The sequence below is a fragment of the Cuculus canorus genome, chromosome 1 (genome assembly GCF_017976375.1).
Source record: "Cuculus canorus isolate bCucCan1 chromosome 1, bCucCan1.pri, whole genome shotgun sequence".
Taxonomy (NCBI): Eukaryota; Metazoa; Chordata; class Aves; order Cuculiformes; family Cuculidae; genus Cuculus; species Cuculus canorus.
The window spans coordinates 110,610,991-110,671,448 of NC_071401.1; the positions used below are offsets into that span (position 1 = coordinate 110,610,991).

The following is a 60,458-nucleotide window of genomic DNA, read 5'->3' on the forward strand; positions in this document are numbered from 1 at the left end:
GAATGGGCCTGAGCTCACTGGGGCTTGACCAGCATTGCCCTCGGAAACAGATGGCCCTGGACTGCTTCCCTTTTCACTGGGAGCAAACTGAAGAGCCAAGGGATGATGTCTTGCTGGAACATGGAGACCAGAGCTGGGAGCCGCATGCACTTCTTTTGCAGCTGGCCGCTGGTAACACCTAGCAGATATGGATCTGAATATGTAAATGCTGTTTAGATTACATCTGCAAACAATGTGAGAGTCCACATCCATTATTTATAACATAGAGACAGGATCTGAATGAGGTTACTTGTTTATGAGAGACAAAAAATATCAGTCCAGAGTACTTCAGACATGAGCACAAAGGGGTCATACTGCCAAAAGGAAAGAATGTGCCTGTGGGAAAGATAGTTTCCCAGTAAAATCCGGGGGGGCGAGGGGGGGGGGGGGGGGGGAGGGGGGGAGGCGAAATTCTTAGGTCTGCGAAGCCAGGGGGGAGTTTCTCCATTTCTGTGAAGCAGTGTGGCTCCATGGGGTACTTGTAGGTATTTCTTGTATGAAGGGAAGCTGGGCAGAATGTGTCTGTATGTGTTATCTTGTGGGTTAGGGATGAAATTTATGAATGGGTCTGCGGCTCCACTGGAAAATTTTCAGTTTGTCATCCATTAATCAAAAAAAAAGGGGCTGAAAATTGCTCGTGTAAACTGCTGATTTCTTAGCAAAAAGTGGGCAAATTGTTTGCCTGCAGGATAATAAAAAGGCAGATTGGCAGTAGCTTTTCCTGCTTTTATTCTCCATGGTGACAACTCAAAAGCAACAACTTTGAAACTGCAGGCATGGCAAATGCATAATGCTTGGTAACTGCAGATGAGGATGTATCCCAAAAAGCTATTAAAGTGTCGTATTTTCATTATACAGAGTATTATTACATCCTTCTACTCCCCTTTTGAAAACAGGTTCACTACAGGAGAGGACAATCTAAGTAAAGTAATGAGTACAGCGAAGAAAGCCGCTCTCTGCATTGTGAGAGGCAAATGGCTGTTGTAGGTGAGCAACAGCTGCAAAAAAAAGAAAACAACCCAGCTCACTGATAGACAGCAAGAGGTCTATAGCCCTGGGCTGGGGCTTTCAGCAGGGTCTAGGAAAAGCCAGGAGGAGCGGGCACCTAGATCCCAGCCCAGAGTCTCTGCGCTGTATACCTTGTACAAACAGAACTAAAGGTGAGTCTATCGGGATGCAGGATGGAGACAGCATTGCTGCTCTGTGGACAGTCTGCCTGGGACAGGGTGCAAAAGAGGCTCCTTTCACCTCTGAGTTCATTTTGGCACATGGGGCACGGAGGGCACGTTGTTCTCAGAGCACTAGGAGAGGCTTTGCAGAAAAAAAACAAAAATATTTTTCTATATAAAGTGAGCAAGTGTGGTGGAAAGCCAACACCAGGCATTACAGATTAAAACCTTGCCATTTAATTGAATCTTGCTTTTAAAATGAGCCTGTGAACTTCTAATCTATACTTTTAATCCTAAATATAACTAATAGCATCTTGGAATCCCATTTGCTTTCCGTGACTCATGAAATGCTGCTTTTCTCTGCTACTGCTCTCACCAAGGACAATGAAAACTGAATGCGTTTACTCCTGTTGTTTTGCACTTCAGAGCTCTGACTGCAGCTGCCCTGGGGTTGAAAACAACACTTCCTCGTTTTGAAATTATGTTCAGATTTAATTTTTAAAATGCTCCCAGTAACACCCCTGCTTGGGCTTGAGAGAATTTCTGGAGGGCTTGGGGTTTTTCTTTGTGTATTCTGTAATTTTTGCTTTTATAAGAGTAAAAATGTCTTTTTACAAAATGCCACTCACTCTACATCTAAATTGACGGGAACGCCTAGGCGCAACGCTGTAGGTTAACTGGAAATAGCCAAGGAAAGCAAAGAGGGTCAGAAAGGGATTAGAAACATGACAAAAACGACAGGCAGAAAGGGAGAGGAGGTGAAGGTTTCTCCTGGCAAAGTGCTCCCTCCCAGTGCAGGCAGGGATGAATGTCAAAAAGCAATTATGAAGGTCAAAAGAGCGTTCATATGGGAATCATGGCGGATTCATTCCTTTAGTGTTAGTTAATTTTATTCTCGAGATTTTTCGGTTTCTAATGCTGGTAAAACCACCTGGCATTTTGAAGATCACATCAAATGATAGCTTCCCTGTCACATTACGTAATGAATCTCTTTTCTGATCTCCCAGGCAATAAGAAAGGGCCTTTAGGAGCACCAGGCAACAAGAGTGGTTTCAATGCCACAGCTGTTGTAGAAAGCACATATGGCCAATATATAGCCCAATGGAGATGCCGTACTGCAGAGATTTATGGAGTCACAAAGTCAGAGCTGCACTACCTGGCTTATGCCAAAGGTCTCTTTTCTCCTGGACCCTGTCAAGAAATGAGATAAAGCTCCTTTAGCTTCTCTTTTCACATGTCGCAAACCCTGTACTTACTGACACAGAACACCTTCTCACCCACATCTTTGCGTGACAGGTCCCTGGAGAAAAAGGAAGATAGCTCAAGCAGCTTCTCAGCAAAATTCTCCATGACATTAGAAGTATTTTCAGAATAACCCAGGCATGACAAACACTGTGGTGTTGTCTTTATGTACCTGTAAAATTCTGTGGTAAAAGTTTGATTTCATAGAATCATGGAATGGTTTGGGTGGAAAGGGAACTTAAAGATCATTTCTATGTGTATAAACTGAAGAGGGGCAGATTTAGACTAGACATAAGGAAGAATTTCTTCACCATGAGGGTGGTGAGGCACTGGCACAGGTTGCCCAGGGAGGCTGTGGCTGCCCCATCCCTGGAGGTGTTCAAGGCCAGGTTGGATGGGGCCTTGGGCAGCCTGGTCTGGTGGGAGGTGTCCCTGCTCATGGCAGGGGGGTTGGAACTGGGTGATCTTTAAGGTCCCTTCCAACCCAAACTATTCTATAATTCCATGATCATCCAGCTCCAACCCCCTTCTAAACTGTTTGTGATTGTTATCTCTCAGGGACCTATACTTGTAGAGCCCTGGAGCTGTCCTGCTCCAGAGAAGCCACTTTGGGAAAGACCTAAGGTCAAAAAGACAGTCCTTTTCGAGTATACGGAGTGTCAGCAGTTACTTTTCTCAAGACAACCTGGAACTACAGGAGCAGGCCAGCAACTTGACCAAGCAACGGGTTTTTTGTGCAATGTCAAAACACTGTTACTGGAAGAAGTACAGCTCAGTGATGGCATCCATGTGTGGGTAACTCCCCTGAAAAAAATGCTCTGAGAATGCCCCTTGTCTCCTCCCTGCAAAAGGCCAGTTCCATCTTACAATGCCGAATACTTTCTTTGTTACTCCCTTCCACAAATTTCTCCAGCCAGTTTTAGGTAACTCTGGAGAGGACTGGCATGTAAAAGTCTCTTTGGTGATTGCAAAACCATTTGTCTAGTGTTACAGGTGAACTAGTACTGCCTGCCCACAGAGGACTTGCTGGAAAAGCAATGTAACTGCTGATCCACAGGCAGTAGATACCCTGAGTGACAAAAGTGCCAAAAGGAAAACCACAATTCAGTGAGCTATGTAGGGACCTAACATTGCAGCTGGAGCTGGGACCTCTTGGGAAAACTCAGCGCGCACAGCTACCGATGCTGGCTGCAGGGAAGGTGAGTTGGGCCTGGGGCACGCTGCTGATGGCCATCTCTGACTTAGTGAGAGTAACAAAGGCTGGGATGCTTACAATTGCAGTCCCCTCTATTATACACCAGCACAAACACCCCCCCTGCAGAGGGATCTGGACAATTTGGAGAGCTGAGCAATCACTAACCACAAGGTGGTTCAGGCTACAAAGGTGGTGAGGGGTTTAGAGGATAAGCCCTATGAGGAGCAGCTAAAGTCACTTGGTCTGTTCAGACTGGAGAAGAGAGGACTGAGGGGAGACCTCATCATACTTTACTGCTTCCTCACAAGGGAAAGAGGAGGAGCAGGTGCTGATCTCTTCTCTGTGGCAACCAATGGTAGAACCAGAGGGAAGGGCAGGAAGATGTGCAGGTGAGGTTTAGGTTGGATAGTAGGAAAAGGTTCTTCACTCTGAGGGTGGTTGAGCACTGGAACAGCTCCCCAGGGAAGCAGTCACAGCAGCAAGCCTGACAACATTCAAGAAGCTTTTGGATGACGCCCTCAGACACAGGGTGTGAATGTTGGGGTTGTCCTGTGCAAGGACAGGAGTTGGACTCAATGATTCTTGTGGGTCCCTTCCAACTCTACACATTCTATGATTCTGTAATTCTGTCTCAGGTGACATATGTTGGAGTTTCTCAAAGTTTTTAAGTATTCAAAGTGCTAGTTTTCTTACATTTCCATTTCAGTGGAAATGAAGCAGTCTGAGGATATTCGTACTGAAGCTAGTCCCTGGAATTTTTACAATGTACTCTAAAGGAATAGTGGGATTGTCAAGAAGTCATGACTATTGGTATTTGTATTCACGTTCCATTATGTCAAGACTTTTTTTCAGTAGCCCAGATCACATTTTTGACCGCACAGCCAAATTTACCACTGGTGCTTGGTCCTCCTGTTCCTCCAAAGGCTTTTTTTTTTACAGGATTCACTCATCATCTCAGTTACCATCTTAGCAAGTAACTGTTGTGATGCTTCATTGTAAGGCCACAAAACCATCCATGTCCTTGACATGACCCAGACATCTATATCCTGTATAAAAAGGATTTTAATTTTATGCCAACAATAAAAATAGATCACTGGAGAATTTATAATTTGAGACCCAATAATAATGAGGCTCATTATTTTTCCAGTGCAGGTGTTCTGAGAGATGGCACAGACACAAACCACTGCTTCTTCTCTGAAATAAGTGGTTCCTTCTCAGCTCCTCCTTTAGCATCTGGCCCCCTACTCCCCTCTGTTACGAGAGTCATGGGTCATTAGGGTTGTGCAGCTGTAGAGAAAGGAAGCCCTCCTCTACGTTGCTCCTCACTTTTTGATTTCGTCCATTTGGTGCTACTGCGGACGCATTTCTAATGGGAAAAATAAAGATGGCCTGAAGACAGACACTATCAGCAACTGAAAATTCATTCAGGTTTGTATAGGGAGATATGAAATCTAAAATCTTAGAGCAAAGGCAGAGCCAACTGATGGGTGCTGCCCAGGAATTAAGACCTGCTCTTTTTTTTGAGGCTGACATTTTTATCATCTGGTAAAACTCGCTGAATCTCTGCTCATAAAATCTTCAATACTTTTCCAGGTATTTGGATCAAAAGAAATGTTGGGTAGCTCTTACAAACAGTTGTTTCTACAATTGAAATAGTTCTCTTAAGAGAATTAGCTTACAACTACTTATTTATAAGCTAGATATATAAAATGGCAAGTTCCCACGCACAGTGTACAAGTGCCTTAAAGTCAAGCAAATAAAAATGATTCAAATAAACGCCAAGGCTTGTATTTTTAACACACATGACTCATTCCTGAGGGCTTGATCAAATTAACTACAGTGACTGAGATAAGGGACAGGCATAACTGAAATGAGGAGGAGATTGTGGCAGTCTGGCTTTCAATATCATTTAAAAGATACAGGTATTCAGAGACTTTTAAATCACTGTTTGGCCCCTTTCTGACGTAGTCATTGTTACACAGGCACTTTCAAATTTCTATGTAAAATGTTTCCTAGAGCCGCTGGCTGTCTGATGGAAGAGAGAGCAAGCTCAACTCCCTTGATATCCATGGCATAGGGGTTCCCAAGGTTTTCAGACTAACAAAATAGCAACATTTCTTGCTGCTACTATCATTCATCAGGGATGAAATGTTAAATTCAAAATAACATGTAGTGTAGCTCTGTACATTCTCTCAAGGCCATGGAGACTTCAGATGGCAACCACCTGCCTACTTCTCGTTAACTGTGCTCATTTTCCTAGGAATATATATTTAAGATCAGAAAAGATGAGACTATTTAGAATTTAGTTTTCCCACTCACAATACAAGTAGATGTGGTTGGCATGTAGCTGGCAAATATAGTTGCTAAGCCACTCTCCCTATCTGAAAAGTCATGGCAGTCAGGCAAAGTCCCCAGTGACTGGAAAAAAAAAGGAAATACACACCCATTTTTAAAAAGGGTAAAAGGAGAACACGGGGAACTACCGACCCGTCAGCCTTACCTCTGTTCCCACTAAGATCATGGAACAGATCCTCCTGGAAGCTGTGTCAAGGCATATGGATGTCAGGGTAGTGATTAGAGACAGGCAGCATGGCTTCACAAAGGGTAAATTGTGCCTGACTATCTGGAGGCCTTCTACAATAGAGTGACTGCATTGGTGGATAAGGGGAAGAGCAAGTTCTGCCATCTACCTTGACTTCTGCAAGGCCTTTGACACAGTCTTACACAGCACCCTGTCACTAAATTGGAGAGATATGGGTCTGATGGGCTACTCAATGGATAAGGAATTGTCTGGACTCCAGAGAGCTGCAGTCAATGGCTCAGTGTTCAAATAGACATCAGTAACAAGTGGTGTTCATCGAGGGTCTGTATTAAGACCAGTACTGCTAAATATCTTCATGAATGGCATAGCCAGTGGGACTGAGTGCACGCAGAGCAAGTTCTTTGGCAACACCAAGCTGAGTAGTGTATTTGATTCGTTAGAGGGAAGGGATGCCATCCAGAGAGACCTGACAGGCTTGAGGAGTGGACCCATGTGAATCTTACGAGGTTCAACAAGGCCAAGCACATGGCCCTACACCTGGAATGGGACAATCCCCAATATGAGTACAGGCTGAGGGATGAATGGATTGAGAGCAGCCCTGCAAAGAAGGACTTTGGGACACTGGTGGATCAGAAGCTGGACATGAGCCAGCCATGTGCACTTGCAGACCAGAAATCCAACCGTATCCTGAGCTGTATCAGAAAAATTGTAGCCAGCAGGTTCAGGGAGATGATTCTGCCCCACTACCGTGCTCTGGTGGGACCCACCTGTAGCTCTGCATCCAGCTTTGGGAGTCCCCAGCACAAGAAAGGCATGGACCTGTTGAAGTAGGTCCAGAGGAAAGCCATGAAAACAGTCAGTGGGCTGGACCCTATGAGAAAAGACTGAGACAGCTGAAGTTCAGCCTGGAGAAGGCTCCGAGGAGACTCTCGTAGTAGTATTGTGGCCCTTCACTTAGAGGGGCTTACAAGACAGACAGAGACCCTTTTTACCAGGGGAAATGGTTTTAAGATGAAAGCGGGGAGATTTAGATTTAGATATAAGGAAGAACTTCTTTACTATGAGGGTGGTGAGGCACTGGAACAGGTTGCCCAGAGAGGTTGTGGATGCTCCATCCCTGGAAGTATTCAAGGCCAGGTTGGATGGTGCTTTGAGCAACCCGACCTGGTGGTGGTGTCCCTGCAAATGGCATGGGGGTTGGAACTGGATGATTTTTAAAGATTCTTTCTTGCACAAACCATTCTGTGATTCCACGATGGTATGCCCCTGCAGGCCAATCCTTCTCTGGCCAATATGACTCAGGACTGGGATTTCCAAGATTAGCCACCGCTAGAAAAGTGTGGGAAAAGAATGCCATCATTTCATCAATTCACCTTCCAGCACGAAAACTGCAATGTTATTGAATCTGTGGAGATTATTCTTTCTCTCCTGATCATTCCTGGTGAACTGATCTGGCAAAGGAGTAATATCAAAATTAATCTATCATTTTTTATGGAGAACTGCAATGATATTAGTAAATCCTGTGTTTGAAAAAGTATGGTGAGTAAGCACCTGAGGCCAGACAGCTCCTCAAATTTCCATAGTTAACAGAGACAGCATTTCAGTGGCTGACAAGGTCCATAACACAATATGACACTAAGTTGTTTCTTGGCGTAATAGGGATTGAGATACCGAACCTTTAAATGTTCCCATCATCTTCCTTCACACAGTGATTTAAGCAGCTAAAAATTAAAGAAACGGCTGCATTGTACCCTATGAAAACCAGCCAGATGGTGTGAAGGACTCACTTCTAAATTCAGCTGTTCCTGAGACAACTGCCACTAAAACCATGTCACAACTGAAGAGAATGAAATGGTTGTAAGTGAAAAAGGTGACTTTCAAAGCTTGTGTTCATCCAGTTTTCCATTGCTGTTACTGCTCTCTTCAATATCTGGAAACAATGCCCAGAAAGGAGCAATACCAGTAGCACAGAATAAGATCTGCGTCTGCCCTCTCACTGAGACTTTCCTCTTTTTGCTTCTTTAAAACAAAAAGGCCACTCAGTATGTAGAATGTCAGGTGGTGCTGGAAGCAGAGCGCCAGCTGGGCTGCAGCACTGCTTATCATACGGTAGAGTAGATGTTCTAGCTTGAAGCTCCATGGGGTCATATCTCAGCTCCAAGAAAATGCAACTGTATCAAAGCAAATCACAGTTGGGGATCCAGGAAAAAACACATCATGCTCTCATCACAATAAAAGATACTTTGATCCACTTTCAAAACAATACATCAATCTCACCTGCAACTCTCATCACACAATGAACAAAACTAAATATATTGAACAAATCAGCCCATAATTGTCTCTCTGTGTTCAGCCCTTGCCAAACTAACACCTCATCAGTCCTCTTCTACAGTGTCTGAGAGGATCCAGATTTTCTTTCAAGACGTAGGGCCCGATCAGCTGGAGGCAGTCCACAGCTGTAAGAACAAGGCCTCCTCTCAGCATGAGGATGACACAGAAAAGGCCCTAAGCGTACATATGGAGACATTTTTGATCCAAACAGAGAACTGAGTAGACCAAGAGAGCAAGAGGTACGCACACACGCCTCTCTCTGCACACAGGACAGGGTAAGAGGCACAAAGGCAGCACAAAGTTCAGGGCTGCACGGAAAGCAGGGACATGGCTGCCTTCCAGCACAGAACGAAGGGCACTGGAAAGCAGTGTGCCAGAGAAAGCCTTGGCCTCATTTTCCTGGCAGATTCCCAGAGCCTCTGAGATCCAGTGCTGTTCATGGGAGCTTGTCTCTTACAAAAGCCTCCACTCCTCTGATGAAACAAACAATTGAAACAAAGAGTCCATGGCTAGTGGTTGGGAAGGTTCACAGAGGCCTGTCTCCCTTGTTGCTCTGTATCTTTTCCACTGCAGTCATCTCAGGGTATCCAGTGCATCAGCATGACATGTCCAGAACAACTTCAAACCACAAGGGACATCCTCGTTGGGAAATCGTTCTGAGAAGAGAGAGAAGAAATGTCAACAGGAAAGCACCTATGGAATGGGCAAAGAGACATAACTTTGACAGAGACAAAACCAAACAGCAAGAGCTTTGCCCTCTCACACCCCTCTCCTCTCTCACACATCCCACTTAGGCTCCAGTGACAACCTCTCCGTCCTGGAGCAGACTTCAGCCACCTCCCCTTCCCCAACAACCATGAACTCATCAGTCCTCACTAGCCGGAACCACGGCAGGATGGTTTTGCACCTGCTGATATCCTGTGCGATGAATGCTTTTGATGTGTACACATGCCCATAGGCATGCGCCCACAGGAGTCAGTCAACTCACTCCTTTCAGAAAGACCTGAGGTCTCTTACACTGTGACCTGCTACTAACCCTGTCCCAGTCCAGAACAACAGAGCCTCAACCCTCCGTTAACAAGAATCAAGGCCAAACAATGCCCTGTAGTTCATTTAAGCCCTGGATAAGTTCCCTTCCCCACCATGAGCCTCCTAAACCTTTGCTAAGCTCCCACTTCCTTGGATCACCATGCAACAGATGCCAAATAGATCCCTTACATCCCAGTCCCAGGCACATATCCTCCATCACACAGACCCATTTAGGAGCCGTTTATCCTTCCTAAACCCTCACTGACTCCCCTTATCTGGGGTTCCCCACACTCAGACTCCAGGCTCCGCTCTCCCAGGGAGGCCCCTTGCCCCTAAATTCTGGTTAGTAACCCCTGAGTGGTGGCTCCTCGCTCAGCCTGTTTGGATCAGGACCAACAGACATGGCCTCACTGTTTTCTTGGGGTCCTTTTTCCTCTTCTTATCAGAGGCATTGAGGTAAGCCTGCTCCCTGGCCCTGTACGAAGGGCCTCGGCTCAGCTCCCTCTCGCTGTATGGGGGCAGGGTGTCCTCCTCTTCCTCCTGCTCAGACGACGTTGGTGGCTGCTGTGGTTGCTGCTGTGACTTCTCAGCTTTGTAGGTAGAGGGTGGTGACCAGGCATAGTAAGTTCCCCCTCCTCTCTGGCTGGGCTGTGAGCTAAGCTTTGTGGGGGTTTCACTATGGTCACCGTTCTCATCGTAGCTCCGGGATTTCCTCTCCAAGACACTGCTGAGGTAGGAGTGATCGTATTTCTGGCTCCCTCCAGGCGTCCGGCTCACCAGCCTAGGCAAGTGCTTCTCCTCATGGGCCCGTCTCCGAGGTGGGCTGTATGACCAGCCCCGATCCGAGTCCGTCAGCGGCTCTCGGTTCCCTCTGCTATGCTTGGTGTAATACTCATCCATGGAGCTATCCTGGTGGGGCAGCCCTCCGATGCGGCCGCCATGTGACTCTGATCGCTCAAAACGCCGAGTTTCCTGGCTGTCTGCCCGCCGGGTCCGCTGGCTGTAGGACTCCGCAAAGGCTGCCAGTTCGTCCATAGACACGGCCGGCACTCCCACAGAGAAACTCTTACGGGACAACATCTCAGACTTGGATCTCTGCTGGCTGGAGGAGGGAAGAGGTAGTGTTAGAGACCAGGATTCATCTGCACTAATTCCCTCGGCTGCCTTCGCAGACAATGGAGGGAAACAGGCACTCCTGGGCCATGAATCATCTGACCTGTTTTCATCATCTTCTGCAGGAAGAGAGGTATCACATCCTAGATTTCCCTGCTTCTCTCTGCTGACTGTAAAGGCAGCTCAGTGCAGATATCTTGGACTCTACACGTCTACTGTTACCTGAAATTAACCCAAGATTGCACCTTCCTGGCACTCCAGTAGGCAGGGCTGGACTTACTTCTCCTTGGCCCCAAAGCCTGTAGGTGTACGTCCTGCTGGGAAAACCCAAGAACCCAGCTACAGAAGCTCACAACAGGGCAATTTTGAAGAAGGTTTAAATGGAGTGAGCTGTCACGATAGTCCAGTATTGAGGGAAGGAAATCCCTTATATCGCTTTTGGGATACTGGGCTGCTACCATGTAAGGGAAGGATGCAATATTTGTCTTCTAGGCACCAGCGTGAGTGCTAGTCTTTGAGGCCTGGAGTACAGCTCTTGCTGCACAAAAGCAGCAGGTTGTGATTCCTAATAAAGTGCACCAGCACTGGCAAGTGCTGGAGGAATCAGGTGCAAATCTCAAAAGGGCACTTTGCAAAGGCTGGCTTGTTTTCCTACTGATCTCACTTTTCCAACCCCACCTGGAATGGCACTGGTAGTTAGCTTTGCCCAGCTGGGTAGGCTTCAGTAGGCTTGGAGGAATCAGGTTAATTCTGACCTCATCTAATGATAGCTCCAGATTTCATGTTTTTAAGCCCTCTGTCCTGCTGAGTGGAACCAGAACAGCAGGAAATAGAGAAGAGCTACAGACCATCTGTCCCTTCTCCGTTCTTTACTGCTTTGCCAGTTATAGCTGCCTACCAACACAGCACTCCTTACCTGTGCCGGAAACTGTCCCGTTCATCTCTATAATCGGAAGCAGCCTGTGATCTTGACGTGCTGCCCCCACTCATCACTCCTGCCCAGTACTCAGCATCGCCATCCAGGTCCCCCGCAGGAGGTAGAGGTTTCCTTCGCATCTGGCGGTATGGCTGACGGAAGTTCAAGTCATCCTCATGCAAAGAGCTGAGTTCGGAGATGGTGTTGTTATCTGCAGGGGAAGTTGCAGAAAAGAAATGAGAGAGGCATCACCTGACAGCACGTGTGAGAGAGGAGGAGACGACAGGGTGGCTGTGGTGGGCCCAGCTGCAGCTTTTTCAGAACCAAGCTGAGCTGCCCTCTATTAGAAAAAAATCAAAATGGAATCCAAGGCCCCTCTCCAAACCCTTGGTCAATCCTGCCCAAGAGTCCTGAGGCTCAGTTTAGACACAGAACTGCTGTTAGACCTACAGATCTTCTGAACTGGTAGCTGGTAGCCAGGAAGGATATTCAAAGGGTACCACAAACCAGATGCCTGTGTTCCAGACAACTGAGTTCAGCCTTCATGCAGAAATCCCCCTCCCAGCCCTGCTTCAGTAACACATGTGAGATCTCTGTCCTTGTGAGGTGGGCACTGCACTTGGTGAAACATCATCGCAGCAGTTGTGCCACCTCCCCCTTTCCTGGTGTGAGACAGACTGGCTCTGGATTTGGCCTGACTTGCCCAGCTAAAACAAAAACAACCCCCTCAAAAAGCATTAAGAAAAACTAAGAGACTGAATCACTGTCAGTCTCTACCTTGTGAAGTACACTGACATCTGGAGGCCTGACATACCAATCTGGAGAGGTCTTTTTATAGTAAATCTTGTGGGTGGAGAAGACAGTGTGCTCAGCAATGACTGTTTTAGAAGTACATATAATTTGTTGGTTATGCCTAATCTGTACAGAGCTTTGATACAGTGTCATTCCCTAAAGGCCTTACCTTCACTCATTTGCAGGATCTCACACGTCTGTTTTAAATGAGCCTCTACCAGTGTCCTATGTGGGTTAGCTCTGTGCGAGTCAGATGCTGTCTGGAGGAACAGAGCCCCCAGTGTGCTGCCGTCCTCCACACAGAACAGACAGAGGACAGTGTGCAGCACTGGAAGCCCTCCTCATGCACACGCTCTGTCCTGCCACTGCACCTTTGCCTCCTAATGTGGAAAGGATCCTTGCTTGGGTTTGTATTCTGACACCTGTTAAGTGCAGCCTCAGCCTTTATTTAGGGAAATAAAGCTTGCAAGAGGCCATCAGAAGACAGTGAGGAGCACCACACAGAAGCTCAATTCTGAGTTTGCATCATGTCCCTATTCACCACCATCTTCCTCTTCATCTGCAGTTGTCTGATTGCCAAGCTGCCCATAATGATGTGCACACCACCCCTGATCTTACATTGACTAGTGTCAAAACACACGACAAGCCTCTGGTTTCTCGAAACTTTCTTGTAGTCGCTGCTCTTTCTGCAGGGCAACAGCCACCCTAAACTACTTTTCTGCATCCTTCAAACCACACTGTGGTCACTGCAGCCCACAAAACGTGCTTTCAATATAAACATCCCTCTCCTACTTTGCCATGCTGGGAATTCACAGGCATTATGCTGTAAGACATACAGAAATTGTGAGGACAACATCCCAGCTATTACACCAACACAAACTGTATAAACCATGAGTACAGACTTGGCTTTTCCGATGCTGATGATCCAAAAGTTTAATTATCTCAGCGGACGATTTTCATGAGCATTTGAGTCTCCCACACTTCGTTTGTTCTAATGAAGGATGATTAGGTAAGCGGCAGATCTTCAAAATCAGAACACACCTGTAGATGCCTAAAACCTAGACTTAACCTGCCTCAAGTACCATATCCTGAACATCGTATCCCAGAGGCTGGCTCTAAGGTGAAACGAGCGGATCTTTCAATATTAATTTACAGGGACTTTTTCAGGACAGAGGAAAAAAAAAAATCAAACCATGGTTGTTGCTCACATCGTTCTCGCATCCTCCTAGCTGGATCAAACTGAGCCAGTTCTTTCTCAACATAGTACAGCACCTTCATGGAGTCCCTTTCCTTGTCAGTCTGGATCCTGTACCCTTTGCGCACTGCTAGGGAGAAAAGAAAAGCATTAGAGGAAAACACATTTAAGTCCAAGGAGATTTTCTGACAACATTTCTTAGGCAGGTAGGCTGTGTCTTCCAAAACAGAGTGAGTCAGTCCCTGCTTCAGAAGAAATTTTTCTGTAATGTGGGATGTGAAGTTGTGAGCAGCTGCATCATTTACAAAGTAACAGCAGCAATGGCAAAAAATGGTTTGGAAATGCCCCATCTGTACAACCAAATGCATCAAGTGGTGTCACTGCCACAGAGTGATTCCACCTCCCACAGAGGATGGCAGAGAGAAAAGTATCACTCATTTCCCCTTCCTCAGCACTACAGAAAGGATTTGTCATGGTATGGAAGAAGCAGCCCCAGGAGATTTGGCTTCCTCTATGCAGCAGAGCTGTAAGCTCCCAGGTTGCAGGGGAAGCAGGTGGCTGAGCATTTGAGAGCTGTCACTCTGCAGGACCACTCCACCCTCCCACCGCTATGAATTCTGCGCACACAGGTTGGAGAACATGTGGTATTCCAGAGAATACAGAAGGAAACACAGAAAGTCCCACAAAGCACATCACACTGCTTTGAGATCTATACTGAATTCAATGATGGGGCCAATCAGGTCACTGGGTAACTGTGAAACTGCCTGCTCTGGCATTCTTTTACATGCTTTATTTTACAGAACAGGTACACCTCACACATAGAGTAAATGCTTGACTCTTTGGATTATTCTGTGTGCAGGGGAACACAAGACAACAATTTTCACTTTTTCACATTCCTATGAGTAAAAAAGAAGCCCCTACATACTTGGAGCCACATCAGCTCTAATTCTGGTAGACTGTCTCCATGCAGAATTTACCTCCTAACTCTATGAGCAGCCTGGCTACCACAAGGCAGGTCTATAGTCAGCAAACAGAGATCTCCAAATTCAAAACCCGCCTGGATGTGCTCCTGTGCAACCTGCTGTAGGTTAACCTGCTTTAGCAGGGGGGTTGGACCAGGTGATCTCCAGAGGTTCCTTCCAATTCCTACCATTCTGTGATTCTGTGAACTCCACCTATCAGGGCTTTGAAGAAAATAAGGCTTTTATAGCAGATAATTTAAGAAAAGTCTCAGCCTGGGGCTATTTCAATATGAATAGAAACACAGGTCTAACTACAAAAGAGGATTATAATCCTCCAGTTGAGTCTCATTAGAGAACTGTCATGAGGACAATTCACTTAGCACTACAAAATGGAACCTGCCTGCCTTGCACAGGGTTAATATGTTCCTTTGTGCCTTGCACGGGGTTAATATGTTCCTTTGTGCGGATACTGCAGTGTTGCATGAGTGCTGCACTCGTGGCATGATTTAAACACCCGGATGGGGGTTTTGAGCCAACCTGTTCTTTCTGTTTTATCCCACACCCCAATACATCAAGCTACTAACATATGGGTTTGGTAGTATGTTGCATAGTATGCTGCATAGTATGCACTGTGTGGGCTGAACAAGGACTTGGCAGAGGTATTCTTAGGCACCTTCTGTCCTAAAGTGCTGCGTTTGTGTCTGAGCGCTATTAAATAGCCACGCTCTGCTTCAAAAATGGCTGTGCCACAGGAATGGGTAGAATGATTCCTGTAATAATCCTGTAAATTGCTTCAAGAGGAAAGTGATTTACTGTGGCTTTTGAGCACGCATGTGTAAGGCAAATAACTACATCTTGAAATATTACCTTGTGTACCCGCACCTGCGAAAGGTATTGGATGTTAAAACAGAGTATGGGTCTATCAGGCTTTCAATGTCTCCCCAGACAGGTGACAGCAGTCTGGAGTTTTGCTGTGTTTTATTATCCCCACAGACAGCTGCACAATGATTGCAAATGCACACAGTGATTTACAGAATGCAAGGAACGCTGCCTCTGCCTTCCAAAGTGGAAGACCATCACGTCTCTCAAAGTGAGGTTGCTGCTGTGACGAGGGGCTGGACTGACTGGCCTCAGAAGTGATGACTCCTGCTGCACTAACTACACAAGCAACAGCAAGACCAGTTCTCAACTCCTCCTCAGCATCATGGCTAACCCCTGTCTGGTACCTTGTCAGGGAAAAGGCCTCTCACTATTCTTTCTTCAAATGCTTCTACCAGGAGCTCAGCTAAGCTGCCACCACACTTACACACAGGAAAGCAATCAAACATCAGCTGGAAATGACTCTGACCTACACACAATTTTTGAGGAACTTTAACAGGCAGCTTCCAGACTCTGTCTCCCTAGAGCCACTACTCACCCTAAGGCTGTGCCAAATATCTACTTGGGAAACATCTATAGCTCCTGGAAATGATGGGGAATTAGCTAGGCTTCATGCTAGCTTCATGCTTGACTGGCTATTGCAGCTGTGTGTCAAAAGGCGAATGAATTTCTTGATTAATCCTCTAAGAATCTAGAAATTAACTTTGGATTTAAATCTGCAAATACGCCCATGAACAGCTCATAAAAAGTTATTTTCCATTGCAGATAAAGCATATTTTGTCTCTACGTTTATTTGTTAAATACTTCTCACAATGCTACTGAATGTTCAACTTATTAAATCTCTTTATTATGCCTCTGTGTGAGAACCAAAGCTATTATTGCTTCTTCCTCACACTCTTCTTCGTCCATAAATTGCCATAACCCATTAATAAGGTCTGAATATTTTTAGGTCCACCTTAATTATAAGGGAATAAAGATGCAGAGATGTTAATCACTTGTCCAGGACCATTCACTGAAGCTAAAGGGAACGGAACATTCCTCCCTGTTAGACCATATTTTCTTCTCCTGAACAGTTAATAAATTTCTAATATTTAATTTGCATTTAACTACACACTTTTTTTATTATTCTGTGGGTGGAACCAAGTCAGCCAAAACTGTAAGCTGTTTCCCTCCCCAGAAAGGACAGCGCTACTATTTTTTTTCAGACAAGCCGGGTTGGGAAGTAAATGATGTCTCATCCTTATACACCTTCCATATTAAAGGTCTGGAGTCTGGCTCTCAGATCAAAAGGTTCCCTGTGTGCATGGTTTAAGGAATATATGCAAGAGCTCTCAGGGAATTACTGCATTTCATAGAATCATAGAATCATGGAAGCATATAATCACCAGGCTGGAAAAGACCTCTTGGCTCATGGAGTCCAACCATTCCCATCTGCCACTAAACCATGTCCCTGAGCATCCCATCTACCCATCTTTTAAATACCTCCAGGGATGGTGACTCAACCCCCTCCCTGGGCAGCCTCTGCCAGTGCCCAACGACCCTTTCTGTGAAAATTTTTTTTCTGAAATCCAGCCTGAACCTCCCCTGGTGCAGCTTGAGGCCATCAATTGAAAATAGACAGAGCATACATCCTAACTTAAGTGTTGCAACACTCCTTTAAGCAAGAAGAGTGTCAAAATGTTCGGGTTTTTTCCCCACTGCTCAGCCCTAAGTTTAGGATGGAGTCCCCAGGCTTCACTAGAGCTTTGTCACATGGCTTTTATGTAACCCTAGACAAACTTTCTAAATATCCTCATGCCTGAATTTGCTCACTAGATCACCTCACAAGGGTCAGATGTAAGCACAGAAATTATCTAATTCAAAGGCTCTCTTTTTCAGCCCGGCATCCAGGATTACAGTATCCTCCAGTCTCTGTCCTGCAGCACTTCTGATCTCAGAACTTGACAGAAACGTTGAAGCCACAAAGTTTCAGATCAGACCTATGCTGGCTGCACAGAGGACACAAACCATAAATAATCCTCCTTCTGAGAAAAAGAGCTATATATACTATATATACACAGTATGTATACCATAAATTCAACCGTTACTTGTTTTGTTTACCTTGCTGTCTGGCCAACAAGCAAATACCTGGCTTGGAACAGTGATGTTTTCTCTTCTACAGCCTGTAATTAGGGGATATTCTGGCATTGTGGAGGACCTTAAGAGAAAAGGAACAAGGTGCAGGGTATCACCCTTCCTTAGCTCCACAGTTCAAGAACAACTTGAACAGCAGGTGCATGATCCAGGTTAAGGGTTTGTCCGTATTATTGAAAAAATATTAATTAAAAATATAAAAGAAACTTAAGAGCCTCTGTTGCCTTGCCACAGCAGTTAAAACTCCGTAATAATGCTTTTATTACAGAGTTTTACACATATTTAATTACACCTATTTAATACATAATATTTCCTGTCAAGGCCCGAGTCGAGGGATTAAGTCCAGCCAGTACAATAAAAGCATCTTTCTGTGTAATGAACCTGGAATGCTAAGGGCTCCTCCATTTGGTTACCAAACAAATCCACAGCTTTTCATTCTGCATCTGCGCTCAGCGAGTAACGTACAGCAGAGACGAGACTGGGGCTGTGATCTGACTCTTAAAAAGTCCCTGGAGTTTCCACAGCCAAGACCACAGTCTACATGCAGTGACATTCTTCACAGGAGAAAAAAACTAAGCACTGGGCTGTCATTCATCATTCTCTGACAAAGGTTTCTGAATTGGATACGTTCTGCTTTGGGTCAGTGATTGATTTATTTCCTATTTCAAAATGCTCCATTCCAGAGCCCTGTTTGGATTTCGGGGGGAAAGAGGGGAAAGTATGAATGTTGCAGGAAAATACCTTTTGTAATTCCAGAGAAGTTAATATACTGACTAGAGTAGTGGAAGGATGTGCAGTGTTGTTAGAAAAGCTTAATTATTTGAATATACTACTTGATCCTGTCTTTTCAGAAGCATCTGAGTGATAGGACTAGGGGCAATGGGTATAAACTGGAAAGGGGCAGACTTAGACTAGGCATAAGGAAGAATTTTTTCACTATGAGAGCGGCGAGACACTGGCACAGGTTGCCCAGGGAAGTTGTGGTTGCCCCATCCCTGGAGGTGTTCAAGGCCAGGTTGGATGGGGCCTTGGGCAGCCTGATCTAGTGGGACGTGTCCTTGCCCATCGCAAGGGGGTTGGAACTAGATGAGCTTTAAGGTCCCTTTCAACCCAAACTGTTCTATGATTCTATGATCTTATGAACACATTTCATGAGCAAATTTAACAATTGATAATTAGTGTGGTGTTCTGGAGGTAGACACATGGCTGCATCAGTGGCAAGCACACTGTGTTGGTATGGTGAGTCTACATTGGTGAGAGCCATTTCTGCTGCAACATGTTTGAATTTAGACAGCCACTCTGATCCTAAAATGATAGCATGTTGCTAAATAGCTACGCTCCTTTGCCTTGATGGCAGCTTCCTTTGCAGCAGGAGAAGTGACCCTCACCAAGACAGAGTCATCATACTGATAATCTATGTCTGACATTGATCCACAACTCCTTTCTAGTTACAAGCCTTTTACCACTCACATTTCACAAATGCAAAGGCTGAACAAAAAAACTGAGCTACTGACTTCTGTAAGGCAGGGGAGGGAGTCCTGCCCCAAATGCTCTTGGGCAAAAACAGTGAAGGAGCATGTCCCTGTGCCCAAAATGCCATGGGGACAGTAAAATACGTTGCAGCAAAAACTGCTGCCAGAGGGCAAGCAGTGCCCTGCAGGTCGGAGGAAGAATAGTTTACCGAGACAGACCAGCTTGTAAGGTACCAGTTCTAATGGGAAAGCGGCCACTGCCTCTGCTTCCCTGAAATCATCTTCATCCTTTTGTACTCCACAAGTAAACATTTGCAGCAGTAATGAGAGGGGTCCAGGGCATGAACTTGGCCTCTTGTTCCCTGCTGACCTAATTAGGCACCCACAAACTGACACTGTTCTGATGGCACTAGAAATGTTGGACTATGTGGCCCTAAGAGATGCAAATGCTCTCATCAGAGCCAGGATTAAATGCATTTTCTCTGCATTTCTTCTGTTCATATTGCTCTACCAGTGATAATCATTCCTCCTTTTCCCAGCCCTGCTCCCAGTAAGAGGACTGAATGTTGTGCCTGGCACAGCAAAGTACCATTTTGGCTTCCTCCGCTGGCATCACTTGGGGCTAAGGGAGGGGGGTGCGACTTATCCATCAGCACGGCAGGAGATGGGACACCAGTTACAGGAACACTGGGGATGTAGTATGGACCTGGCATGGAAGAGACTGCAGGAGGGTACCCAGCTTTTGCTGCCTTGCCTGCTACATACACTGAAAAAGAAGAAGAACAGCAGTCAGCATCACATCAGCCTCCCACAGACCCATACAGCATGTGGCCAAAATCTGCACATAACCAACACCGGTGACAACCAAGCAGGAGACAACTGGACAAATGAAATGGCAAGGACCAATTTGAATTTTTCTAAGCCGCACTGAAGGGACTTAAAAAAATGCATACAGCAGGTCAGATGAGCAATGCAAGATGCCAGCAATTGAAAGACATTCAGAGTGTTATACCCGGCATTGATGCCATGATTTAGTGGCAGCTCAGCTTTAAAAACAACCGATGACTCAAGCAGCGGGCATGAGGCTCATGAAACTTGACAGATCTGCCTGAGTCTGATCGGAAATCTTGCTGGGTTGCAAGGATTATGCACTGTTGTAGACGGCAGCTTCTTTGCATTGCAGGGAAGAAAGCTCGCAGGATGCTCTTAGCTCTGATCCGCAACATTCACTGACATGACAACAACTTTGGAAGGGGAGCATGACACTTTGGAGAAGGAGGCACAGCTGCCAAGGCAAGGAGGGCTCAGGGAATTACATTTGTAATTAACTTTGAGCACTCAACCATTGAGCAATAGGTCAGATGCTTCACTCCCAAAGACCAGCTCCTTAGTCAAACAAAGTGCTCAGGGCAAAGGAAACAATATTAAACAGATTCTTCTGTTCTGCCAGGGAGCAAAAGTAGTGGAGGAGATTTGTGTTAGGTTTGCACAAGGTCACTCACGTGCCCGAGGACAGCAGCAGGACTCAGGACAGCAGGGGCAGCGGACATAACAGCAGCAGCTGTGTGGGCAGCACTGGCACCAGCAGATCCCCACCAGGAGGAAGAACAGGAATGCTCCTAGGATCACCAGGCCCACAAAGACCCACTCTGGAAAACAAAGGGAAAAAGAGAGATACTTACAGGATTGCACCTTGCTGTGGAAGGGAATAACAGCAACATCCTCCCGGGGGACAGCGCAGGGACAAAACAGATAGCTGAATAATAGAAGTGGACTTCTTGCTGGTCTAGGGCTATATCCGCCTCAACGTCAAAGCAGAAATGGCACAAGACAGGGAGAAATGGATCTACAGAAATCTGGTCCCTTCCTGCGATGACTCTGGCTGGCTGAGAGGTGAGCAGCACAGCAGCAGGTGCTCTGGTTCCCCAGCACAGAAACCCTTCACCCCACAGCACTGTACAAATGCCGCAGGACATACTCTATGAGCACTTGGATCTCATCAAAGACTCATTCTTCCCAGCCATGTTCATGCTCTGCTGGTGTGTTTGTTCGTTACCCACATTCTAGTTTCAATGGGACAAACGATGGTGAAAAGCACGCTATAAATAGACCAGCAAATGAGCCAGGCCTGCCCCTTCACAGCTAGGCCCACGCATGCAATTATTCTTTTGAATGTGCCGAACGAACATCCTATTCAGGCGCTGCAGACAGCCAGGAAACCTAACAACCACGGGTTTTTTTCCCCCCTCGCTGAAGCCTCAGATGATGTCTGCCAGGCACTGAAAGGGAACCGCTGACAAACACCTTACAAGTGAAAGCACAGAAAAGTTGGTCCACAAAAACCAGGATGGGGTATGAGTGGGAAGGGGAGCGAGAAAAGGTTTCTCAGACTTCTGCAGCAGCAGCAGTTGTGGTGGGTGCAGGTGCTCAACCTGTGCCAGGGCAGCTCAAGGCTCTGCCTCTGGCCACTTTGCACTTTGCAGGGGATTGTGTGCACAGGACTGTGCTTACTGCCACACGGCAATTCCCCATATTAAGGGAATGGTCAGTGAACATATTCGGATCAAGAAATTTCAAGACTTTTAATGTATAGGAGGCTCAGAGTTGTCTTGGTGTCGGAGAGGGGGATCAGCCTATCTAGAAGGCAGAGTGCTGGTGAGGGAAAATCTGTGGGGAAAGACCTGGGTGGTTATTCAGCCAACCTGGAAAAGAGGTGAGAAAGCAAAGAAAAACGTGGTGCGGCTGCTTTGCAGAGACAAAAAAAGCAGCAGACCACCGTTTGGAGACTGAAGTCCAGGGTTCACTAAGGGGTCTCCGGGTACATTTTTATTTAGGATGAAGTAGTATTGATACAAGGATTGTGTTGTGAGTAGGGAATCACACTGGAAAAATGGTGCACATCTCACTTGTGTTGCTAAGCTGAAAAGTCAAGGAAAAATGTTCAGCTTGGAACAATTGAAACAGAAGTTTTTTCTAGTTCTTAATAAAATGCAAAAATAAGAAGTGTTATTTTTGACTTACGCACATTTTGTCTGAAGAAAAGTAAAATTCCCTACTTTGTTGGACGGAGTTTTCCTTAACTCTTCTACAAACAATACCCTTTTTTCAATGCCATTTTTAATTTAGAACTTACAATTTCCTTTAAAAAAAGTCGGTGAAAGATCTTGGCATTTACAGATCAAAACACTTCGCTTCAGAAGTGTCAAGTGAAATGTTTTATACATTTTGAATATTTTATTTCTTTTTTGGCTTAAACAGATGACTTTCATTTAAATTTGCAGATAATTTTGGTCCTTGTGGAAGAATTTTTTTGTTGAAGTTACTATACACTGAGAAATATTTAGCTGATGAATAAGGAAATGGCTGGAGGGAATCATTCATCAATGGAAAAGTAAGAGCTGAGAAGAAATTACTAATACTCAAGTGCTGGTTCTAGGAACCATCTTATTTAATATCTTCTCGAATGACCTTTACACAGAGAATAAGCAAGTACTAATGTATCTTGAGGGTAAAAGGTAGGGAAGCATTGTCACTAAAGGCGAAGACTGGCATAGGTTAAAAAAAGGGCCAGTTGTCCTTGGGACTACAGTAAGAAACATGAAATGCAGCAATAAATTGAATTTCAAGGTGCACAGTAATACTTTCAAGGTCACACATTCAAGGGTTAAGAACAATTTACACAGCCCAACACAAAAAAAAAATGAGACCAATCCTACAGCTCAGGAACCAAGAACAAGAGAGGGGAGACAAAAAGATGGTTCTAGAACACGTTCTATCCTGTCACAGTGAGACAAGGCTCAACTCTATCACTTCACTCGGTACAAGTAGACACGTGTTCAAATAGAGATGTTTTCTTACCCTCGATTGGAAAATGCCGGTGTGCAAGACTGAACAGCCAGTTATATCAAGACAACGCACCAGCCCACAATGCTTTGTCTTTGAAGCAGTTTCTAGCAAACAACATCACTGTGCTTGAGCACCCACCCTATGCACTCGACCTGGCCCCCCGCGATTGTGACCTTATTACTCTCTACAACTACCTGAAAGGAGGTTGTGGAGAGGAGGGAGCTGGCCTCTTCTCCCAAGTGACTGAGGACAGAACAAGGGGGAATGGCCTGAAGCTCCACCAGGGGAGGTTCAGGCTGGATATCAGAAAAAAATTCTTCACAGAAAGAGTCATCAGGCACTGTCAGAGGCTGCCCAGCATGGGGGTCGAGTCACCTTCCCTGGAGGTGTTCAAGGAACGGGTTGACAAAGTGCTTAGGGACATGGTTTAAGGGAGTGATAGGAACGGTTGGACTCGATGATCCAGTGGGTCCTTTCCAACCTGGTGATTCTATGATTCTACGTCATCCCAAAGATTAAATTGGTGCTCAAAGGAAATAATTTTATTTTTGGCAGAAGATGTGAAAGCAAAAACATTGGAGATCCTCAACAGCCTTTCAGAAAATGACCTGTGGAACTGCTTTGAATGCTGGCTGCATCGTATGCAGCTGCATGTCAACTTAACAGGGAACTGTTTTGAAGGTGATCATAGTTGATTTTCTTCATTTGTTAAATAAAAAGAGTTACAGGCACTCCTGAACAGGACTTCAGTAGTTGAAAAAAACTGAAAAACAAGATAAATGATCCAGCATACTATTCCATTATAGGACAACTGTAATAATTTATGCCGTACAGCCACAAAAACACAAATGTCATCCCATGTCCAGTAGAGGAGAAATTTTCAGTAGCATTAAGGAAATGTTAATGCCATCATACAAGGCCTCCACGTAACTTCATCTGAAGTTACTGGTGTTATACAGCTTTGTACAAGAAAAAATGAATTCAGGTTGGAGCAGACGCAAAGCAGGGATTTGAGGAGAAGAAGGCACTCGGTAGCCTGCCTTGCAGCAGTAGAGCTGAAGCTCACTGCGTTATTATTAAAAACAAGGCACTATTAAAAGCAAGGCTCAGAGCTGAGAGCAGACATAGCTGCTGCCTGTAAATATGCTAGGAGGATGAATGCTAGGAGGAAAAGCAGGTGTTATAGTTAAAAGTCTTACATAAATGGGCATAAACAGCCTATGAGTAATGTAGATGGAAGCTAGAAGGTGGACATCAAAGAAAGCATTCCAGTGGGAGAGAGAATGGCCAAACCCAGACTACTCTTAAGCTTTCTAAACTTGTGGAAAAGATGAAATTACACAGCTCTAGGGATAGCAAGGAAGACAGCAAGCCAGACTATCCTTTCCAGACCTGTACTTTCTAATCTTTGCCAATCCAAGCAGGGCAACAGCTCAGTGGCTTTTTCTTTTGTCATGTTCTCATCTTGTTCTCTAGAACCATCACTGATACACAGGAGGTGTATCACATGCATGACAGAAGTGGCCAGCCACAGCTAGACAATGAAGCTCAGGTGTCAGATCTCCAGAGCTATTAGTGAACAGTTCACAGCCACTCCATAAAGGATAAAAGCCTGGTAGAAGAAATAAACAAACAGCAAGTCCATTGTGAACATATCTGTGGTCTTTCTGAAAACACTGTAGGACTATAAAACGAGGTCATGCGAGTCTGTACATTGCACGTTGCAAGATACTCACTCGGCATCAGGAGTGGATATTTGAAATCAGTGTCCCACTCACAGGGACCTATGAATGACAAAGGATTTCACTCCACAGTAAGTTAGACCGTTTGCTTGATGAGGTTAAGAAAACAGCAAAGGAGCCTGCTGGCTCCTCCTTTATGCACAAAACTCAGATTCAACCACTTTCACCTTAAATTCCCTAATCCTTCCTCTGTTCTCTTCTGTCAGCCCTTCCAGATACAACTGTGTAACTTCAAATGACTACTAAGCTGAAACGCTATGTGTCCTCGCTCTCTGGGAACTACTGTTCTGTGCTTGCAGGAGCATCTGCTTTTGTTTATTCAGGTAACAGGCAATGCTAACAGCTAAACTGCGGTTTGCTACTGCCTTTCTATGTTTTCTTGTTATTTACACCCATGCAGTGAGGGTACCACAAAGCTACCTGCCAACACACAAGCATTTTATATCCAGTCAATAAAACTGTAAATGTTGGGGGGGGGGGGAACTGTTAGGCAACAAAGAATCAACTGCTGTCTGTGCTGAAAAGACCATTCTCTCTCCTGCCATACTGAACTTCCAAGGAGCTTTGGCTTACATTGGAGGCAGGGGAGTGTCTGCCTTCTCTCTGTTTGCATCTCTGGGACAGATTTGAAAATAGCTTCACACATTTATGTAGAGTTGCATTTTTGCACAAACGTGTGAAAGAAACGCTCCTTGGGCACCGTCAGGGGATGATCAGATGAGTCAAGGGCTAAATGTTCTCACAGCTTTTCCCTTTCAAGGACAATCTGTTGCACAGTCTCTGTTTCCTCTGCAAGGATTGCCAGAAGTGGTGGCTCTCATTAGCTTAGCTAGCAAGGGAGTTTATCATGGGCAGAGAGCTTTCAGGTCTGGTCCAGCCACCCGGTGTTACCTAGACAATGCCCTGGCCATGCCACACACGAAGGGCTGTGCCATTGATGGGCTGCTAACCAGGGCTCTATTTCTAGCACCTCCTGTGCTACCATCTGTGATGATGGCTGTAACAGTAGCCACAGGGTAGGGCCAGGGAGCGGAAGTTACTGCTGCACAAGAGCAGCTGACGTACAAAGCCATACGGGCACACAAGCCTGCCGAGATCTCACAGGCTGAAGCAGCATTACCTTTGTGCTAGCAGGGTGAGAGCAGACAGCTTGATATAAAACCTCCCCTGAACAGCACAGGCATTTCTGCTCTCACACTGATCCTGGCATGACATCAACCATCTCTATGTGCGTTCTTAGGACGGCCATTCCTCCCCCAAGTCCCAGCATCCAGAATCAGCTCTCTCAGATCCCAACCCAACATACTTTCCCAGTAAATGATAGGTTTTTCCACTTTTATCCTCAGATAAAATACACATAAGAGTGAAATGTACACCACATAAAGATGCTGTAGAAGGATAAACAGACAAGACAACAGAGGACTGGGTGATTGAAGGGTGAAATGACTGAATACCTGGCATAATCTCCACAGCAAAACTGGGCAAGAGATCAGCAAGCAGCCCTGTCCTGCCTAGAAAAGACAGAAGGAGGAGAACAAGGAGAGAGGTTACTGCAAGAAAAACACACTCCCCAGCCCTTGCCTTAGCCTCCAGTCCCCTTCCTCATCAGCCCACTTGCACTCCGTTAAGTGAATTCCTATCAACCATAGATGCCCAGTGTCAGCCTCTGCACCTCAATCAATTCTATGTCCTTGCATTTTATCTTTATCAGCATTGCTCAGGAGAAAGAATCTGGAACAAAGGTTCTCCAATCTACACACAAAATGACAAGGAGAGGTCCTGTAAGCACGCTTAGACAGTAACATCTTTCTGGACTTATGCTCTACACATGCCAAAAGCTCCTGGCAACGCACAACAGCCCTCAAACAGAAGCATTTAGTTTACTTTAAAAATGTACCAATGTAGTTTGGATGCACATGAAATATCTTTAACCCAAGACCCTTGACGAGTCAGCCACATGCATCCAACACCAATGGATGGTGCTCTCCATGTGGGGCTCTGCAACTGCAGAGACAGTTCCAGGAAAGGAGTCTTGAAGTAAGTATATGTTACTTATTTCAAGATTTCACGAGCAATTTGGTGATATTGTGTGACATAAGGCAAACTCTCAAGTGAAGCAAACCAACCAGGGAAGGATTTGTGTGGAAATTTGTGGAATCACTTTACAAAAGAAAAAAAAAAAAGCAAGCAAAAAAACCTTTCTAATTTATAACTAAACACAAACAAAATCCAAGCCCAAAGGCAGCTTGGTGCCTATTTGTTTTGGCACTGAATGCCTGGGGTATTTCTAGTGCACAGGAAACATCTCGCAGAGAGTTCAGCTATTGCTTACACACACCTGTGCATCGGCAGAACAGCCCTGTGTGCAGCTGTGCTGTGTATTCTTTTATATGGCACCAGGATCATGTTAGGTTTTTTAAAGACATGCAAACTGCACTGCGAAGAGAGACATACGTTGTGGATATAACATAACAGAAGCAGCTGAGGGTAAGCCAGTGCAAAACTGGTAGAAAGCTACTGTCAACCTCCCCACATGCCTTTCAGGTCCTGCACTAAGCAGCACCCAGACCCAGGGATGAACTGGATCCCTAGTTTCTTCATCTCTAGTCTATCCTTGAAGTGTTACGCTCACAAGTTTTTTTCAGTGCTTCACAAGAGATTCTGTAGAGATCAAAAATCCAAACGGATGCTTGCTGGTACCATAACAAACATACCCTGAATGCAGGCCGTGCTTTGCAACCAGTCACAACTCATCAAAGCTGTCTAGTACTCACAATAATGCTATCATGATGAGGTGCTCCTGAAGCCTTAGCGAAAGACACAATGCTGATCCTTCAGATAATTTACTGCTTTGAAGGAGGATTCTTGCCATCGGGCTACTGCAACACTTTTATCTACATATACAAAGAGCCTGATGACATTCTTTGCAGCCCATTTTCTGGAAGGATCAAGTGTCCAAACTGTACACAATAGCTTGATATAGGAAAATGCTCATGTATGCTTTCTGCTCACAAGATATACAATCATAGAATCACAGAATCACAGAATGATTTGAGTTGGAAGAGACCTTAAAGATGACCAGCTCCAACCCCTCCGCCACGGGCAGGGACACCTCCCACTAGATCAGGCTGCCCAAGACCTCATCCAACCTGGCTATGAACACCTCCGGGGATGAGGTAGCCACAACTGTTCCAGTGCCTCATCACCCTCATTATAAAGAATTTCCTCCTAATGTCTAGTCTAAATCTTTCTCTCTCCAATTTAAAGCCATTCCCCCTAGCCCTATCACTCCATGCCTTTGTAAACAGTCTCTCCCCAGCTTTCCTGTAGCCCCTTCAGGTACTGGAAGGTCGCTATAAGGTCTCCCCGGAGCCTTCTCTTCTCCAGGCTGAACAACCCCAGCTCTCTCAGCCTGTCCTCATATGGGAGGTGCTCCAGCCCTCAGATATAGGCATGTGCATATACAACATATGTGTTGCTTGGCTTGGGTGCCACAAGTGGGCTCCAAACCCATGCATCAAATGTATGCCTTGTGTAACATTATGTTAGATTTACATTATGTTCCACGTGCGTATTAAATACATCCCTTATTTTCCCAGCATGCACAAAAAAATACACAATTCTTGCATATGCTTCTGTGTGTGTTTGTGAACAATGTACACGTGAACAATGTGCATGCAGAACATACTGGCAGAGAGAAGCATGCAGCTTGCTCCCCATGTGTTATTATCTCTGCACAAGCTCACATGCAGCCCCTAGTCTGGAAGCAGACCCTAGTGTGCAAATAGCTGGAGGTACATAGCTAATTTAGGGCTGTGAATTATGGTACCAGAGGTAGGGAGCAACAAGTATAAAGACCAGAAGTTCCATCACTCAAGCTGGGTCTTACGCCGCCTCCTGAGCCACAGGAGGATCCACATATTCAAGGGGTAGGAAGCATCACTCAAAAATAACAGTGCTTGAGAACTTGGTAACTTGTTACAACAACAGCCAAAGTAGCTGCTCTGTGCTACCCACAAGCAGTCAAGCAATTCCCTGCTTGCCCAGCCTCAAACAGCTCCAACGAGTGTCTGCCTGGGGAATTTGCCCTCCTTGCCCTGCCAGTGGTGCTCACAGAGCCTCGTGGGCCCCAGAGCCATCAGCGGGGGATGCACAAAGCCTGGAAGGGTCCAAGGAAGCAGCAAAGCACACCACATCTCAGCCTGAACTCTGTTGTCTTGATGAGCCCAGCTGACCACCAGCAAGCACAAAGCCCGTCTCTGGCCTCAGCAACTTTCAGCGCACCCCTGCTCTCCCTCCATCCCATCCTGGGCTGAACTAATTAATGGATAACCCTTCCCCCACCACTACATGAGCTTCCCACGTTGCAGGCAACACCAAGAGGCCAGGTCTGCCCGCTGCCATGGCCCCCGCGGTTCCCAAGGCGACGGGAGGCTCCCCAGCAGTGCCCTCATTGAAGACTTTCCTCCGTTGCCGCTGCCAGCAACAAGTGGAGCAAAAGCACCCAGCCAGCCAGCAGCACGGGGACAGGGTGGCTCTTGGGGCTGCTGCCGACTCGTCTGCCTGCCTCATGCAAGCCTGGCCCGGGTATGAGCATGCCCCATAGCCAGGTGGCAGCTGGCAGAGGGGAGACCACACTGGCATGGTGCCCGAAGCCAGTGTAGAGACCACAGGGGTTCTGTGAACAAGACCTCCCTTTGGAGCCACAGCCAAAACACCAGCCAAGAGGCAGTCACAGTGATCATGGCCACCAGCCTCCTGGCTCTCTGTGTCCAGCCTGCTTCTTCTGTGGGCATAAACCTCACCGCACTTCTCCCTTCATTTCTTTTTTATTAAGGAAACTTGAAGGCAGAGTGCTGGAGCTACAGAGCAGTTGATGGGGAGGTAACAATCCAGTAAACACCCTGCCGAGAGACCACCTGACCACACCACCTCTGCCTGGCTGCTGTGAGGCTCAGGACCGCAGGCACTCTGAGACACTGCCAGGCACAGCCTCCAAGCCACCGCTCCGCATCCCTGCAAGGGCTGCGTGTCCTCTGTGCAAGCTCTCACCACTCAGCCCCAGCAGACACCCCTGGGGGAAAGAGGGAATAGGCAATGGCCCCGTTTACCAGGGTTGTCCCAGGCGATTCTTTGGGAGCTAGGTGCTCGTCCTTGTTCCAGTAAGGATCTGGGACACGCTCCTGTCTCTACTCCCACCGTGCTGCTGCAGGGCTTTACCCACCCACAGCAGCCTCTCACTGGGCACCCTGTGCCTCAGCCAGCTCCAAACTGCAACAGAGCCTCTCAGCCCTGAGTCAGCGGCAGGGGAGGGTGGGGAGGAGGAGCGGGAGAGGGAAAAGCTGAGGAGGTGCAGAGTGGGTCCAGAAGGTGCAGAGATACAGAAGAGGTGAATCGAGGACAGGAGGAGGGCAGGCGATAGAGCAGGAGAGCAAACAGCAGCAGATCAGGGAGGACCTGGAGTCAAGCAGACTATTAGCAGAGTCTGCAGAGATGAGACACAAAAATAATTAGGGTAAGTGGTGCGGCTGAAAAGAAATGATGACATGAATAAAGCAGGTGCAGATGCAGCCGGGAAAGTGGCAATTGGGTAAACATGGGAACATGGTAAATGCTGGCAATTGCATAAACGTGACAAATATTGGGTAAATACGTGAATTTGAACTGGTTTCCCTGTTGAGGCTGCCTCTGCAGCCCTACTGGCAGCAGTGGCACCTCGGCATGCAGCAGCGGCACCTCGGCATGCAGCAGCTACAGAGAGGGAGCTAATTCTTCCTCTGTGGCTGAAAAATTTGCCAACCCATGGCATGGCAAGAGGCCCTGGTACAGGACACTGCCCTGAGAGGAGGCTGAAAAGGACAGAAGAGGAAGTGTGGCCCTTGTAAATCAGATACTCTTCCAAGGAAGCTGCTGCGAGATTTATTTATTAGGAGAGTTTGGCTCTGCAATGAGTTTCGCCGTGCTCCCGTCACTTGGAGTAAACTTTATCCTTTCTTGCCATCCTTCTCTTCAATTGGAGGGAGAAACAGCAGTAGCCTTTCTTGGTGATCAAAGTTTTAGCAGGCAACAAAGACCTCTAAGGAGGCTGTTGCCATGGCTACCTTAGTAAGGGAGGTCTTTTAATCACGCCAGTCTCCTTTGTGAGCAGCGTGTGGCTGTCGCTGGCAAATAAGGAGGAAAAGAGGGGTAAAAAACCTTGGCAACAAGTAGCACTTCTAAATGGCAAGAAATAAATAACTAGTAGCCCGGGCTAGGACAAGGGAGACCAGACCCTTAGATTACAAAGGTGGCAGCACAGTGGTCTGGGGCAGAGCAGCAGCACCTCATGAGAACAGGGTGAGAAGACACCAGCAGCCTTCCTGACATCAACATCTTTCCTGGATTTTCAAGTGGAGGGCTCTCACGCTGATCATTTTCTTCGCCTGCAGTCACTATAAGCCTTCGGCAGGAAAGCACAGCTCAAGGTCCAAGAGCCCTCACTGTGAATTTGCTTACAGACATCTCAGACATCTCTCCGGGCAAGATCTGGACTTCTCATCCCCAACACATGGCCAATAGCACTGACATCGCTGCCAACTGCTGTGACCAAGTACTGGGTCAGATGCTACTGGCAGCTTTTCAGCAAAACAGAGCGAAATCCTTAAACCATCGTCTTGTAAGGGAAAATTCTGCCACAAACTTTTCAGTCCCTGAAACCACATCAACTTTCACATCACAGTCTCTCCTGGCACAAAAGATACTCCAAACCTGGCTATATTTATATCAGCTATTGAGTCACTTTGCTGAGTAAGAACTGTCTTATTAGCATTGCACGCCACACACACACATCCCAGTAGATTTATCCTCTCTGAAAGCCAACGCATGTCTCTATTAGTACGTTAATTACTGTGCAATGTGCTGTGTGTGTGTATGTATCTACGTTCTCTCCTGCCTAGAAGTGTTAGACTTGATAAATTTTGGGTTTAGCCTATATTGATGCTGGTTGGTACATACTACCAAAGATGTCAGTTTACCAGTGTTAAGTGCTTGCTGACTTCAGAAATTAGCAAAAAAACAAGTCCTAATTGTTGTCATCTAAAACATAACAATGGTAGAAGCTGAAGCTTCTAAAAGATTAATTAGAAAATAATATTTCACTAATCTATAATTTATGTAGCATTAGCTGCCAAATTGGATGAAAAAAGAAATGCAGGCAATAGCTGTCTAGCAAAGCACACGGGTTGCTAACCAAAGTATTAAACCTGCACTTTCCGGCCTCTCCCAGGAACTTGACCCATCCTTGGGAATGAAGAATGTCTAAGCTATGTAAAATCTTGTCATGCAAACATTGCCGAGCTTGCACAGACGTACACATTTCAGGGTAGCCAGCTGTGCCCAACTATACCTGCAGCCATTGCTCTATAGCTGTGCAGCTTGGGATGGGAGCAGTGGAGCTGCTTCCACAGGACCCTGCAGTTAATTAGTACATTCTGGCTCTCAGAAAGGCTTACTGAGTTATAGGCAATCACAGAAATGAAGCTAGACTGCTTCCTGATGTGCGCTGAAGCTAGGATGGGGTTCCCCTGACACTCCCCTGCATTTCTGAATCAAAGGTTACTCCAAGCACACTGCATCCACTGCGCTGGTGCACCTGCAGTTCAACAAAGGCTGCAATAAATGACTTTACTGAAGTCCATTGATGTTCTTGTATAAAAAAGCAGTGCACAGGGGCTATGAATAATAATTTTATTAATAGCACTGACTGTGTTTTTAGAAGCAGGATGCTCAGCTGCTAGCTACTAAGTAGGCTTTCTTAAACTTAGGATTCAGCCTTTTTGAGTCAACCATGTTAGTTCTTAAAAAAACTAAAATGTATAAAGTTACAAATGGATTCACCAGCCCAGCTGTAAGGTCAGCAAAAGATTCTACATTTCTAGTGAGCACAGAGAGCATCACTTGACTCCTGTTGTGGAATTGCTAAACTCTGTAGTAGCCTAGTCCTGCTGCAGCAGAAGCAGAGTTCATACAATTTCCAGCCTGCCAGAACCTGTTTAAGATTCCAAATGCTACCAAAGTACAAATACTTAATAAAAGCATAATAGTACTTTTTAGTTTAAATTCTCTTCTTACACTACAGGAGGTTCACCACCAGCCAACCTCCTTCTGTGTTTCTGGGGCACAGTGGTTACCATCCCTCGTCCCTAGCCTGCACTGATTCCATTAGAGGGTTAAAGTCCCTGACTGAGCAAAATCTACTGAATGGTCTTTTCAGCAAAGCACATAAGCACATGCTTAACATCAGGTATGCTTTGTAAATCCTATCAGCTTTGCCGAGCACAAATGGATATAAGTAAGTGCTTATGTGCTTTTCTGAAATAGGCCTGAAATGAAGACAGTGCATGGGATTCTTTGATGCAACCTAAGGCTGTCCAGCTGCTTTGGGTGTCAACATGGCACATCCATCTGACTAAACTCAACACACAATCCAATCATGACCCAGGCAGACTGGTTCCTTAGAATTTACTAGAAGTCTCTGTGATTACTTCCCTAAGGAAAGAAGGAATAGTACTTTGCTCAAGTTTTGGATTTTTCTTGAGGTTGTGGTAAAGCAGCTTTTCACCAACTTTTAATAGTGCATTTCACTGTATAAAAGTAGGATACTCCACTTTCAGCTAAGCAAACGTCCATTAATTTACTGATGCTATTGGATACCTACCATTTTTGCCTCTCAGAACTTTCAGGTTCTCTACATGATATTAGACTGCCCTGTCCAGCGTTATCTTTCTCTAACCTAAACACACCTTTCACATTGGCATGATATGAAAAGACTAGAAAGGATATTTTCCTCTTTCCTTTTCCACTCTGATTTTTCTCTTTCCCCACAGATAACATGAGTGGGTAGAATCTGTGCTCTGTTCAAAGCTGTAATCTACGCTTAAATCATGAAGCAGCCCCCAAATAAGCAATGCTAATTATATTTGAAAGACCACCGCCAGCGGTGAGCAAGCAGCAATGTGCTGCAGGAACCATAGCATCTCTTGCAGACCCAATCCTTCCACTGTTCCAACCACTCTAAGAGGGAACCTGTGTTCCACCCAAAGAGCATCAAACAGCAAAACAAACTCTTTTACTGCATGTCTCCTAGGACTGTGGAATCGCTCCAACCTACATCTGTACTCACGCCTCTCTCTCAGCAGTGGGATGGAATAAAAATTGTCCCAGAAGATGCCAGAATATTAAGAAATGGCATTTTCACCACTGGCTGCTTCCTCCTTTAGCCATCAATGGGGAGAGGAAGGAAGGAAGGAAGGAAGGAAGGAAGGAAGGAAGGAAGGAAGGAAGGAAGGAAGGAAGGAAGGAAGGAAGGAAGGAAGGAAGGAAGGAAGGAAGGAAGGAAGGAAGGAAGGAAGGAAGGAAAAGGAAGGAAGGAAGGAAAAGGAAGGAAAAGGAAGGAAAAGGAAGGAAAAGGAAGGAAAAGGAAGGAAGGAAATCAGAAGGAAGAGAAAATGGGTAGGTAACCTGGAATTGCTCCGAAAGCTGGAATGTTGCCTCCATACACACTACCCAGGAAAAGAAATACACACAAGCTGCACCAAACAGCATGAGGCAGAACAAAGTATGCCCACGACAAGTATGCTTTCATGCTGCTGCCAAACTTAGCAGAGTGCTGTACAAAGTGCAAGGTCAGACCCACAGTCCGTAGTGAACAGAAGAGCAGAAGCAGTCAAGGTAACACAGCCTAAGCTACGTGTTTCGTCCCAATGTCACCACAACAAACTAAGGCCCAGGACATCATTAAGCCAGCTTCAGAGGAAGGTATTCCTTTCGTTTTTCCCTCATATAGTCTCTATACACACTGAAAAACAGATTCCTCCTGTTACCATGGCACTGCTTCCTCACTGGTGCACAGTTGTAGACATACATTAGAAGAAGACACCAAATCCTGGACAGGAAGGTGATGAAAGGACAAAATTTAGCAGCCCATGACCACGCAGCCACAGAGAGCTCCTCTGAAGAGGCTACGTAACAGCTACAACTGCCAGCTGGCAGAGTAACCTCACCTAAACTAGGAGGTCAGTCTTGGGCCTCTAATTAACCAGCATCTGATACACAGCCACTCTGTGGATTTAGACTGGAGTATGACACCGCTTTCTGGAGGGACCCATTCTCCAACTGCCCATTGTTTGGCTGTCTCTGAATGAGTGAGGGGAGGTGATAGCACTGTTACAGTCACTCACCCATTCAATCTGGTTTACTTTGTGACAACAACTACATCTCCAAATATAAATGCCAATTAAATTCTGACCTTAGCCATGGGACCAAGGGCGCTTGACAGACATGTTCCATTATGTCTCTACGTATCACTTAAACACTACAGTTCCAAGACATTTAACATTTCCTTCATAGAAGGATGTACAGAATCTGCACATCCAAAAACCATGCAAGCAGGCTGACCAGACAAACATTGGTGTCAGCATGTGTTAAGGTAAGTTGGGAAAAACTCATCTCACTCTCCTGGGGCAGTCTAGGGGTAAAGTACTACTGCAGGCTCAAGGCAGCATCAATAAAATTCCCTGAAAGGCCCATTTCACTCTGCTTTCCCCCCCCAAGCTGGGATGGGTGCTTTTTTAACCTTTACAGCGAGCTGGATTGTGGAAGCCAGCAATGAAAGCTAACCCTGCAAATCAGAAAGAAACTAATCCTGCTCACCGCACCACTAAAGGGAGTTTAACAGAAACACAGAGTCAAGTATACGTACCGCAGAGAGGACAGGTCCTTTTAATGGCAGCACCAGCTTCGACTTCATTAGGGTGACTGTGAAACTGCACCTCTAACTGGACAAGTATAATTAGGCAGACAGAAAAATCTCCCTAACTGATAGAGTCAAGCAGATAAACACAGTTGCTTCTTGACATCCTCACAGGTCAGAAGAGTGGGACGAAGGGAATGTTAAAAGACTGCAAAGAGCATATGATTTTATGTCTTCTGGGTGTTTATTTTTAAAATACTGTCTCAAGTGTTCATGCCGCTGCATGTTTATTGTTTTATGCCTTAAAAACAAGGGTTCTGACTTTCCACAGCCCTGCACTTTCTGCAGTCATTTATGCCTGTGTAAGTTGTGAGCAGTGTGGGTGTAAACATTACTATTCTGGTTTGGTAGCGTTTGCCACCCACTTTGCCTAGGTGTGAATGACTCCACAAGGTGCAAGGCAATGGCGAAGGTACTGCAGGGACTGTTTTACATAGACCTTACACCCATAGTAATAAGGTGCATAGGCATGTAGACAGAGCGAAGAAGCAGAAGGAAAGATACATCAGCTATCTGCTGAAAAAGCAACCTGGCAAGAGAGCTCACCAAGTACAAGCAGCTCCACTGATTCTTCATTCTTGCCCTCCACATCATCTGGTGTGATAATAAGGCAGTAATAAAGCCCACTGTCTCCCCACATCAGCTTCCCAATCTGAAGATCCGCATCTGAAAGGCAAAAAAGAAAAGTCAGGCTTTACCTCCAATACCTATGGGAAGAGCGAAGCGTTGAAAGCACTGGGTCTGTCTCCATGTCCCAATCCATTTCATTTCCTTACTAAGAAGATGGGTTAACCTTATCCAGAATATCACAGCATTCAGGAAACAAACAACATGCTCAGGACTCTGTCTATATGTGGGAAGACAAGTACTGCCTCAGACGCAGCTCATCCTGGAAGTGCCAACAGCAGAAGGGGTAACTGATGTCACTCTCTGTCCTTCCTATCACCTAAGGCCTGGGGTCCCAACAGTATTCATGCCATGCAAGAAGGGCTCAGACAATGTCTATTCTACAGCACTTCTGTCATGCATGAGAGGTTACATGGAGACAAAGGAAAACACTACCCCTTGCCAAGCCCTAGCACATACTCTCCACACCAAGGAGCCTCTACTTTTGGCTAGGTGGTCTCCCAAGTCAAGCCGAAGCCTTGTACTTTTGAGGGACAGTGTTTCTCACAGCTTTCCAGATCAAATGTTTAAGGATCCTGCCACCCCCCATCTCCACCCAACTTGATTTTACCCCATGGAAATCTCTTCCCTTCATGCTGCCCAAGACTGTGTGGGTTTAGGTTCATGACAGTGAAGCTGCCAAAGTCCACAGCTGAGCAAACATGAGGTGTAAGATAATTTTGGTGTTTCAGAACTGGAAAAAAAATCAGTAGAGTTTGGAAGCAAGAAAAATATAGCCCACAGAGACTGAATTTATACCTTTCTTGCTGGCAGCCCTTTGTTAAGGAATATCTATATACAGAGCAGTATGCAGAAGCCAAGAATAAAATCCTTCCACTTCATGAAAGGGAAAAGAATGCCGTATCAGGGTTGAAGACTTACTTTTAGCCAGATGAAGGGAAGCACCAAAGGCAATGATCTTTGGGTCTAGTATTGGTGGTTGAAACCTAAATACCTGATATACAACAATCCCCTTCCAGCAGCATTTACTAAGGGAGTTATCTGAACAATCACTGCCAACCTCCAGCACCCAAATTGCTAAGGGTCCATTCCAGCCCCCACCAACCACCACAGGGGTAGAGAGTTACCATGGACAATGCTGACGTCTCTTTCCTTATAGAAGTCCCCTATAGTGACAGCAGATCCTTGTTTGGAGGCCACGACACGGACTGTCCGCCTGCTGTCCACACAGTCCAGATAGGGATCCCAGTCCAGGTTCCTCTTGCTCATCGTTTGTAAACCAGAAGTCACCATACCCAAAGCTTCTCCCATCCGGTCCTGGCAGTAAGATTTATACCTCCACTGCACCACAGCTGGTTGGGTGGAAGAAGTAGAAAAATGGCAGCGAAGCAGAGCAGGCTGAAATAACATGGCCACCTTCTTCTTCTCAGGCACGGTGACCTGCAACCCTTCCACCTCAGCTAAAAGACAAAAACATGAGTGTCATACGCTTTGGCATTGCTTGAGGAGAGAGCTACTGCATTTTATCATAGCATCGTTCTCCCCACATACATAAAAGTAAAATGTCCATCTGTTTCAGGTGCTAGGATGCAATACTCCTCAGCGCACGCAAGCACAGATGTTGGAAGCAGAAGTTTGCTTTCTTCATAGCCTACAGCCACAAGGAAAAACACAGCACCATAGTGCTGAATGCTCAAATGTAGTGTCTCTATGTTCTGTAGAGACCCTAATACAGCAGTGTGACAAGTCACAGCTTCTGTGGCAGGTTCACAGGTAAGGAAAAGATATTTTAGGGATTGCCACACTCCGCTTCTACAGCAGGTCAGCCAAGGGGCCAGATTCTGAGTTCATAACAATCCCAATGCAGAATAAGTCACGCCCCTCCCAATTTCAGTGGGATCACACCTCCTCTTTGGAAGTCAGGCAGCGCACAGTGCCTGGCCCAGCCTGTTGTGCACTGGTGCCCAGTTAGTGCTGCTTGCTCTGCCAAACTCTAGAGATGCATGAAGGAGTGGATCCAAATCGAACAGCTCTTGCCAGGGCTGGCATGTAGCACTGAGAGAAATCGCTCCATGTAGGAGGTGTGGAGAAAAATGGCCCAAACACTAGAGTTTTTCACATTCTCAGGGATATGATAGATTTCAACTCATAATGTTTATCTACCAGCTGACGGGAGAGCTGCAGCCTGAAGTTGATTTATTAAGGCCCCAGAGAAGACGCATGGGACTGCTGCCACATCCTTGTATAGCTTAGGAAGAAGCCGAGAGTCAGTGAGCAATGCCGGCAAAGAGCCCTCAAGAGAGTGAGGTACTCCATCTACCCGCAGGGGAATGGCCAAAATCTCCTACACATGCCCTTCATTGCTTCCCTCCTTGCGCTGCAGGCAGCAATGACTGAGAGCGCTTACAAAACACTGGAAACATACGCTGACACCTTCCCAAGCAGGGACATGTGTTGGCCTGTGGAGGCACAGGAACAGACCAGGAGCAAGGAGGAGGCATCTAAGAAAGAGGGAGTTGGTGAGCAGGGCATTCTCTGCAGCTGAGGAGCAGCAGCACCTGACAGTCATGTTTCATATGAGAGAAGGAAACCAGTTTCAGTATAGGAAATGCTGATGATGGTGGCTTCCTACATCCAGTTACCATAAAAGCCAAGGCTCGGAGCACTGCAAAGTGAAGAAGAAAACAGGACACAAGGAAACATCCAAGAGGAAAAAGCAGATGATCTTTACACAACATGGAGGGACTGATGGTCTTAGGAGAATCTTAGGAAGGAATGAAAGACTGAGAACAAAGAAGTACTTCCCGGTGTTGGGAAGCAGTATGAGAGACGGGCAAATGCCAAAAAAGAAGAGAGAGTAAGGATAAACTACCAGGGTAAGTATAGGAATTAGAAGGATAAGCAGAATGACAATCATGGAACCAAGAAGCTTACAGTCGGCTGGAAGAAGCTGAAGGTGTCTCAGCCTAGGTCAAAATAACTTCAAAGGGCTGGAGCCAGGTTGCAGGAGATTAGGAAATGATGTAGAGAGGAGAGAAAATGGAGACAGCAAAAATAAACCATCCACTCCAGAAACTAGACATGAAAAGGAGATGGGAGTTGGCAAAAGGAAGTGAAATGACAGGAGATATCTTTAGGTTGGGGGAAAAAAAGGCATAGACTAAAGCACTGGAGCTTAAAGCAGACTGGGACCAATACATGCATCAACAGTATGACAACAGCAGGCATAAAGGGACGAGGTCAAGTTGAAGACAGCTGCAGACCTGGAAAGCACAAGCAAGCAGAGACCTCATGATCAGGAGTAAGAACCCAAGACAACTGAAGACGCTGGATCAACACTGAATATCCATTTCAACAAGTTATCTATGTCTCAACTATAAATCAAAACAAAGCCTAAAAATACCAGTCAGAGGACAAAACTACAGTATGAACAGAACCTAGGAAAAAGCATATTTCAGAGAGGCATGATAGTCATTGATGCTAATGAAGAGTTACTGATCTAGGCAGGATTTGACCCTGGGGACTACTATGTGAAGGCTTGCAGTGCACAAGGGTGCAATGGCACAGGAGCAATATATTACACACACAATAAATGCATGACATTATGCATACCATACTTGTGCCATATGGAAGCTGCACATCATTAACTTTGCCAGAAGTGCCTGGACCTAAATGCAAACGCTGAAGCATGGGTGTTCTCCAGAACACCACACAACACAGCTGAGGTCCCAACAAGATGCTCCCATGGGAAAGGCAGGGGCCATGAGGCAACTCCTCCACTTTCTCAAGGCACGGGCAGAGGCATAACTCAAGAAGTGGCACCTGGGATGTTTCTTCCAGACCTCCTTTTCCCATGGACTAGAGGGGCAGAAACGTGGGGGTTGTGCAGCACTAAGAGAACATCACCACTTGCGTCTCAAGGTGAACCAAGTGGTGATGCTGTGTTACTGTCTCTTATCTGGAGACCCATGTTTCCCCAGTTGCATCTGAATGCAAAGACATGACAAATGCCTTGAAAAATGAATTGATCTAGGTCAGACCTGTATCGGGCAACTTTATGCCTGACCCCACACGTTCTGTGGCCAAAACCAGCATGTGACATGAGCTGTCAAGTGACTCATCACGTTACTTCAGCTTCAGGGATAAAACAGTGACACAGTGAATATTTAAATCTTTCCCTTGTGAACAAAGTACACTGCTTAGTAAACACAGTGCTTTCAGCTAACCATGCACCGTAGCCCTCCTTTCCTGTTAATGAGATTAATGAGTTTGGCAAGCCAGGGACTGCTTTAATAAATGATTAGCTGAGATTTAGCAAATTCTCATCCGACTAACTTTCCTCACTCTACCCCCATGTGAATGTTCATACCAAGAAAACAAAAGAAAAGCAGCTTTGGTGAAAACACAGGAATTCTCTTTCTACCCAAAAGCATTTGGGAGGTGTGCAGTAAATTATCTGGCATCTTCATATCCTAGCCCAACCTCTTTATTAACTTTTCAAGTATTATTTTAGGATCCTTTCTAGAAATAGCTTTTAAGAGCAACACAGTACCTTAGATTGAGAGACTGGAGGAGTGGAAACTAAATCTATTTAAGTCAAATTACATATAATTACATATGGCTGAACTGTGAAATTATACACCTGTTATTTCCTCTGTCAAAAAAAAATGCTCGGACTGGATTCACGTAGCACATCACTACTGAAACAGGGTCCATCAAAAAGGCCAAAAGTATGTTCCACTGCCTGAAAGCAAGATGGTGGCTTTACACTTATCAGTTATCATAGAATGGTTTGGGTTGGAAGAGACATTAAATGTCATCCAGTTCCACGTCCCTGCAATGGTCAGGGACATGTCCCACCAGACCAGGCTGCCCAGGGCCCCATCCAACCTGGCCTTGAACACCTCCAGGGATGGGCCAGCCACAGCTTCCCAGGGCAACCTGTGCCAGTGCCTCACCACTCTCATAGTGAAGAAACTCCTCCTTATGTATTGCCTACGTTTGCCCCTCTCCAGTTTATACCCATTCTCCCTAGCCTTATCACTACAAGCCTTTGTAAACTGTCCCTCCCCAGCTTTCTTGTAGCCCCTTTCAGGTACTGGAAGGTCGCTATAAACTCTCCTCAGAACCTTCTCTTCTCCAGGCTGAGCAACCCCAACCCTCTCAGCCTGTCATGGACAGTTATGACCAAGCCCATGAATTATAGAGGTCTGCTTAGGCCTTCCTCAATCTCAAGAAGAAACTACTGACCTCAATTCTTCAAAGGGCTAGCCAAGATAAGAAAAGTCTCAGATGTATCACAGGACAAAACTGTGGGCTGTGTATATAGCAGAGCAAAAAAGAGTGAAAGACGTGAGAAAGGATGACAAGCTTAAGTGACAGCACCATGGCAGCTCTTTGTCTAGTTTAATACAAGTAGGACTAAAAAGAAATTGAAGCATGCTCTGCTATGTTTTGACTAATGCAGACAGAGCAAGATTAGCCTTTATTTAAAAATCATCATGGAAATTTAATTCCTGCACTCTAGAGAAGCAACCTGTTCATTGTGAATTTCACAATCTCAGAACTTTCACATGAAAAAAATGTAGCTCGTGGGTGTCTCATGGCTACGTGACAATTTTGCTTTCCTTTCTTCTTGTTCCCAGAAAAAGGTCTGCAAATATTAATTAACCACATCTTAAAAACAAAGATATCCTTACTCTCAGAAAATAAGAAGAATCCATGGGGGGTGGGGGGGAGTTGGGGGGAGCATGCGTATGTGTGTATACATGCTCCCAGAGAAAGAGCTTAAAAATTGCCAGTTTCCAGAAATGTAATTGTATGAGGTTTGTTTCTCATCGGCAATGTACATTTGTCTCCTTTCTCCATTTTTTTCCTCAACTGTCCTCACATTATGCATTTAAACTATGCAATCAACATTACACACAAGCTATCACTAATACATTTCAGTGGTGATTAAAGAACATTCCAAGATGTGATTATAAAGGGGATATTTGTAAGGGCGCACTGGAGGTCTGTGAGCCTGATCTTCATAAGTGCCTTTTATAAGTAAAAGAGAGAAAGCAATTGAGAGGTGATAATATAGCCTCTTGCTTTCCCATTGCCCTCCAGAGAAGCCTGTGCCTCCCTGAGGCTAGATGAATCTCAGGTAGATTGAGCTTCACTAAACAGCCTTAAGTTCACCTTTATGAATAGAATCATAGAATGGTTTGGGTTGGAAGGGACCTTAAATATCATCTAATTCAAATAAAAGTTGATCTGAATCACTAATAACAGCAAAGCCAAATACTGCAGTTCAGTGTAATAGGTCTCAGACTGCATTCTTCTAGCACATAAGATCCGAGTCCAAAAGAAGGCAGCACACACTGTTCTTCAGGTCAGCATGGGTCTCCCTATCTGTGCATGCATCACATCTTTCTTTGCAATTACTCGGCTCACACTGCCGCTTGCCTGAGGCAGCACAGCTGATGCTATGAAACTACAAAAATTACATCCCCCAATTTCATGCACCTTTACTGATAGAAGTGGCAGTTGTGCACACAGGAGGACCTAAGCCCTTGGGTCCTGAACCAGACAGCTCAGGAAAACTACTCCTAGCCTATACCTATGGGCTTTGGCAGAAAAGCATACGTTCATCGGTAGGAGACTCTGCCCTAGGGTAGTTTATATCACCTCCTCAAACAAAATAAAATGTTGGGCAAAAGCATGCTGTGCCTTTCTTTTTATGTGCCTTGGCTACTACGTATTAAGGACAGCGTTCCTTTCCCCTCCTGTTGAACACAGGCACACCACCCACACTTTCGAACGTGTAACAAGCCTCGAAGCAGGAAGTGCAAGATCTGGACTTCAAGACTAAAAAGTCAGAGATGATAAAAAGATGTGTAAACAGGTGAACAGAGAGCCCATGGGATCACTGAGATTGTGTTGTACAGATTCTTACCTGCTCGTGCTGGACTAAATCCAATACATGCAATTTATCAGCAAAAGCCATCACTATCAGATTGTGTTGAGCAGCTTAAGGGAAATGGATGTCTTGGTCTGGTTCCTATCACACTTTTGTTCTTACCTCCATGGACACCAATTGTCAACTGTTTTGGCCAGCAAGAAACCGATGCCTAAATAGGTCAGCTGCAGCTGAAGTGAAAGCATGGTACTGCTTTCTACAGCTCCACAGCAAAACTGAGAATTTCAGCACCCTAACTGCTAAACCTGGAAAGGAGCAAAACCAAAGCAGTCAGAGAAAAGCATGGCCTTGCATGCCGAGCACTCACAGCACAGAACCTCAATACAAAACGTGTCCATGTAGGACACAGCCCAGACTCCGCAAACTGACTGCAGTAGGCATTGGACTATTCCTCGCTCTTCCCCATTCTTTGTGATGCTGCCCCGCAGGTGCCCCATGCTCCTGACTTCTCTAGGGATGTACACAGCCCTGAAAAGGCGAGGACTGCGCAAGGACTTTCAAAAGAGTTCAGGACATTTCATGGGCTTTTCTAGTTGCTGATCTCTCTGTACTAGCTTTCCTGCACTTGTTACAATTTCTTACAACCTGTCCCTTTCACACATTCACCAAAGCTGCCCCCGAAGTTTGTTCGTTGAATTATCTCAGCTTTGGCTACCAGATCAAATCCAGTCTTTCTTACTACTATCTGGAAGCTGTTACAATTTTCATATGGCTATTGGTTTACAGTTGTGGTTCAGCATCCCAGAAATTATTCCCAGCACTATCACTCAGCAATGGGTCACTACCAGAAGCCTGAAAACAAGAAATGGGAAGAGTCTCTCCAAGCCTTGTAACACCAAGCTGTAACATCTATCCTTCAGGCAGCACTGGGATTTCCACTGGTGCCAGTCCCATTCATGGTGAGCACACAGGAATAAAACGTAAGAAAAATGTGAGATTTCTTCCCAGCTAAGCTATGCTTATGCTGTGCCCAGCCAGTTAAAGGAAGTCAGATGAATACTTTAAATCACGGCAGATAAAACAATCCATCTATTTCCCTGCCTTCCCAAGAAGTCTGCTCAGTTGGCCAGGAAACAGCAAAGCCTCCAGCACACCCTCTCTGACTGCTCTTGCAAACTGTGGCTGAGAAAGCAGAGGTAGTAAATCTACCAACCTCTGTACTATACCATTGCATTGCAGTGGCTCTTCTGCACAGGCAGAGTAAACAGGTACCAACTGCTAAATTATTGGTGAAAAGTTCCTTAACACAGAGGGATCACATTTTAATGTGGACAGTCTTCTAACTGTAATCTTTCTAAGCTTAGCCTGATTCATGAGGTGGAAGTAAATTCGCTTTGCTCGTTCTGTAGGTAAAACTGGAGTTGAGTCTCCAGTGCAACACTTCTCTCTGGTTTCAAATGCATTAGGAATTACAGCATTAAGAATAATGGTAAACAAGAGGGGAGGATTCATTCCAGAATCGAGCTACACTTGGTAGCTTACAAGAAACAGCTTTACATACAGGCTCAAAAATCATTGACCAATTGTATCTTCTTTTTCTCCAATGAGAACACAGTTCCACACATATCTTGACCCATGTCACTTCACAGGAAGGAATAAAGGATGACCTGCTCTTCATTTTTTTTGCTGTTGTTATTAAAATACTAGCTTTAGGCACGTGGGAGAGCAGGGCTGCAGGAAGACAAGCCAAACCAAATCCAACACAGCTCACAGAGGATTTTTTGAAATTGCACTAAAAAGTCAAAATGAACAAAACCAAGCAAAAGATAAATGCAAGGGCAAAAAAAAAAATAAATAAAGACAAAGGACAGAGAGAAATTACTGATAGGAGGAAAGGAACTACGAGCACTGATTAGAAATTTCTCAGCCCACCTCGAGAAGGGAGGAGGGGGGAGGAGGGGAGAGAAGGGGGCAAGAGCCTCTCGCTCTTTCTTGCTCCCTTTTGTCTCCCTGCTTTCAACTCATCTTGCATTCTGCCTCTTAACTCTGGCCCCTCTACCTCCCAACCCCCACTTCTCTTTCCCAGAGTGGAGAGTAGCACTCTAACTGGATTAGGGCTCCTTACCTTGATGCAGACCTTTCATTCCTTTGCTCAGCTACTAGGGAGAGGAAAATCTTGAATCCATGTTTGCTAGCCTCTCTCCTTTTCCTGTGCACCACATACACACTCCCTCACTTATACACAAACCTTGGCTTATTTGATTTCCCTCATCCGTGAAAAAGGACAGCAGTGCCTACTCTATCACTGGGCGACAATGGCCGGGAGGCTGGAGGGGAGCAAGCTGACACCGGCTGCCTCCATCTCTCAGCACACAGCTACTGCTAACCTGTTGCCTGCTGGAAGCCTTTGCCAGCCGGCAGTCGACAGCACCAGCAGCAGACCGTCCTGTCTCAAAAGACTAGAGGAGACTGGAAGGTCTTCCTATTGCAGCAGTATCTCTCTCTCTGTCTGCATAGACCTTGCGTGCTCCGAATGGCAGTCACTGCCAACAATCATGAACTATCTTTGATGGAAGGAGAAAGGTGTCAACAGCCCAGCTTTTTAGCTTGATGGAAAAGTCCTGATCTAGCCAGACATGTCCAGATAATGAAGCTCTTTTAAAAGAGGGAGGAATGTGATGCCGTGTAGGGAGGAATGTAATGTCATGTTTATCTATGCAGTGCACTCCTTTACCAGTCCCTGGATGCTATTTATCAGCACGCTACTATGGCTAGTAGGAAAGGAGTGGTAGGTGTGGGTGCGCTGGCACTCCAGACCAACTCCGTGAAGTGGGATATGTTCGGAGGCAGCCAAATGGCAGGGAGGGAGGCAGGGAGAGAGGAAAGGAGGGAGGATGAGCTGGAAGCTGCAGAAGCCCCAGATGAGACTGTGAAACCCTGGAAGGGAGCAGTAGGCAGGCACCGGTGTGGAAGATGACTCAGAGTGAAAAAGCAAGGAAAGGGGTGGGTGGGTGGTAGGAGAGAGGTGTTATGACTAAAAGCCGAATTTACTGCTTGTGAATCCTAAGTCTGAATAGGAAGAGCCTGAGGTCTTTTTTTTTTTTGTGGGATATGATGGTAGCAGTGGGAAATATATGCCACTTAATCCAAGTGTGTCTGTTCCTTCTTCCAGCCTGTAACCAGCCTGCCTGGCTAAGTCAGCCTGCTGCAGCTTTTCCTAAAGCCTCCTGCCTGTGCCTGGCTGTTGCACTGGCTCAGAGGACACAAATTCTGCTACTGATTGCACAGGGACCCCTCTTTCTCCCCTATTCTCGGCTGCTTCGCAGCACTCATTCTACTGTAAATCCCTACCTTCGCCTTTCCTGCCTTCTTTCCAGCCCCCTGCTCACTCTCTCCCCATCACCGAGCCCTCTCTGCCCTCCTCCCCACTGCTTAGGGAGGGCTTGCATGACCTCCTTTGAGTGGCGGCCGGGCAAGAGGTGGCTGGGGAGCTGGGCTGGGGGAGGCAGCCCCATCCTAAGCTCACAAAAGCTCGGGCACAGCTGCACCATAGAATGGTTTGGGTTAGAAGGGACCTTGAAGCTCATCCAGTTCCAACCGCCCTGCCATGGGCAGGGACACCTCCCACTGGGTCAGGCTGCTCAAAGCCTTTACCACTCCCAGGGATGGCCTTGGAACACCCCCAGGGATGGGGCATCCACAACTTCTCTGGGCCAGTGCCTCACCACCCTCACCATCACCAGGAAGGCTGGATCCTGCCCTCCTGGAAGCCCCTCTCCCCTCACACCTCTCTTAAACGGCATATGCGGCCCGAACACCGGGGAAGAAGTTCCTGCGATTGTTCCCGGCCCGGCGGGAGGGGGCTGAGGGTTGTCGCCATCCCCCCCTGCACGGTGGCCAAGGACACTCGGCTTTCCCCCCGCTCCTGCTCCCTGCCCGGGCACCGCCACGGTCCCGAGCTCCCCTCGCACCCGGGAAGGACAGGCAGAAGGCGCTGGATGCCTTCCCCCATCTCCAGGACTCCGCAAACTGCACGTGGGACACCCCATCATCACCCCAGACTGGGTCCCTCCTGCATCCCACACTGCGGCAACTCCCCAAAACATTCCCCCATCCCAGACTGGCTCCATCCGGCATCCCACTGGCGCATCTCCCCAAAATATCTCAGTCCCCCCCACCCCCGACTGGCTCCCTCCTGCATCCCACCAGGGAATCTCCCCAAACCTCCGGTTTTCGATGCACCGCGGGGCGTCCCCGAAAGAAGCCCCCACCCCAGCCTGACTCCCTCCTGCATCCTACCGGGGCATTTTCCCAAAACATCCCGTTTCCAGCGCACCCGAAAAGCCACCCGCTCCCTCCTGCATCCCGCTGAGGCATTTCCCCCAAATATCCCGTTTTCTCCCCCAAGGAGGAGCCCGCCGGGCACGGCTCCGGCACACCGAGGGAGCCGGTAGCCCGCAGCCCTCTACCTGCGAGCCACAGGAGGACGATCCAGCCCAGGAGGTGTCCATCCATCTTCGCGCTGGCCTCGGCGGCGCGGGGGGAGGCGGGGGCGGCCCCGCCCGCCGAGTGCGGCTCCTTCTCCTCCCCCGGCAGCGGCAGGCGGGGACAGAGCCGGGCGGGGGTGGGATGGGGGCACCGCGCCGGGAGGCTCGAAGCTGTTTCCCGAGGCTGCCTCCCGAAACTGCTTCTCGGAGCTGTTTCCAAAGCTGCTTCACAAAACTGCTTCCCAAACTGCCTCTCGAAGCTGCTTCTTGAAGCTGTTTCTGAAACTGCTACCTGAAGCTGCTTCCTGAAACCGCTTCCTAAAGCGGCTTCCCGAAACTGCTTCTCAAAAGTGCTTCTCGAAGCTGCTTCTCAAAAGTGCTTCTCGAAGCTGCTTCCAAAGCTGCTTCTCAAACCTGCTTCCCGAAACTGCTTCCGAAACGGCTTCTTCAAAGCTGCCTCCCGAAGCTGCTTCTTGAAACCGCTTCCAAAACTGCTTCCCGAAGCTGCTTCTCGAACCTGCTTCGCAAACAGCTTCCCAAAGCTGCTTCCCAAAGTTGCTTCCCAAAGTTGCTTCCAAAACAGCTTCTCGAAGCTGCTTTCCGAAGCTACTTCTTGAAGCTGCTTCTGAAGCTGCTTCCCAAACCTGCTTCCAAAGCTGCTTCCCAAAACCGGTTCTCAAAACTGCTTCTCGAAGCTGCTTCCGAAGCTGCTTTCCAAAGGTGCTTCCCGAGGCTGCTTCTGAAGCTTTTTATAAAACTGCTTCCAAAGTTGCTTCCAAAACTGCTCCCAAATCTGCTTCCTGAAGCTGCTTCCCAAAGATCCTTTTCGAAGCTGCCTCCGAAAACTGCTTCTGGAAGCTGCTTCCCAAAGCTGCTGCCTTCCCTTCAGCAAAGCCACGTTTTGGTTACCAGGTGCTGCTGGGAGGGGGGTGCCAGAGCTCTTCCCAGCCTACGGGCATCCCAGCATATTTCCCTGGTCACCATCGCAATCTTATGGCTTCTCTAGTAAAAATGTTCACTCCAATCAACCCCAAATTAACCAAATGTACACCTTGGGAAATAAATGTAGTCTGCTCCAGTTCTGATTTTCCCTGGGGTTTCCGCTTCCAGCATGGGCACTGTGACTAATTACTGTCATTTTAGACAGAGAAAGGATATAACTTCAGATGAGAAAGAGGTGTTCTGGATTTTAACGATGGGCAGCTGAGTTTTGAGGTGTTTTCATGCCAACAAGGTGTTGAAAATGGATAGGATTTTTTTGGGTGGAAGGAGACAGCTGACTAGAAATCCAGCTAAAGATCACTTCTAAAAAGATGGATGTTACTCTGAAATTCATAGACTCATAGAAGGTCCTGAGCTGGAAGGGACCCACAAGGGTCAAGTCCAGCTCCTGTCCCTGCATTGGACAACCTCAACATCCACACCATGGGGCTGAGAGTGTTGTCCACACTTGGTGCCGTGACTGCTTCCCCGGGGATCCCAATCCAGTGCTCCGCCACTCGGTGGGTGAAGAACCATTTCAATGGTCCTGGCCACAATGGACCCACATGTATACATACGCGCTGTGCTTAAAACTTGTAAACTTCCTGTGAAAATGAAGTGAGTCGCTGGAATTATTCACAGGACCTAGAGCTGGATGGAGACCAGCATGCTTTCCTTGGTGGCTCAGCAACGAAGAGAAGCACCTCCAACATGGCACTCACCACTCTCAGCATCCAGCACAGCCTCCCTTTGCGCATTGTTCATCTTCAGGAATTTTTCTTTCAGGGGCTTGGCAGATGTCAGTGATCCACATGAGAGATGGGAGTAGCCTTCAACAACTTCTCATCTGGAATCTGCCAAAGAACATAAACGATTCTGATTTTCTAACGCAAACTTGGGCCCCCAAAGGGAGCTGCACTAGGCGTGTCCTGCTGCTGAAGGCAGGGTGCACGGGGGTGCCTGCAGTAAAGCTGTATAAGCCATTTGCATTCTACCAGGGTTTTTTTTTTTCCAATTGCTTGTATATTCCTTACCATTTTGCCTTTCAGACTGAACTTCTCTACAGGCAAGATAAGCCTTTTCCAAAAGCGTGAATAAAAATAGATCAATAATTTCTGAGTGAAAAAGCAAAACAGCGTGTTTGCCTTGATAAAAGATGTGTTGAAACATGTTGGTTGTTTTCGAACAGTTGTAGTCCCTCTTTTAACATAGTTAAAGTGGAATTAAGCAAGGAGACAATTCCTAGGCAACCAATCTGGCTTAAAGTGTTTTATTCGGAGCTATTCAATAAAAATACATCTCACATAGAAATTTATTTTTATTCAGCATTGCTTTAAAAAAAATTCACACCCACACAATCAGAGCCCCGGTGTTCCTCTGACCTGATACATTACGAATAACACTGTTCTGCAGTATGAGCCAAAAGCCACTGTTAAGAACTGAGACCCTGTTATGCTGAATAATGTACATACGCAACGGGGTGCAGTGATCTTACACCCCACTGCCTTTGTGCTGGTTTGCAGGCAGAAGGCAAAGTAGAAACTCTCATTAAAGCCACAACTTCTGCTTCAAGGGTAGTTCCAGAAAACTCAGATGGAGCTGTACATCCTTGCATCACCTGAGGGCCTGTCTCACCATCATTACATATCTATAGGATATAATCCACGAAGGTTTCATAGAGTCATAGAATGGTTTGGGTTGGAAGAGACCTTAAATATTGCCCAGTTCCAACCCCCCTGCCATGGGCAGGGACACCTCCCACCAGACCAGGCTGCTCAAGGCTCCATCTAACCTGGTCTTCCAGGGATTGGGCATCCACAAATTCCCTGGGCAACCCATGCCAGTGCCTCACCATCCTCATTGTAAAGAATTTTTTCCTAATGTCTAATCAAAATCTTCCCCCTTCTAGTTTAAAGCCATTCCCCCTTGTCCTATCACTACACTCCCTTATAAAAAGTCCCTCCCCAGGTTTCTTGTAGCCTCTTCAGGTACTGGAAAGTCACTATAAGGTCTCCTCGGAGCCTTCTCTTTTCCAGGCTGAACAACCTCAACTCCCTCAGCCTGTCTGAATTCAGACTCCTCAAAAGGTAAACTCAAAGCTATTTTTTCTCTCCTTCCCTTAACTATGCTTCTTGATAACCCTCCAAATTTCAAATGAAATCCAACTGCCTTGCCTTTCTGTAACTTAATTGGCCAGGAGTCTGATCCAGAGTTTCCTGAGACAATGTTGATGTTGATATTATCTCATATGTTTAACATTTGGAGCAGTACAGTCCCTTATGCGTCACCATTGTTAGCTACTCCTAGGTTGGGGTGGTTTTTTATCTACTCCAGCTATTGCAAACAAATTTGGCATACATCAGTTTTGCTAAACTTTTGACTCACTGCATAGGAAGGAAAGATTTTCAATACAAGGAAACACCATTGTTTTGCACGTAATGTTGGATTTATAGCTGCTTTGAAATTTTCATACACTCAAACTCGCTGCACAATTCTTTTGTATTAAATGTGAGCCATCATTTGTATAACTGCACGTATGATGGATGCCCGAGCCCTAAACAGATGTTCCAGATCTCTGTAGACCTTTGATCTGAGTATTGCAACGTCAGAGCTGGCTTAATAGTTAATGCTGGGATGTTGTCTTTCTTTCTAGTCAATTCTTGGTGAAAGAAAGGTGCTGGATTGCAGTTAGCCTCATTTGGCCTTCAAACAGTGGGTAAATTCCTATGCAATTAGCCAGATTGCTTCAAATCACAGCTCAGCAGGGATTCTCTGCCCCCAGAAAAACCCCGGACTGGTAGACTTCAACCCTCATTGCCCTTGGTCACTTGACAACCTTGGTACCCGATGACAAAATTCCCCATGCCTGTCCTGCATAATTTGGCCTCAGACTGAATCGGAAGAATACCATGCCACAACAGTGTTGGATATAAGTGATATCGGATCTGGAGTAGTTCTCCTCAGAGCAACAGGATCATGAATAAGTTCAGTTTAACAATAGGGAAAAAAAACAAACGTGTTTTTCACTCATGCTGTAGCAGCTGCTGGTTCTTTTCTCGCCAAATACTTTATTTGTCTCTTCCTCTTTTCATCTTCCAATACCAGTCTTTTGTGGTCATTTCCTTTGTTGATAAGCGGAGTCTGCTTTTTAAGTTTCCAGCATCTGGAATGATTCACACCAGCACCTCACTCAGAATGACCCATCTCAGCAACATCCCTGAAAACCTGCTACGCTGCATGAAAATACTCCTTTTCATGCGTACTTTTGCACATCCATTCAGCCTCCTGGATTTCCCTTGTAGAAATTTCCATAGAAACGATGATTTCAACATCTTTCTGGGATGTCATACTATATTTGGCCATTAGACATTGCTTTCTTGATTTAGTATTGAGACCAGCACATTACAGAAACTATTAGGAGACACATCATCAAATCATAGTATTTAGTGATTCTCTTCAGAATGGATACTAACTAAAACTTTTCTTTGTTATGCTGGAATCTCTTATTAAATTGTTGATGGCTTTCACAGCAAGACATTGCTGAAGTATATGCACTTCTTCTATATGTTGTTTTTCCTGAGCTGTCTGGCTACATTTGATAATACAAAGCTTTTACTTCCATCAACATCAGGAATGAGTGATATGGATATATGAACTGCTTTTGTTCTTAACCATGGTGTTTGTACCAACTAATGCTTAGATTATTTAATGGAGAAATTTTACTTTCTCATTCAAATGAACCTTGAGTTCCGTATTTTAAATTCAGCATCACAAAACCCCAAGAGAACAGCATCTTTTTATAGTGTTCAGTCCTCTGTATGAATTTTCCATGCTGCTCCCGATTCTTTTATAGACAACAAAAATTTGCTACGCTTTCAGAGGGAACCTGAAATTTTCATTTAAGTAAAACACTAAGTCCATACCAACAATAATGTTTTCTGAAGTTATTATATAGGTACACGATCATAAGTGAATCATCCTGGCTCACAATCTTTTGTGTTGCTACATGCAAAAATACACAGAACAGGAATAAGACAAACTCTGCTTGCATATCTACAGATATCCAAGGAGATAGTAAGTGTTTAAACCTTCTAGAGAGGCTGTAGAGAATCTGTGGGCAGCACAAACACCTCTAGGGAGCTGGAGTTCACAAACTGGACTCTTTTGATTGTGTAATTCAGCTTTCTTAATAAAATAGACCACATCACTTTGCCATGCTACATCCTGGTTGAACTACAGTACTATCTGTATCAGTAGATAGTTTTTCTAACTATCTGTTAGAAAAAAGAATCACAGAATACTTTGGGTTGCAAAGGACCTCACCCTGCCCCTAATTTCACCTAACTTCACCTTCTAGTGCTGCCAAACCACACGGAAGAGCCTTCTTTAGGCATTTCTGAACAGAGGCAATGACAGACTATGATCAAAGCACCCTTAACAGTCTCTCTGAAAGTTCAACAGGCTGTTATTTTGCTATATTCTTGAGCTAACATTAGATCTGGAGGGAGCATCCCAGGCACAGTTGCTAAAAAGGTGAAAGCAGAAGCACTACAACATCATCACTCCTGCTTATTATTTCTTTGTTTATCCTTCAAGGGATCATGGTGTCAGTCCTTTTGACATAGCATCACATGGGTAGCTTTTCTTTAGTGGATATCTCACTCAATGTTATTAATTGTTTCCTCAATCTTCGTATCATTTGCAATTATCTATGATGACTGTATGCTTCCTTCTAAGGTACCAACAAATATTTAGTTGTATGCAGCCAAGAAATGACCTGAGGCCTAATGATCATGATGACAACGTGCAATTACAATTCCTCATTTAACATTACATTTTGAGACGATGCTTTAACTAGGGAATCTGTATCATTGGCTTTCCTTGATTTAGTGTTGTGTTGTCAAGTCACATGCCTCACGTGTCTGAATGCATTACCTTTAGTAACCACATATAATATCTTTTTGATGCAATTACAAGCCAATGTGACAGAATCTATTTTCTGCAAACCCATGTTGATTGGCATTAATTACATTACTTTTCTTTAATTCATTATTGAAGTAATCCTGGTATCAGCAATTCTATTATTTTGCTTGGAACTCCTGTCAGTCTGACAGGTCTTTAACTTCCCAGGTCATCCTACTTAGGGCCAGATACAAAATGAGACTTTGGAAAAATTTTGGTGCCTAACGTTTAGAACTGCAACTTAAAAGCCCCTTATTCAGCAGCAGCTCAAGACTGACAGCACACGTGTACTGTCAAAGTTGACTGCACACTTACAATTTTACTTCTCTGCATGCCCAGATGGCCCTAAGCACACAGATGTCTAACAGGCACCCAGGCTGAGGCTTACATACAACTGGGTTGTCACAGTTTCCCTGTTTCCCACCTGAAAACCTCATCTTATCAGATATTGAGGCTTTCCAGTATTTGTCCAGGATACTGGAACAATGTGTTAGGCCATCTCATTTAAACTAAGTATCACCTAAAAAGGTGGGACCAGACAATCCTAGAGGTCCCTTCCAACCTGGCACTCTATCATTCTATGAATGTGGTGGTTTCAGTGGAGCCACAGCATTAAAGGTATTGGAAATTTATAGTGTAGAGGGGACGCGGCTGTACCACACACGGGCAGCTGGTTGCTACGTACCTTTTATAGGATTAGTGGTTGTGAGACGTACTAGTCAACAGGGTTACAACACTGGCACAGCAAGTCTCATGTATCCCTCGACCCCAGATCTGCCCAGCACAAACACCGCTATTTCTGAAGAGCAGACAGAGGAATAGCAGCTCTCACTTCAGTTTTCCAGAAACCTGGAAGAAAGATGCTGATATCACCTGTGAGGCTGGATCTAGGATGTTCACTATAGGTCTAACACTGAGCAAAGTGCTGCAAAGGCAGGGAAAGGAACAAGGCTGGGGGGGATATGCCTTAGCTTTTGAAAAGAGGATCCCTGACTGAATAAAGTTACAGCTTTGATTAAAGACACCCTCTGCTCCATTTGCAGTTGTGGCTCTGTTCAGAAAGAAATCCAAGATTTATTAGGTCCAAAGGAGTGAGACGTAGGAAAGCTGATGGCTCTGGGTTACTAGTTAAGTCATTCACCTAGGGAAGGGGAATACTGTAGGTTCTGATCCCTGAAATGTTTATGCATTACATATGAAACAATAATAATTACTGGACCAGAAAGGCAAAGTTCTCACTTTGTATCTCCAGGGAAACTGTAGGTTTAAAACCTCCATAATCAGGTTGAGAAAGACATCAGCTCTGACATGATGTGATAAAAACTTGTCTACACAAAGGAATGCAGAGACAATGGCATAGGAGTAGCCCAAGTAATACTCTGCTCTAGCTCCTCCCACACTCATCACAAGGGGCATCAGCCCATCAAAGACTGTCTCCACATGTCCAGCGGAGCACAAGGCCATAATGGCAGATAAGAACCCAAATTAAGGTCTTGAAGTGAAAAGAAAACCTGTCCGGGCCCCTCCCAGACCTATCTTGGGGAAAGCTTCAGCCTCAGGGTGGAGGCATGAGGCCCATCAAGATAAGCCAACACTACAGCAACTTCAGGAGGGTGGTTGCAGCCTATATTATGGGATGCAAGAGAAAAACATTTTGGTATTGCACAAGACTTCTTATGGGATGCTTAGAGGAGGAATCAAAGGCAAAGAACAGGAAAGATCTAGGTGATTTCAATAGAATCATCAAATCATAGAATAGTTTGGGTTGGAAGGGACTTTAAAGATCATCTAGTTCCAACTCCCCTGCCATGGGCAGGGACATCCCACTAGATCAGGGTGCCCAGTGGGATTTGGGAAGGAACACGTGTGACAAACAAGGAGATAAGGAGATGTTAAGGCGATGTGCTTGTTTGCCATGCCCTGCTCACCGCTCAGCACAGCCTGATCTTATCTTCTTATTAAATTCCTTTGTAACTCTTTATCTTAGTGAAGGACTTTCCTATTTTGGGTATGTTTGTATGGAAGTCTGAGTACCAGCCTTTAGTTAAGTCATGAGTTGGAGAGCCTGTGTGCCTGGGTGACAGTGACTGAAGAGACAGGAGTGAATAGACTTAAGAGCCAGCAACTGGAATGGGAATGCAGGTCATGGGGGTCTCATGTGTCCAGTGAGTGAAGGTCTGGGCGCCAAAAGCTGGGCTGGAACTGCAGGCACTGTGTGGCTGAGTGCCACCAGCTGGGCAGGTCTGAGTGAGTGACAAGAATTGCTATCCATTACAGTGGACCAGGGGTCAGAAACCCTTACATCTGTGGTGCCAGGGGAGAGCGAGCATGCAAATAAGTGTTTTGATACTGGAAATGCCAGTAAATAAAACTCTCTAAGACTCATTTTGGAATTTTAGAAATCAAGCATTCTTTATCAGGTCTGGGCAACATGCGGGAGTGACCTCCATCAATCATGTGCAACAAGACAAAGGCTGGTTACAGAATACATTTCCCACTTACATGCATGTGTATAAATTTTCCCAGAAATCTTCTGCATATTCTATTACTTTCCAAGGTCTAATTTTAATGTTATGAAACTCTGCAATAGTCAAAACTCTTGCTAATTTGGAGCTGGCTCCAGCTCTCTGCTTGACTTTGGATTTAAGATGGATGAAAACTCCAAAGAGGAGAGGTGATTACAGAGGAAGAGACATCTGTTCAGCACAGATCGTACTGAACAGAAGACATAATCATCTTCAAGGAACAATGTCTAGAAAACACCGTTTTAAAGAAAACATGCTGTCAGAGGGACGTTCTGTCTAACTTTCAAAAACCACAATTCTTTAGGCGAAACTTAAATGTACTTTAGCTTAAATCCAAATATTCCACTTTGTGAAGTTTCAAAATATTTCACAAATTGTATCATGTCAGCATTAGTAACAATCAAGCTGAACTAGCTGTGAGAAGGTGATGTGTCCCAAGAGCCAGGGAGGGAAGAGCAGATGGTACATTTCTAATGGCAGAACCACAGGAGGAGGTGGCATGTTAGGCTGGGAATACATGCTTGACCTCACTTCAGTTCGACCTGGGAGTGTGGAGCTGTGTCAAACCTCACCTCTCTCGGGCTGATGGATCTGGCCTGATTCCTCTAATATAAACACCAAATATTTCACTTTGTGGGAAAGTGCTCTAGCCCTAGTACAGCAGGTAAGTGGGTAGTTATTCTTAGAATAACTTTACCCTTTCTTTCCAACAAACAACTGTAAGACATACATTAGAAAGATTATAGCCATGAATCTTGAATGAATGAAAATACATTACTGGCAGAAAAGTTCAAGAGAGGTTTTCCTACATAGTACTAGGGTACATAGACCCTGTTCTGAGATATCTGACAAATTCCATTAATTGATACGAAAGCACAGGCCCCTAATTCTGGAGTTGGGTTTCCAAGGCCAGGCACCTAGGAATTAACTGTCCACATATCAAGTCACTTAACTGAAATAAGTACTTAAAAAAAATAAAGTAATATATAAATATTTGCACAACGCTTGCTTTTATCTGCTGGAATGGCCCCAGTGCTACATGTTATTTACAAATCAGTATAAATGATCCAGAGAATTCCTTTGTCAGCTAAGCTGAACAGCAGACAATTGAAGGGTTAAAATAATGAGTTCCTTCAGAGTCCAGGGGCTCTCCTCAGGGCCCTCAGGAAGAATACTGATGACATGGTGCTCTGAAGATGACCTGTTCCCTGTTTTTTCTCTGCTCCCCACCCCTCTTAGGAAAATCCTTTCTCTCTGTGCTGCTTATGAATTTTGTTTTCCAACCACACCTCTAGCCCTAGGAGAGCTGTTACTGGAGCCTTGTGTTTTTCAAGCAGTCGATGTACGCATTATCCAAATTTCTTTAAAAGGAAGGGCTGCTAAAGAGTGGGTCCCAAAGCTGCAGATGAGAGAAAATAACGTGGTATGAAGGAAAACAAAACAAATCTGCAGAGATGCACCCCTGGCAACAACTCTTACAGTGATATAACAGTAAATACTTGCCTTTCTGCCTGAGAAAGTAGACTCTGTGCAGAAGTTTGAATTTACAAAATCTTTCTTGCGGTTGTTCCTCAGAGACTTAGCACTAATGTATTGGGAACTAGACCAGAATATAAATGATTTTCCACAACAGTGGAAGTGGCTAAAACTTCTCACCTTTTCTCACTGAGCTTACATCATGATTCTATACTTTTTGTAATAGTGTGATTGACGACTCCTGCATGTTTAACAGCAAATTAAATAAGTGGCTCACAAACATAAAACCAACTGTTTCACCAGATTTGAGCGAGACCAAATAGCCTCCAGAACTCTAAACCACACCAGCATTTTTTAACCCTCAGATAAGGCAGTGACAGTGAGATGCACGAGCAATCTGATCTGACCTTTCCTACCAGCAGTTCCAGCAGTGAGATGCACAATCAGCCAAGCCAAAGATTTAAGCCTAAACAACTACTTCCTTTGGAGTTAAACAGACTTACATTACCTAACCTGAAGATGAACAAAGCAGCTAGGCTGAGGGGAAGAGGCAGAATTTTCCAGTGATTTGGAAATGCATGGAGGTGTTTTATTGCTGCTTTTATTCTTGTTACAGTAAACTCAAGGGGACTCAGGGATAGAGGATTGGAAAGAATCTTCCCAGTCAGAGCTACATCACTCATTTTCACCGAAAATGTCTGTGTAACTCCACAGAAGATGGCTGTGTGAGAAGCAGTGTACTAGCTCTAGTTCTGCTGTGCTGTGAAGGCTCTGCAGGCACTGCAACTGCATGCTGAAGGAGATCCTGCAAAAGACAAGAATAGTGAGGAAAGTGGGAGACATCACACGCATGCGACAAAAAAAACTTGGCCAATACCTGGGCCTATGCCAACACTGCCATTTCAGTGACCCCATCTCTGGTCAAATGTGGGGTCATCTGTTCCAGGCAACCAGATTTCACAATCCCACCTGTAAATTGATTAAACTTTGTTTTAAATCCAATTGTGGTTATTGCCCTATTGCACTGCTAATTTCCTCTATATCATCTTTTGGAGTTTTGGGGGGTTTTTTTGGTTTTTTTGGTTTTGTTTTTTTTTTTTACTGTGGCCAGTGAAGATCATTTGTATTTTGAGAGATCACTAGAAAACTTAAGGGGAGGAAGTAACTCATCAAGATAATGCAGATCTGGTTATTTGATGATGCAGATCTGGTTATTTCCAGTACTTATCTTAACTGAACTGTGACTCACTATGCAAACTTTCAGTGAAGGAAGTGTTAATTATGCCAGTGGGATAGATGAAAGGAAAAAAAACAACAATAAACAACCCAAAACTACAAAAGGGGTTTCTATAACATGAGCTCCCAAATTATTTTCAATAAGTATGTTTGCTTTTCCAAGCACATTCATGCCCTCTCACCTCCTCCACTTTCTGACCATAAAAAAACAAACCCAGGCTTCTTAACTGATATTGGTCTTCACCTCTTTTGCCACTCCTTCCTGCATCTCCTGGGTCCCTACTGATCTGTCACTCCTTATTCTCACCCAGCACCTCAGCTCAACTTTGAGCAACTACTGCAAGTGTCAGAGTAGGCAAATCACCACGATGACTTGTCTCACAGAGTATCAGCTCCTTGTGAACTCACCGTCAGGGAGCAGCAGGAGCCAGGCTGCTCCAGAAGGAGTGGAAAGCTGGGATCCAAGGTGAGGGATGTCATGCAGGCTGCAGGGCAGGTACCGTGCCCACCAGTGTCCAGCCCTGGTGTGAGATACCGTAGGGTGCCTGTTTTGGCCTTTCAGAAGTCCCTCACAGAGGGTACAAGGAGATGTTTATCGGATATTGAATTCTAGTCAGCCTCTTCTTCTTCTGTTCGTTTTTTTTTTTTTTTTTTGTTTCCTTATACATATGAACACACTCATTTGCATAAATAAATGTACTGACTTTTTGTAAGGATTTAAATATTTTTAATATATGACACTATTCAGACTGAGAGTATATAGAGGACTGTGACATTTATATTTTGAAAGATTGTCATTTTGTGAGGGTGGGGAGCCTGCACTTTCAATGTCTGTAAAAAGCTGTTGCAATCTATTGCTCCCACTGGGCACCTCTTATCCTTCAGTACCCAAACATTAAAAAAACCCAAACAAACAGCAAAAAGCCACAAACAATCTGAGAATCATAGAATCATTAAGGTTGGAAAAGACCTTTATGACCACCCAGTTCATCCATCAGCCCAGCAACACTGTGCCTACTAAACTGTGTCACAAAGTGCCACGGCTACGTGCTTTTTGAACATTGCTAGGGATGGAGACTCCACCATTGCCCTGGGCAGCCTGTTCCAATAATTTACTGCTCTTCCAGTAAAGAAATCTTTCCTTATACCAAATAAGAACGTCCCTAGGTCCAACTTGAGGCCATTTCCTCTCATCCTGTCAGTTGTTACTTGGGAGAAGAGACCAGCACTCACCTCACTACAGCCTCCTTTCAGGCAGTTGTAGACAGTGATAAGGTCTCCCATCAGCCTTCTCTTCTCCAGGCTAAAGAACCCCAGTTCCCTCAGGCACGCCTCATAGGACTTGTTCTCCAGCCCCTTCGCCAACTTTGTTGCCCTTCTCTGGACACGCTCCAGAGCCTCAATGTCCTTCTTGTAGTGAGGGGCCCAAAACTGAACACAGGATTCAAGCTGTGGCATCACCAGTGCCATCTACAGGGGCACTATCGCCTCCCTGGTCCTACTGGCCACACCATTCTGATACAGGCCAGGATGTTCCTGGCCTCCTTGGCCACCTGGGCACCCTGCTGGCTTGCAGCCCGTCTCCAGGTGATGGTTAAAACCCAAGATGGGCAGGGGGCGAAGCCCCCCTGCCAACTCCATGCGGTAGGAGGCGAATGCTTTTCCTCCACTTCCCAACAAAACATGAGGGCAAGCGCACACACACCCCACCAGCTCTGCGGTGGGAGCCATGCACGGCCCGCCCTTCTGGCCCAGCCCCCTCGGCAGGAGTTACACATAGAATCATAAAATCATAGAATAGTTTGGGTTGGAAGAGACCTTAAAGCCCATCCAGTCCCAGCCCCCCTGCCATAGGCAGGGACACCTCCCACCAG

General features: G+C 45.7%; 1 protein-coding gene across 5 annotated transcripts; it reads right to left on the bottom strand.

Annotated features, from left to right (window-relative positions):
• Positions 1-459: 459 nt before the first annotated feature.
• Positions 460-47,652, bottom strand: ILDR2 (immunoglobulin like domain containing receptor 2). 5 transcript variants are annotated; one of them, XM_054073854.1, is made up of 10 exons: positions 47,387-47,646; positions 37,141-37,473; positions 35,933-36,052; positions 26,052-26,108; positions 20,512-20,658; positions 19,599-19,775; positions 13,577-13,690; positions 11,577-11,787; positions 9,959-10,649; positions 460-9,174 (listed from the first exon to the last, which is right to left on the bottom strand). In XM_054073854.1, exons 1-10 carry the CDS (start codon positions 47,430-47,432, stop codon positions 9,139-9,141), a joined length of 1,932 nt encoding a protein of 643 aa, XP_053929829.1. In that variant the 5' UTR covers positions 47,433-47,646; the 3' UTR covers positions 460-9,138. The 5 variants fall into 5 exon arrangements, with proteins under 5 accessions (XP_053929829.1, XP_053929828.1, XP_053929839.1 ...); XM_054073853.1 differs by having other exon boundaries at positions 13,577-13,693; positions 47,387-47,642; XM_054073864.1 differs by lacking the exon at positions 26,052-26,108 and having other exon boundaries at positions 47,387-47,641.
• Positions 47,653-60,458: the final 12,806 nt, after the last annotated feature.

Excerpts from the sequence above, each read along its gene's own strand:
- ILDR2 (XM_054073848.1), bottom strand. The coding sequence starts at position 47,432 with ATGGATGGACACCTCCTGGGCTGGATCGTCCTCCTGTGGCTCGCAG. Across the intron at positions 26,109-35,932 it reads AGTGGAGCTGCTTGTACTTG|GCAGGACAGGGCTGCTTGCT; the intron begins GTGAGCTCTCTT and ends TGTCTTTTCTAG. Across the intron at positions 19,776-20,511 it reads CTGCTGCTGTCCTCGGGCAC|TGTATGTAGCAGGCAAGGCA; the intron begins GTGAGTGACCTT and ends CTTCTTTTTCAG.